Raw genomic sequence first — 72,089 nt, 5'->3', positions numbered from 1 at the left:
CAACTTACAAAAACACTTTGAATAATGAAATCATGATTTTTTTTCCATTCTATATTTAACGAGACACAAAGCAAATTAATTTAGAACTAATTAAATGTGTCCAATATTAGAAATGCGCTGACATTTTATTAAGGGAAAGTTTTTCCTTTTTTCTTCTGCAGATATCTTGCTATCTTCTTTTTATTTCATCAGCAGATCTTCTGCTTTTTCTCACAGCATTCGCCTTTTCATAGATGGCCTCCCAAATCGCGTTTCTAACGCTGAGATGTCTCTGCTGGAGTAGTCGAGTTTCAGTCCAGAATCTGACTGCTAGACATCAATACTGTAGAGGCCAAGCCAAAGCTTTAAGCCACTGAGGCGCTGCACCTGGAATACCTATCTGACGCGCTTGGTTTACCGTGATTGATGAATGAAAGTCCGAGTCATATTTCCCAGTTGAACTCTTGGTCCGTTTATTTTCGTGATATATTCTCCAAAAGTGTCCAAAAACATGACATTTCATAGACAAACATACACGCATAACTCCCGCAGCACCATGCTGCTTGAGCGGTCAAAAACTGTATAACCATCCGGGCGGAACACCTGACCACACAACAAAGGTTCCTACCTAAATAGACAATGACCCCCGTACAACCTTAATTACGCACACAGGTCACACACATTCATTCATAATCTGCCGTTACAAATACGTATACCCGTTTTAACATACCAAAACCTCTTTCCCTTTTTCTCAGCATCAACAATGTCTTTGGCTGTGATGGATCAGAGACAGACTTGACATGTATCTGGTGGAATTTAGCCCAGACTGCTTTCCAGGATCATAGTACCGTAGCCTCAGCACACAGGGTGCATGACTCAACCTTTTTATTTACAGTCTATGGACTCAACCACCAAGACATACCTGCACCTTTAAGGTCTTGTTTTTAAGCCCTACAAAGAAACTGTTGCTTCACAACTTACCCTCAACCTGCTTTCAAATCGTCCATATTGAAATATAATAAAAGACACTTCATATAAAAAATATTGCCCCAGAATAAAGAAATAAAGCAAATACACACCCACAGAGAGAGAGAGACAGCACCCTATGGAAGAAACTGCCAACAGTGAAAGGAAATCCATGCCCTTGCCTTGAACCGATTGTAAGTCCACATTCCCTGATTGATCCTACGCTTAGTGTTATACACATGGATATTATGGATTCTCCCCCCACCCCTGAAATGATCCCACCTTATATTCCTACAGGCTAAAACCAACCCTGGTTGTTTAATCTGCTGCAGCTGCAGCTCAATATTTCACATATTAGAAAAGGCATATTGAACTACTGCTGGGTCTCACATCAGGGATATGAGCCTTCCCCTCTGTAGTTTAAGTGGCCAGCCCTCGGTTAATCTGCTGGGAGGCTTCTGTGTTGTTGTGGATAGAGCAGTCAGGGTAATTGACAAGTGGCTGCTTGGGAAGGAAACCTCCATAATTAAATTGAAATTTGCCAGCTATTTCACTTGAGCGTGCTGTGACTGTGGTGCTTGCAGTCTCCATGGTGACAGCAGGATGCTGGTCTGGATTTGCAGAGGAGATGCAGAGTCTGATGTTTAATTTTCTGATAGCGCTGGATAGCACACTCTGGGACTCGGGGCAGCTTTCAGTCATCTCCTCTGTGTTTATCTGAGCACCAGTGGAAACACACTCTGCAGTTCAATGTCACGATTGACTATTTTGAAGCACCCTCCACTTTTCTAATTGAATCATGGTCATGCAAGATGGATTATTCTATTATGATCTCAATCATGTACAAGGAAATATCAAGCTTTCCCATTTCCTTGTTTCCAAGTAACCAGAAGAAAGAGAGCTTCTGTGTTTTCCTCTGAGCTGGATTTTAGTTTCTTTATTTCCTTTAACACAGCTGCTGCATGAGATTTGTTTTAAAGCCTACAGCAGATGCTCCACAAGAAGCTGAAGTAATATGTAAACACAGCAAAACCACTAAGTGTGGAGGTCAGCACATTGGCCTCACACACTGTACTGCAGGGGCTATACAACAAATTATAACTTCACACAAATGTACAGCTGTTTATAATCACAAAGGCTTCTCAGTATTCAGTTTACAACGTTTGATCCAATAAAACAAGTGAATGAAAGTGAAACAAGGAGAGAGGATTAAAGGGACAATCAGCAATTTCAACTCCTCAACAACACTGACACTAATTTAAAGGCTCTCTCCATGTGTCTGCTTGTGCTGCCTCATACAGGGTGCTCAAACAGAAACATGTGAATATTTACATCATTTCAAGACAAAGCAAAGTAGGAGTCTGATTACTGCAAATAAAGTAAAATTCAAATTACTTTGAAGAACAGAGCGAGCAATTTATTGACATTATTACCCGGCTTTCTTACTGATCTTCCAGTTGTGTAAGACTGTAAAATCAGTCACAGCAGTTTAACTCTCCTCTCCCTCGTTCAATAGTTCACCTGCTTCCAGCTGCGTGCTCCGGAGCTGTCATTGGTTAATCAGCAGCAGCTGTCATCCAATAGCTCAGTGGCACGCCCTTATCATCAGCCTATCAACTTTCTGCTGTCTTTTTAAATGTGTCTCTCTCTCCAGCTAGTTCCTTCTTGCATTGATGGTGCGCACCCCTCCACCTCCCCATCTCCACCTGGTCTCTGCAAGTCTTCAATTCCTAGGATTCATCAACCACCAACACCAGTTTCTGGACTCTAGGGGGTTTCTTCTGCTGCCAAATTCACACATCCTAAGCTCACAAAAGTATTCCCATAGAGTCCTTACGCCAAAGATCTCTGTCAAGTTTCATTATTCATTAAGTTGTAATAAATAACCTTTAATCTTCAAACTGTGTCTCTCCTGATTGAACTTTCACTGACATGAGCAACACCAGAGACAGATTGATCACACGTCATGTCAAATCAATCCACAGAAAAGTGTTCAGACACATTTAGCTTCTGCTTGTTGACACCATAGACCAGGGGTGTCCAAAGTACGGCCCGGGGGCCAATTGCGGCCCAAGGTCCATTTATTTATGGCCCCAAGCTTCCATCTTAAAGTGTGTTATTTATAGCATTAATTAATAGCATTAGAAATTAATCACATTCTGAATCATTTGTACATTTGCAGTTTCGTTCAAGCGCACACACAAAACTAAAGTCAATCCAGAAACGTCTCAAAAAGCTTCACATGGATTACTTGTATAAAGCCAAAGCTCTGGGAATTCTGCAAGAAGGCAATAAAGAAGAAACACAAGAACTCTTAAAGTTGACTTCAAATTAATGACTTTATCATGATGTGAAAATGTTCTTGATGAACACTAAAAGTTCAGAAGACACAAAAGAGGACACAAGAAAAAATCTAAATTATGAAATTGTGCAGAAAATGCCAAATTTGGTGCATAAAATTAGTTCAGAATGCAGGAAAATAAATATTTAGTTCTTCAAATGTTGTCTGCTGGTCAGACAAGTCTTAAAAAACAACATGAAAAAGAAGTGTGATGAAATCCAGATCGTGATCCTGCCATAGGTAAATAATGATACAATATTTTTCCCACATTGCCCGACCATTTTCCTCCAGAAGAAGATAAAGTTTGCTAATGTACGTGGCTTGTGGAGAACTGAGGACTACCTAGTTACCGATTTGTTGAGAACAAATGTAAAATAATTGTTATTAAATAGAGATTTCATCTATAACTTTTAGGATTCCTAAGTCTCGGTAGGAGCCACTGGCTCTAAGGTATTCTGACAACATCAAATGTGGCCCTCTTTGAAAAAAGTTTGGACACCCCTGCCATAGACCGTAAGGTGAGGTAAAACCGTTCGTTCCATTAGCATCATAACAATGTGGCTAAAATGTTAGCTTCGGTTAGCATGCAAAATCATCAGGCTATGGACATTTTCATATTGGATGCTGTCCATCAATATGATGAAGGAGCGGAGCAGTAGAGAGAAACTTTAGGTTAGCGATCTCTACAAAGAAAGTTAAACCATGAGCGGTGGTGATGATAGCAGCAGGGTTCAAAGTTGTGACATTAGTTTCTTTTTAAAGGTGTGTGAACCGCAGAGCTCAGAGAAGAAGGAGAGCTGAATGAGGACAGTTTCATGTTCAATCCACCACAACAGGCAGAGAAGAATCCATCACCATGGAACGATCACTGACAAGGAGGGGACAGGCCCTCGAGCAAGAGGGGCAGTAAATAGAGGCAGGGGACGGGGAGTGCACGCGGGGAAATGTATGTGCAGGAGGCGGGCAGAACAGCAGGACAGGATTTGATTGGTTTCATCATTTGGCTCCTGATGGCAGAGATTGGTTGGTGTTTTCCCAGGTTTACTCCAGCTGTAGATAAGAGCTTTTTTAACCTCTTTTTTAAGAACACATTATGTATTGATTGCCATCAGGACATAAAGATCATTTTAACCAGTATAACAAAAAGTGTATCTAAATCTGACTACCAACCCCAGCTTTAAAGTCAGTGTAAAGAATTTGAGTCTCTGGCTGTGTGTTTGTAATATTAATGTCCAACCAGTTGATTCCACAGTGAGCGTGTGTTGTATTTGAGAGCTGATCCATGCCCACTCCAATAAATGCTTGTGTTTCCACAGGGAGCACGGCAGCGTGTCTCAGCTCAGTCCCAAGAGAGTCTCTGCTCTGCTCCACTTAAGATATCCACAGAGTCTAGTTGTGATGGAGCCTGTTTCCAGCACACATCAAGCTGCACAAAGCAGATCAACCGGGACAAGAAGGCACGGGAACAACAAAGAGCATAACCCTAACAGCCCGACCTATTCATTGTTCACAACTACAAAACAGCCACAGATCTCTGATCCAAGCTAATCACAAAGGGAGTCAGCTGTTAACATATTCTTTAGGTTACAGCCAATCAGAAGAACAAAGTTATAACATTTACATCAAAAACATGGAAACACAAGAAAAAGAAAACAAGTCAGGTACTCAGAGAACAAAAATCATGGAATAACATGCAAATGAGCAGTAAACCAGCCTCACAGCCAAATTCCACCAGATCTGTCTTCGATCTGTCACAGCACCAGATCTGATAGTTTTCTGTTCTAGGCAATGTGTTGACTTCCACTGGAAATTTGTATTCCTACCTTTCCCATCAGGTCCTGCCTGTCGCCCCTGTACAGCCATATCAATATCAGATATGTCACTGAGCTCTGACTCATTATTTTCATCACACGTGGACTGTTCATCCAGTTATTGATGCGTTTTTGAACATAAAATCCTGTTCAGGGTCACAGGCAGCTAGACAAACAGCTTAAATCAACCAATCAACCTTTATTTGTATAGCGCCAAATCACAACAAACGTGATCTCAAGACACTTTTACAAACAGAGCAGGTCTAGACCACTCTATGTCAAATTATGAACTGAGACCCAACTTCAAGACAGGATAAGACTCAGTCTGACCCCACCTTAATCCATCATGAGCATTGCACATTGCGTATTTAGCTAGTTACAGTGGTGAGGAAAAACTTCCTTTAACAGGCAGAAACCTCAGGCAGAACCAGACTCATGTTAGACAGCCATCATGCCTCGACCGAGTTGGGTCTTGAAAGAGGAATAGAGGGGAGTAAGAGAGAGAGATGATAGTGATGAGACGAGTAGTAGAGGCTGTTGCCGCTGGAGTCCAGAACATCCGCAGCAGGAGGACGTCTACAGCAGCTTGGAGGAACCTACAAGACAATGGAGCTCAGGGACTCCAGAAAGGTCTATGGTTAGTAACTTTAATGGGACAGGAAGAGTTAAAGTAAGTGATGAGGGGGTTGGGGGGAAGGGGGTGAGATAGGATCCCAGTGTGTCCGTGCGCCAGTTCCCCCGGCAGTCTAGGCCTATAGCAGCATGACAAAAGCTGGTCCAAGCCTGATCCAGCTCTAACTATAAGCTTTATCAGTAAGGAAAGTTTGAAGCCTACTCTTAAAAGTGGAGAGGGTGTCTGCCTCCCGGACCCTGACTGGTAGATGATTCCAAAGGAGAGGGGCCTGATAACTGAAGGCTCTACCTCCCATACTACTTTTGGAGACTTTAGGTATGACCACCAGGCCTGCATGATGGGAGCGTAGTGTTCTAGAGGGGTAATAGGGCACTATGAGCTCTTTAAGATACAACAGTGTCTGACCATTAAGAGCTTTGTAGGTCAGAAATGAGTGATTGTGTCCAGTTAATGTCTTAAATCACATCTCTGTAAAGCATATTTGTTATGATCATAGCACATTTTATATGATACACATCTGCAAGGCAACACAAGCTTATGAGAAGGAATGATTTCAAGTGTCCTCATTATAACACCCCATTAGTCCTCACCCCTGTTAACTGAAGCTTGTGCTTTCACTTCTTGGTTAGAGTTTGATTGTTGCCTCAGCTGAATATTGAAAAGGTCAACAACAGCCTGAAGCATCAGAGTAGAACATGTTGATTTTTTTTAACATTTAGCAAAACATATTTTTCTCTTACTTCAGCCTAATTATTTTTCCCCAAGGCGAAACAGAAATACCTTTGGTGTGACAGTTCCTCACTTTCTCCTCCTCTGTATAGGTTCATTGAAGTGGCTCAAACACACAAGTCAAAATAGTTAGAGCTGGATCAGGCTAACACACTGGTGTTTCCAATGATTGGGGCCATTTTTCAGTCTGATGATGAAAGATAGAGCTCATGAAAATCTCACTTTGAGTGATTATTCTGCTGCTGTGCTTGATGAATGCAATTCATTTCTTGAGTGTGTGAAACTGTGGTGAAAAGCTGAGAGTGAGAACATATGTTGAGGGATGAGCTGTGAAATGTATCGTAGGTGATAATGCCTGAAGAGGCGCATGCATATTATGAGGAATTAATTGACAAAGTGGAGAACAGAATGTGCTGGATACAACAATTCCTTATTATCTTTGCCCCAAGGGGCATCACCCTGCCAAGAACATGGTTACAAAAAAAGATTCAATACATCTAATTTCTACATTTTAAAATTAGATACACTATTTCATAAATAACTCAGCCCACACATGTCAAGATATTTATACACATTTTTTTTTTTTTTCACTCTGTTTTAAAAAAGAGTTGTTTTGATATTTCTCTGCCCATATGACAACACAGACACGGCCCAAAAATGCCAGCACAAGCATGCCAGGCCAGTAGGTTTTAGTCGTATTAACTATTTTGGATTTTAGCTCTTCTGTGTAATTGTATCGTCTGTATGTCACTGTGTTTCGGCTGTTTTATGTAAAAGTGCTTCAAACAAGTTGCCTCTAGAGGGATAAATCAGGGATAGTGAGTTATTTAGATTGAAGAGTCCCATTAAAGAGTGCATCTGTTGTCAGTTTAATGGGATTCTAGTAATACCTCACATCAGTAAGTGAAGAGGGGCAGAGTACGTCTAACAGACCGTGTCACAGTTTCAGTCCTCTAGTGCAGGGGTTCTCAAAGTGGGGTCCTCGGACCCCTGGGGGTCCACGAACCATAGTGTGGGGGTCCGTGAAATAATTATAATACATTTCTAATAAATTTTAAAATTGTACTGTGTCATTAAAAACTATATATATATATATATATATATACAGATTAGGACCATTTGCACCAATAAAACCAGCATATTGTGCCATTACTCCCACACTAGTTGACTTTGGGCCTATAGAAACTGATATGATTGTGACACGTCACATCAATCTGTCATGTATCTATCACTCATTCAAACTTCACTCCGGTCACAACCAACTGTTCCCGCTACTAGTTAGCTTTGCTTACTGCCATGCGAGCATGGAGCCATTTCTGAATCAGTTTACATCCTCAAGTGATGCTAGGCCCAAGTTAGCTAAATTAAGTGTAACCCCTTCACCACGGCTCGCTAAGTATAACACACTTTAAGCTCAAAATGGTCTAGTGGTGAAAGAGACATCCCATTGTAAAATAACTGTCTAGGGTTAAGTATGACTCTCACTCTTCTGAATATATATATTTAGAGGCTACCAGAAAACTAGACAAATTACCTTAATGTGATATACACAAAATCCTTACCAACTTTAAAGCATGCAGCAATAAACAACTCAACAAGATATCTCAGTTTTGTATATGTATTGACAGAACTTGAAATGTTTCACAAGAAATGCAGAAACAATTAGAAACAGTGAACACCATATGGAGAAAATAAAATACCCGGGGTATTTAGTTAAAGGTTATTTAGTCTGTTTTAACCTGAGTGCACTCTTAATTGTTCGTTTAGCAAGCTTGCATTTAGTTTCATTGGCGCGCTTTAATGTTGGAGCTCATGGAGAACACAGCAACCGTACCTCCTTTTGTGGAATGGAAACAACTCCTACCATGCAGAGTGATGTATTCCTCAGTCTCAAACAACACAGCAGCGATGGACAGCCAGGTAACACCACACACCCCTCAGGAGGAAGATGACGTGCTCTTCACCCACCGGTTTCTCCTGTCGTCCGGCCCGGGGAAGATCGGCAACCCTCGTCTCTCCTCTGATGGCGGTGGCGGCGGCGGTCGGCGGCGGCACTCACTCAGCACTCACACTCCGTCGGCACAATCAGTCATAAAACACACGCGACTCACAGTGTGTTAACCGGCAACAGTTCACAGTCCAGTAGAAGGAAAAAAACAAGATAACTGAGGTAAAGACGGATTCATTCTCCCACTACTCTACCGTCCACAGCTCCGCTGCGCCCGCCTTCTTCTCCTTCTTCTTCCGGCTTCTCTCTCACAAGGTCACCTGAACTAACACTTCCAGGTCATTCACTCCCTAATGTAAACATAACGTGGCCAAAGTATTTTTAAACCTTTTTTTAGAGTATTTAAACACATGAAATATACATATTTTAACAGTAAATTATTAATGAAGTTCGACATAATAATTATCTGTTCCTTCTTAAAGTTCTGTTAGTTTTACATCATTTCAATATGACAACTGAAAATACAGTCAGGCATTTTATCCATAAAAGACACTCTTGTGCTTTATCAAAAAAATATATGTGATAATAAAACTGATATTTATCAGGTTATTACATAAGAAAATACGATGACAAGTATATAGAGTCTGGATTTACTGAGAGCAGTGACGGGAGACCAAAATGCGCCATGTGTCTTCAGGTATTAGCGGTCAAAGCTATGAAGCCAGCAAAGCTAAAGCGAATGCTTAGGACCGAGGCAGCTAATAAACTGAAAGATATACCTCTCTCAAATGACACTGTGAGCAGAAGAATTAAAGACCTGTCGTCTGACATTGAGTCACAGCTACTGGACAGACTGCCTTCTTTTGAGCAATTTGCTCTTCAATTGGACAAATCAACAGACATTGCCAGAGCGGCTCAGTTGATCATTTTGGTTCACTATCAGTGGGAAGTGAGCATTTTGGAGGACTTTCTGTTTTGCAAGGAAGTGCCTGGCAGGACAACGGGTGAGGACATAGACTCCTGGATGCTTTCATGACTGAAGCTGGACTGAATTGGCAAAAATGTGTGGCCGTTTGTACGGGTGATGCGGTGGCGATGATGGGCCGAAAGATTGGGGTTATTGCACAGATAAAGGCGGTCAACTCGAAGGTGATGGCCACTCACTGTATGCTGCATTGACAGGCGCTCGCATCCAAAGGTATGGAACCAGACCTTCACTCTGTTTTGAACACGGTTGTGGATGCAGTTAATTTTGTGAAGTCGCGGGCACTGCAGTCACGTTTGTTTGGACAACTTTGTCAGGAGATGGAAGCTGGGCATGACGCACTGCTGTATCACTCTTTAGTGCGTTGGCTGTCTCGTGGTAAAGTTTTGCAGCGGGTGTTTGAGCTGCGCTGTGAGATGTCCGAGTTTATGAGAGAGCACAAACCTGACATAGCCAAGTTTTTTTACGACCCGGAATGTGTTGCCAAATTGGCATATCTTGGGGACGTATTCAACTTGCTAAACTGCCTCAACCTCTCTATTCAAGCAGGCTATGCATCTATCCTTGAAGTCAGCGACAAAATCGCCGGCTTTATGAAGAAAACAGAGCTATGGAGAAGAAGGATACAAGACGGAGAAGTAGACATGTTCCCCCAACTGGCTGCATTTCTCCGCACAAACAACCTGTCTGTGGCTATGAGATGAGATGTAGCCATCTCTCACCTCACAGCACTGAGTGAGCACTTCAGCTTGTTCTTCTCTGATGTGAACACTGATGCTTGGGACTGGGTGCACGATCCCTTTGCCCCAGCTGCAACAGCTGGCCTCTCTGGTAGGGCAGAAAAGGAGCTGACAGACTTATCCTGTGATAGGACATTGAAAGCCCGATTCCAGCAGGTGCCTAATGCAGACTTTTGGCCCTCCCACTCACGTGAGTATCCTGAACTCACTGTTGAGGCCATGCAAATATTGCTCCCCTTTCCTACAACTTACCTCTGTGAATCATCTTTCTCCACATTGACTGCAATGAAGACTAAGTACGGGGCTCGCTTGCAATGTGGAGAACGATCTTAGAGTTTGCCTGTAATCCATCACTCCAGGAATTGAGAAACTGTGTAGTGAGAGACAGGCTCATCCATCTCATTAATTATTAGGTGAGCTTATCTTGTGAGTAATTGTTAATAGTTTGAGACAAAATGTCTTATTGCCAAAATTCCAATCAAAATGTTCTGAAGAAATATGCTTAATTACTATGATGTAGTCTGCAACACTGTTATGATAATTTCTGTTATGATTTGTTGAGCTTTCTGCAAATGATTTGAATAAGTTGCAATAATTAGTTCATTACTTAAAAGTGGAAGCACTTAATAAAAGTCAGAACTAGACTGTAAATGTCTGGATTTATTGAAAAGGGATATGCCAGTCTTGCTACTTTTAATTTTCTGAAGGTTTTTAATATCAATTACTTGAAAAGTATAAATGCTGTAATGTAGTATACACAAGGAATAAAATAAACCTCTTTTTTAAAGTATACAAGTGGTATTTAGTTGATTCAAATTGAAGTGGTTTCTATTTATCACTGTGGAACAGGTCTGAAGTATTTAGATTGCTAAGTTTTACAATACAAATCATTCCAAGGGTATCTAAGATTGCAAATGGTAGTAAGCATGGGCTTAATCTATGTTACAATTATGAGGTTGTCCTTGGAAAATGTTACAATGTTACAATGTCATTTAGCAGACGCTTTTATCCAAAGCGACGTACATACGAGAACAAGAACAACACAAGCAAAGATCTAGACAAGAGGAAACAAGATCAGGAAGAGTAACAAAGTGCTTCAAGTCAATTTGGGTGCAGGTACTGCCAAGCAGTGTAAAGGCAATGCACAAAAGTAAATAAGGTTTTTTTTTGTTTGTTTGTTTTTTTAAATAAGGAACATCTACAATGAAGCAACCAAACAATTTAAGACTTTCCATTATCATCATCAACAATTAACTTCACCACAATAATGACCAAAGTACCAAGTGCTGGGTCACTCAAGAGCTGAACACAGATTCCCAGAGTAGAGCAGGACAGTGCGAGTCAACTGTAGCTGGAAGACATGATCTGCCACTGGGGACAACAGTGGAGAACAGTCTAGCTAAGTGCATAGTGCTTCCTAAAGAGCTGGGTCTTTAGCTGTCTTTTGAAAGTAGAGAGGGATTCTGCAGATCGAATGGAGTTGGCCAATTCATTCCACCATTTAGGGACAACGGAAGTGAAGAGTCGAGCTAGTGATTTTGATTTTGAGGCCTTGTGTGCTGGAAGCACTAGGCACTTTTCAGAGGCTGAGCGTAGCGGGGGTGAGAAGGGCAGTAGACCTGGATGAGGGGTTCCAGGTAAACTGGAGCGGTTTTGGTTACTGCTTTGTAAGTCATGATTAGAGTTTTGTATCTGATGCGAGCTGCAACTGGAAGCCAGTGTAGCGAAATGAGCAGGGGAGTGACATGAGCTGTCTTAGGCTGGTTGAAGACCAGACGTGCTGCTGCTGCGTTCTGGATCATTTGCAGATGTTTAACTGTGCATGCAGGGAGGTCTGCCAGTAGAGAGTTGCAGTAGTCAATGAATGACATTACAAGAGCCTGAACCAGGAGCTGTGTTGCGTGTTCTGTCAAGTAGGGTCTAATCCTCTTGATGTTATAGAGGGAAAAACGGCAGGACCGAGCAATCCAGGCAACATGAACCTTGAAGGTTAGCTGGTCATCCATCATGACACCCAGATTTCGGGCAGACTTAGTAGGCATGAGGTTTTGTGATCCAAACTGGATATTGATCTGTGGGTCCATAGTGGGACTGGCTGGATTTTCTCACCTGTAAGGGGCCCCTTGCCCGAAAAAGTTTGAGAACCCCTGCTCTAGTGTTCAGAGGATGAGTCCATGTTGTATTAGATTTGAAACTGCATCACGTCAACCTGGTTATTCATTTTACACACAGGCCGGCACATTGATCGACGACAATGATCATACAGTTTCACTTATCATTGTTTTCACGTGATGTCACACACTTTTGGAACCGCCCCCCTGGAGAGCAAGAAAGGCTTCCTACTGCTATGGGGGAAATGACCGCTGTTAGGGGTGCAACAATACGTGTATCTGTATTGAACCGTTCGATACAGTGGTGACGGTTCTATACGCCCTATGAACCAAACAATACGCAATTTTATATTTATTTTATCAACTTCTGACGAGGTGCTCTGTGCTGAAAGTTCAGCAGATCTGCACTGACTCCTCCGGGCTGCATTGTTGAGCGCAGGTCCACTAAGCGGCGCGCTCCTCCCACAATCATTCAGCCCAAGCTGGTCACGTTTGTTTTAACTGTGCTTCATCTGTAAATATATAGGTCACCATGCAACGATCTGCTGGGTTCATATATGTGTGTGAGCGCGCCCGCACGAGAGGGAAGCACGAGTGTCCTCTTTGGTTGCAGAGCAGAGTTGTTCTGTGGTCCTGTAGTGATGCTAGACTGGGTGATGTGGTTTTAAAGTGCGTATATGCATTACTTGTGATCTTATACTGCATGCTGTGTAAGATTACAGCCTGATACCGGACGGTGTTTCCCTGCCGATATATCGGGGGTGCACCCGCCAGGTCCCGGCTATTTAGTCAATGCTGTTCTTTAATCCTGGCGGCGGTGTAATAACAATAATAATTATAATAATAACTGGGATTTATATAATGCCTTTCAAGAAACCCAAGGTTGCAGCAAAGGTCAGGTAGGGGGTCTGGGGGGTAGGTGGGGACAGCACTATCTAACGGGGAAAGGCCTTGAGGAAAAGGTGCGTTTTGACTGCTTTCTGAAAAGTGTCCAGGGTTGGGGCTCTGCTGATGTCAGGAGGGAGAGAGTTCCACAGAGTAGGGGCTGCCACACTGAAGGCTCTGTCCCCAAAAGTCTGCAGCTTAGTCCGGGGATGGAGAGGAGACCCAGGTCCGAAGACCATAGGTTCCGGGATGGAGTGTGTTGGTGGAGGAGGTCAGTTAGGTATTGGGGGGCAAGGGCATGCAGGGAGTTGGAGGTGTGGAGGAGGACTTTAAAGGAGATGCGGTACTTAACAGGGAGCCAGTGGAGGTGCATGAGAGTGGGGGTGATGTGCTACCAGGGCTTAGTATTCGTGAGAATCATGGCAGCTGAGTTCTGCACACATTGGAGCCTGTCCAGGGCATTGCTTGTACCCTGAACAGGACTCCATTGCAGTAATCCAGCTGGGAGGTTATGAATGCATTGACGAGGGTCTCAGCAACTGAATCTGAAAGTGATGAACGCAGATGGGAGATGTTTTTTAGGTGGTGGAAGGCAGACTTGGAGACATATTTGATGTGTGACTGGAAGGAGGTGTGGAGGGAAGGATTCTTGTCAAGATAAATGTTAGCATCACCAACGTGAAGTTCAGGTGAGGACTTGTCTGATAATATAAATATGTCTTAAGCTGAAGAGATGGACTATTAATGAGCCCATTCTGCAGCTCCTCAGAGTGTTCAATGGAACCTGTCATTTTACTCTTCATGACCTCCAGGCTCCACGCTGCTCATGTGTCTGAAAACCATGAATAGGTTGTCCTTTTGCAGGAAAAAATTGACACCCTGCAGCCAATCAGAGCCAGCTATTCAACAAGACCCCAGCACACTGCCTGTTAATGGTGTTTTTCTGTTTTTATTGATGGTAAAGGCCGTGGGGTCATATTGTGCTCCTGCAGGCATGAGCGAGTCATGGAGCTTGAAATCCTCCAGTCATTAAGCTAACATTAGCTTGCGAGCATTGATCTTCAACACTTAGATTCCTCTGCTACTTTATTATTGTCACTTAGCTCAACAGAGAGGAAACATTAATGATTTTTCTCTGGATGTGACACAAAGACGCTGCTTTGACTTTATGTTCCTTTTTTTACCATTTGAGTACAAAATAAAAATAAATCAGTTTCTAAATTAGCAATGAGGCAACACTTGTACACAGGGTGATGAAAAATTAAACAAGTTGACATGTTTTATTAGAAATCCCCAGATGACAGTTAAATGAGAGTATTCACACACATCTTCACATTTTATTCACACTCTTTTCAAGCTACTAATTCATGAGAAATAACCAACTTTTGGTTTTAGGTGTGGATTTCTTAACAAACAATAAATGTACAACCTCCTTTGACTGTCTTTTGTAAAACTAGTCCTTCCTTCCCTAATATAACATGAAAAATAACAGTAGCTATAAGACACCCTGTCTCAACAGACTCATCACTTGTTCAAAAGCTAAGCAGAGATACATTATAACAAATATGCCGGAATGTACCATGCTTCAAAAATGTACATTTCTCACTGCACACAGAAGAGTCAGTGAGTACAGACGCTGCCTGTGTCTGTAAGCAAAAAGCTGAATATGTAAACAGAGCACACATTCATTTTAAAGGACTGGAGTTCTGTCTTTACTTCCTCTTTCTCTTTGTTTTTTTCATTAAGTCACATGTGATCAACCATTGAGATCCAAACATATAAAGATAGCATAGAGAAGAGCAGGCTCACCTTAAAGACTTTGTAACTGCAGCTGAAGCCACATTTGTTCAAATGCAAAAGCTATATTATCTACAAATTCACACTTATTGACATTTTTTTCCACATTTTCACATCATGAAAGTTTGACTTATGTAGCAGAGATCTGCCTCAAGCAGCTTAACAAACTGTACATTTTACCCTTTGTCCTAACACCCTCATCTTTGTGTGTTTCTCTGACTCATTTTAGTGCTGGGCGATAATTGGATAACGATAATTATCGTGATATAATTTTTCTCGATATAAATATAATAATTGTTTGATAAAAATTTGATATAAAAAAAAATGTAATTACACCCCCAGCCACTTAAAATGGAGGTGGCGCTAATGAGCCTTAAATGCTAGTTGCCACCCAACATTTGACAGAAGAAGAAGAAGAAAACGGCATTGAACCACCAATCATGTCGCAGGATGAGAGGCAGGCGGGGCTTAAAGGCGTTCGGAGCAGAATGTAAACACAGCTGAAACGAGCGACAGCGACTGCTGAAGAAGACACTTAATGCACTTCATTAAATATACTTTCAGGATGTGGGTAAAGGAAGAGCACAGAGACTACTTCTGCTGTGCATTTCAGACACGTTTAATGTCCACTGCGACCGTAGGACAACTGAACACCTAACAACCGTGATGCATTCACTGCACTGTGGGAAACAACATCACTCTGCCTGTAACCCTTAGTAATGTTAAATGGGAGAGCACAACTCAAAACAATACTCTATAAACTGATACACAGAATACAATTATATATATATTTGCTGTAAATGTATTCAAATTATGCAAATAACCTCAATCTGAGAAAAATAAGAATCTACAAACTAAAACTTCACAAAAATCTCATCTAACATTAAAGCTGGGGTTGGTAGTCAGATTTAGATACCCTTTTTGTTATACTGGTTAAAATGATCTTTATGTCCTGATGGCAATTAATAAATAATTTGTTCTTAAAAAAGAGGTAAATAAAGCTGCTATCTACAGCCGGAGTAAACCTGGGAAAACACCAACCAATCACCGTTTTTTTGGGTGCCAAAATTTTAAACCAATCAAATCCCGTCCTGCCGTTCTGCCCTCCTCCTGCACGTACATTTCCCCGGCGTGTACTCCTTGTCCCCGTCTCCTGCCTCTGCTTCCCCTGAATCTACTGACTGCCCCTCTCGCTCAACCTCGGGCCTGTCCCCTCTGACCCGATGAGCTGTTTTGCTCAGGACTGTAGTCCGGATCAGAGTCTAAAAAGCTCTCACCACGGGGGCTCTGACAACAAACAAAGCAACAATCAATGTTTGAATGAATGAAGAACTTCTCCTCTTGTCTCTCCTCTCTCCCACTCGCACACTCTACATCTCTCCTGATGCCTTCACTGACTGTCAATACTGTAGGAATTAAGAGCATCTTCACTGAACACGTTTAACAAACAGTAGAGCTGTTACAGTATTATATGTGTTATAACTTTTCTCCTGATATCGTGTCACCGGTACAACTGGATGATGCTAGCATGACAGTTGTGAGTACTAACAGCAGTCATGTTTGTTTGTGTTTTTAACTTTCACTCTGAGAATGTTTATGATCAAATGGTCGCAAGTCAGCGGCGCTCGTGCATGTGAGCCGGGGAGGGGGGGGTGTCGTTTTGGAGGAGCTCCGAGGGGAGGAGGGGAGGGGTTAGACGGAGTCATGAGGAAATGCTACATTCAAATTCATGCTAGTTTTCCAAGACTACCAACCCCAGCTTTAAAGACCTGCTTCCTGTTAGCACCGTCAGAAATGATGGATTCAAGAAGTTTATCAGAAAACTAAATCCACATACAAACTAACAAACTGTCTTCAACTTTCACTAAGGAGCAAAAATATGCCTTTAAATCTAAATGAAATAATGATTTGATATTTATCATGATAATTATCGATATCCACTGATATGAAATATTCTATTGTGATAACATCATTTTCAATATCGCCCAGCACTAACTCATTCATTGAGTTCATCAAAAACCTGCCTCTTTATTCAGCATAAGTCAAAACTATGTTCTAACTTGACAGTTTTGCAAATCCACGTTCTTCAGTGTTTCCACAGGAAAACGAGTCCTGATTCTCTCTCCATCATTACCTGTGACACACCTCATCTGGTATGCAGAGTACAAATGTTCATTAACGTCCCAGAAGCCATTGATTGATGTCCCCAATTTGATTGGTTTCATAATCTATCAGAGTGAATAAATGCCGTTCGGCGTGTCTTAAATGTGCTACTGATTTGAGAGAAGCAGATGGCAGGTTTTCCGCTCATTCAACATGCAGATCAATAATCTCCCTGAAGCAGTTTGTTGACATCAGGACTGACGTCTTCAGGTGCACAACAATGAAGCTGCTCTAAGCCCCATTTCCAAAGTGTTCTTTGACCGTGTGTGTGTTTTGAACGGTGGGCCGATAAGGCGAGTGTTGTGGCAGGTTTATCTCTTTGTGATTCTGCTCAGAGTCTCTCTGCAGGCTTCACACAACCCATGAAAGTCAAGCAGGTGAGCAGAAAGACGTCCATACTAGAAAAAGCTTCAGTGGTGTAAATGCATTCCAGATTTTTCCATCTGGTCCAAAAACCCTTGTACCAGGTTTGATTGAGATTTCATCTGATTTGTGACACAGCCTCATTTCTTTTCTTCCACTACAGCTGTCTGACGCAAATACTAAGAGGAATTCATTTAGGCTGACAACAGAAGCTGGAACATCAAGATATTCATTATCCTACATGTGCTGAGTGGTTTTGAAAAAGCTATGCCACATTTCATCATCCAGCTGTCAGTGGGTATAAGTTGTTGCGTGGCTCTGCTCTACAAAGCTCATTTGTTTTTCGTCGATATGGAGGGTACAACACGCCTCTGATGATGATTTTATTTCTCCCTTGGCACTTCAAAATATCAAGCTCTCATGTGTTGCTCTGAACGTAGCGGCAAGTTCCCTTTGAAGAAGTTTTGAAAGCCTGTTCGTTTCACTCTTCAGTCTCTTCGTCTTCTTCTCTTCTTGTTTTTTTCGATGTGATCTGAAGGAAAGTGTCTGAAAGATGCATTCTTCTTTTGGCATGAGAGAAGCCTGCAGGTGTTTCTTTGTCCTTTTGCATCATCATAAAATCCAGCACTCTACTTTCTCCTAGACTAAAATACACCCGATACTTTTCTTTAAACTCTTCCTGTAAAATGTTCTTCATCTCCTGTCACCGCCTTTAGAAGCCTCACATCTCCTGTGAGAGAAATGATTCCTCTTCGTAATCAGAACTTTAATAGAAAAGAAGAGAGAAACCTTTCCTCTGAATGTCCCGTCTATCTCTCTGACTCAACACTCACATTACTGAAACTTTCTTTTCTCATTGAGATCTTTCAAAACTCTGTCGTGGAGATCTGGGTGACCTCTGATTGCAGATCTTGCTGGATCCTCCTTGAGCGAGAGCTGTGGGGGACCCGGTCCATGCCTAGTCATGCCGGCTTCTTCCCTGCTTCTGATGGAGCGCAGACGGACACTGGTTCCCTGGTGGTGTTGCGGCCTCTGGTCAGACTGTGCTGCTCCACGCGGGTCCTACAGGGAAGGCAGAAATCCCTGAAGCACCTCTTGAAGTTCTCATCTAAAAAGGCGTAGAGGACGGGGTTCAGGCTGCTGTTGGTGTAGCCCAAGGCAATGCACAGGTGCCAGCTCGCTATCACAAAGGGGTTCCTGCTGTCAATCTCCACCATAGTCTTCACAATGATGAAGATGTGGATGGGGGTCCAGCAGATGATGAAGGCTGCCACCACCACCAGGACCATGCGAGTGATGCGACGCATGTTGCGGTCTTTCTCCTTGGAGCCTGAGAGCAGGCGGACACTCCTCAGGCGCAGGATCATCAGGCCGTAGCATATGGTGATGACCAGCACAGGAACCACGAAGGCGAAGATGAAGACGCAGATCTTTGTCACTGTGTCCCAGTACCAGTCCGGGTCAGGGAATTTCAGCATGCACATGGTTTTACCTGGAAAATAAGCAGGTAGAAGAAAAAAATGTATTGAGCTTGTTTGGTGAGATTCTTATATCTTTATCTGACGCTGAAGCTACAGAGAAACATCTTTACTCACAAAAACATTCATTGCTGCTCTGCAAAACTAAGACTTTTACACAAGAATTGTTTGTGAATGCAAAGTGTAGTCTATAGTCATGTTTTTAAATCTTCTAGCCAGAACAGAAACATAATAATACAGTCTTTTTTTTAGCTTTTTACTTCAATATCTGTGTGACATTGCCCCAGGGACAAAAGGGGAGCCAACAGTGAATAAATAAGTATGCTATAACATAGGCCTAATAGCCAGGTGTAAACCATTTCCCCCCCCCCCCCTGTTCCCCATGTCAGTGGTGTAGTTTCTGTCAACCTGCCTGATCAGTGGAGCTCTGTCAGGTAGGGAGTAGGGATGGGACATGATTTTTGAATCAAAGAGTTACTTTGAATATTTTCTCATTTTAAAAGCACAATTTTTCATCGTTTCTACCGGTGCCTGGTTGTAATACAGTATTCCCACCAGGCAGGGGCTACAGAGTGTTTTAAAGCTGTTTGCTAACCTCATTAGCAAACAGAAGAAGAAGAATGCTAACTGCATTAAATCGCTAAAGAAGAAGAAAACATTAGCGACAGTCTCAGCGATTTTCTCCGTTTCTGAATCTCACACTACTACACTTGTATTTCCAGAGACTGAGCATGGCTGTAAAATGTAAACAAACACGCCATGCTGCGTCACAGAAACACCGCCATAAAGATGGAGACAGACGCTGTCAGTGCCCGATACTATCAGCACCTCGTCCTACTGCTGGTTAATGAGACTGCCACACAAACGGGCCGCTAATGGGGCCCGTTTGTGTGCCAGTCTCTCTGTGGCAGTGTGTGTGTGTGTGTGTGTTTGTGGGGAGTGATTATTCGAATAATCCTTGAATAGATGCCAATGATTATCCAATAGTATTTTGGCTTGAAATACCCATCCCTAGTAGGGAGGCAGGTTTGCAGCTGGGGGCGGGACTTAGGAGAACAGAGGGCGAAGGAGAAATGTTTGGAGGGGAGAGGAGCCCTAAAGAGAAAAGGAAAGTCTTCTTTGTTTGTTTTGGTGTTTCCTCCTCTGCAAGTGATTCTTTTTCCTTGCTATGGAGGACCATGACAAGTGAGCCTTCAGGAGGACTCTCTGTGCCTGACTTACACTGAGCTGAAGGACCAGGACAGTTGAATCAGATTCTTTTGGAGCTATTTTTCTCAGCTGGGATTCCACAACTTTCAAGTTTTTTGGGACATTTCTGTTGGGACTTGAGGATGTCAGTGGTTTAGCCGTACCTATATATCGTGCATCTCCACATAGAGCATGTTTCACTCAGATCAGGCAGTTCATTTAGAGGTGGTAATGATGGCTATAATTCTCCACCTGAGCACCCATGGCCATATCATATTCAGCCCGTGTTAGAGGTTTTTGAAATGAAGAATGATACGTATGGTTTGAAATGTTCTCCCTGTTTCCCACTCTGCCCAAACACACAAACATTCACAGTCCAACCTGAGAAAGTGTGTTGAGCTACTTAACATTTGTTTCCTTCCAGGTGAACATTTCAAACTAAGGTGTCTGTGCTTAGAGTAACTTAAGGCTGATTTATACTTCTACGCAGCAGGGGCTGACACGGACATGAGCCCCACATACTTGTGCGTCGGTGTGTCCGTGTCGCGCAGCAATTCTCCGCCGAAACACTTGAGGGCAGTGTGGTCTCTCTGATAGCCGGCCGCCTGCTTCCGGTCCCGCTACGATCTCTGTTTACTATTCCACAGAGTTTCAGAGCGTGTTATGTTAATCTACAGCTGATACATGTTGCTGTTTATCGTACAGACATGATTACATGAAGAATAGAGAGGAGGAGATGAAATACACGGCCGATGTGCGGCCGATGTCCGGGATCCCGGAAGTGTTGTAAATGCGGGAAAGACAAAGCCGCCGAGCGGACCAATCACAGAGCTTGCGGTCCGCGTCGGCTCTACGGGGAGTTACATTTTGGAGGAGGTGCACGTCGGCTACGTGCGTAGGCCACGGCGTAGGTACGGGAGCTACGCGGACCCCCGGCGTAGGGTACGCAGTTGATTCAACGCAGAAGTATAAATCAGCCTTTAGTGTCTGTTTTTATTCCATGGTATAGTTTTTAGAGATTTCAAGTAATGGTTTCTAAATAAACATGATGTAACAGAATGTACTTCTATGTATTCTTGACTGATATGTATTGTGAAAATACAATGTTTAGAGATTTTTAAGAAGTACTTTGAATACTTCAGTATTTTTAAAGCAAGTACTACAGGACTTTAACAGAACAACTTTCACTTGTATTGGAGTGATATTTGACCTGGAGTATCTATACTTTGACTTAAGTAATGAAGACATGTACTTAGTTCACCGCTGTCAGCTACAGCTCCTTGATATATTTGATATGTTAAAGAAAGGTAGAGGAGGAGACGAAAGCAACCTCAGACTTTAACAGACTTTTGTTCAGAATGCACCAGCGTTGGAAATGAACAGCTTTGTCCACCTGCCACTCCTATCCTCAAACTATCCAACAACCACTTTATTTCAACCGACAGCCTAGTGAAAAGGTGTATATCATCAAAAACAAGACTTTTAGTATTGAAGTAATAACTTAAATCACAAAGATACATTTTTCAACTACCAAAAAAACATACAGACACACTCTTTGCTCTGCTCACAAACAGAAAGCATGTTTATTTTAGCCGATAGAGTCAGGCTTAGAGGCTGTATTTTGAAATGGTAAAAGTAGTTGCAGATATATTTCTTGAATGTGAGAGCCAAGAGAGTCGTTGGATTATTCTATTTCATCCTACATGAGGAGAGCAAGGATAGATATATGGGTTGCTGCTGGAAACCTAGAACATTATGTGGTCGTGCTAATGATTCAGGGTTGGAATGTAGCCACCCCCGGGTGTTTCTGTCATCACAGTGGCAGGTAAATAAAATGACTGAGAGTTTGATTTATAACAGACAACAGCAAAGGTCTGCTCTGGTGCTGACGTACACACTTTCTAACAGGAGAGCTCTGCGTCCACCACATTGGACAGCGGATGTTGATGTATACAATGAAAGTGAGTTACAGCTCAGAAATGAAGTAAACTGGTGCTCTCTCCTCTCCAAATGTTAAGATTTCAAAGTAAAACTTTAACGACTTGGCTTGGTGTGATTCGAGCCGAGCACTGATGTTGCATTCTTAGACTGTCGGGGGAACTGACACACTGGGATCCTGTTTTTCCCTCTCTCTCCTCTCTCTGCCTGTCTATAACTTTAACTCTTCCTGTCCCATTAAAGTTACTAACCATAGACCTTTCTGGAGTCCCTGAGCTCCCTTGTCTCGTAGGTTCCTCTGGATCTCTGCTGCTGTGCCAGACTCCAGCTGCTACAACTGCTACTATCCATCTCACCACTATCATCTCTCTCTCTCTCTTCATCTCCCTCTATCCCTCTCTCCAACTCAGCCTCAGCAGATGTGTGTCTAAACATGAGTCTGGTCCTGCTGGAGGTTTCTGCCTGTTAAAGGAATTTTGTCCTTGCCACTGTAACTTGCTAAATGCTGCAAAGTGCTCTGCTCATGGTGGATTAAGATGACATCAGACTGAGTCCTGTTTGTAAAATGGGACTGGATCTGATCCTGTCTTGATGTTGGGTCTTTGTTAATAATAGAACATAGAGTATGGTGTAGACCTGCTCTGTTTGGAAAGAGTCTGAGGATTATGTTTGTTGGGATGTGTCGCTTTATAAATAAAGGTTTATTGATTGATTGATTGATTGATTGATTGATTGATTGATTGATTGATTGATTGATTGATTGATTGATTGATTAATTGATTGATGGTCCCAATTTCAGAGTTGGGAAGGTAATGGGAACTTAATTCAGACTTGACTTGCACTTGAACACTGGGGACTCGATACCCAACTCACACTCGAGGCTAGGTGACTCAACAACAACACTTGCACTCTGGGTGAAAGGAACTACCCTGAACTTCAAATTAAGATCAGTTTTGGTTTCAACGAAGGGTTTTTGGATTAGTAGCCTAAGTGTTTCAAAGGTTTCCTCTCCCATTGTGGATCCACAGCACTTCATTTGGGAATTCATAATAACCATTATTCTCATTTTTCCTTTATGTGCCATAGAAACTCTGATGAAAGACCAAAAGCTTGGCACAGTAAAAGCTAATTATGTAGATCAAAGCGTGTGGAAGGTCTTTTCTACCATGAACTGAGTCTGTTCTTTTGCACACAGATGGATGAGCCATACATACAGTATTCAACTCTATTCCTGTTCTAGAAGAGCAATATTCTATACATGTTGACTTGAATTGGTATTAATACATATCTCATATCTCAGCTTCAGCTGCTCCAAAACTCAGCTGCTAGGATGCTGACAAAGACCAGAAAGAGGGTCCACATCACACTGATTTTAAACTCTCTGCATTGGCTTCCAGTATCTTTTACAATATATTTCTGATTATTGTATTGGTTTTTAAATCTCTTAATGGTCTTGCTCCTTCTTATTTATCAGATTTGCTTTTATCATATAATCCAGTGAGAGCCCTCAGGAACACCCTACCTGAAGACCTGAGGGAGCATCAACTTTTTAAAAGTACACTCAAGACCGACCTTTTTAGTCTCCCTTTTAAGTGAGTTTTATTTTCATAAGAGATTTATTTATTCATGTATTTATTTATTAATCTATCTATTTATTTATTCGATTATTATCTTGTTCAAATGTAGTCACTTTTTATTCTATTTTTTTAAGTATAGCATAGTGGCTTAATATTTTAGTGTTTTATTGTCTTGGGAATTTACCTATTTTAGTGAGTTGAATTCCCTGTGTTGAGTTTTAACATCTTATTTTACCTCCAGTGTTTCCTCATTAAGATATCATGAGAGCGTTTACTCAGTTTGTTCAGAAACTTATTTTTATTTTTATTTATTTATTTTATTGTTATTGTTTTTATTATTATGGTGTTCTTAACTTTAGGATTGTGGGGTGGTTTTGGGGTCAGGGCAGGGGTTTGGATTAGGATGGGGGGGTCTTTTTATTTGTAAGTATATCTTTTTCTTAATCTTTTCTGTTTTAAGTTATTTTTATGTACAGTACTTTGTGTTACAATGTCATTGTATGAAAAGCGCTTTATAAATAAAGTCTGATTGATTGACTGATTGATTGATTGATTAAGAAGCGTCGTCTTACCACTGTCTGTCACTTTGGTCACAGCCATGAACATGATGGGCACCCCGATGGCAGAGGACAGGACCCAGATGAGTACGTTGATCATCTTAGCCTTGACCGGTGTTCGAAACTCCAGTGCCCTGACTGGGTGGCACACGGCGATGTAGCGGTCCACGCTCATCATGGTGAGGGTGAAGATGCTTGTGAACATGTTGTAGTAGTCGATGGCGATAATGAGCTTGCACAGGACCTCCCCAAACGGCCAGGTGTTCATGAGGTATTTGGCACTCTGAAACGGCAGCGTGCTGGTTGCCAAGGCATCCGCGAGAGCCAGGTTGAAGATGTAGATGTTTGTGGCGGTCTTCATCTTGGTGTATCTGGTTGTGTTCAGAGAGCAGAGAGAAAGTGTTAGCAGTAAGTAGCAGCTGTAATGAGAGCAGCTGGTTATGGGTGTCTCTGTTAAGGGAGATGGGGATTTGGAAGTGATATGTGCAGGATTTTTTTATGGCTTACATAAAGAGTTAATTCCCTCATGCTTTAGATGTGCAGCGTGGAGATGGGAGGGTCTAATGCTAATTCCTCACAGCTTAGAACCTTTTTTTTAAATGGTGATTTGAGATAATGGTTACAATTGGCTTGTTGGCCTCTGATCAAGCAGCCTATTTACACAGAAAGCACCAGAGGCCTGTGGTAAGAAAACTCTACTGCTATTTAAATGAGGGTCATATATATTTTATACACTGGGCTAAGCACAGGGCTGCACTTTTAGTTGTGTGAGATAAAGATATTTGAAGAAAATAATAATAATCAGCACTGAACTCTGCTTTAAGTGGAACAATATTGACATATTGGGGTCAGAGATTCTCCTACGGGGCTTAAAGCTTAGCTTCTCTTATCAGAACCCTTGTGAGATATATTTGTACTGCGTGTAAAACTCAACAGCGTTAGTTTTACAAGAGATAACGTGAATTTTAGATCATTACACTCACATGCAATCAAACTTGCATGCAAAGTGGACAGCCCAAAGGCACAAAGAGACAAGCTTCAAATTTCATTAAAGATTCTGTATTGCATGAATACATTAAGCTGACACGGTATGGAAATGGACAAACTTATCTTGTGTTCTATTTTCTATTTCTTATCATACGAGTTGAATGCATGCATAGAAGCCTTTGTATGTGATGTTTTAATGAGGGCAGGATGTAAGAAAGGACATTTAAATCATTGATTCACTCCTTGTTTTTCTGTTCTATGAGGATACAGCCAAGCCAGATTGAATGGTATGGATTTCCCTGCGGCTCATAATTCACACTGCCAGTATAGACTGTAACTGAGGGGTCTCTGTGGTGGTGATATTTTCAGTCACATCACACTCACACACGTTTTTCATCCCATGCTGTCAAGACTCTCTTCATTGTGACTCTTTTTAACCACAATGATGGAACGTGACATAAAATCTGTTTAGCATGCTGGTTGGTGGAATTTAATTCATTTTTAATTCATTTTAAAATGATCTTAATGTGATGTTAGCTCAGACATAATCAGCACTTTGGATTGCTTCATGTATGAACATTGCTTTAGACATAAATTTGCCTAAGTGCCTTTCCATTTGTCAGGTTACCAACATTTACACAATCCATTGCTTGAAACATACGATACACTGATAGCCTACTCTGGATAGGATGTAAAAAAAAACTGGCTACTGTGTTCAGACGAAGACTTACGGCCAAATTCCACCAGATCCGTGTCCTGTCTGTCTCCAGTCTGAGGTTTCTATTCTAGTCAATCTGTTAACCCCCACTTGATTTAAATTTAAATTAATGACTTGTTATTTATCGCAATGATTATCAATATCGACATATTTATATAAAATATTTAACGTGATAACATCATTTTCTATATCGCCCAGCTCTAGATATATGGCATAAATGTTTCTTCCATATATTAATTTCACTCATGTGAAAGTATCAGCAACTAGTTCAGACAGGCAACTTCAGCTGCAGTGTTCTCACATTGGCATCATTCTCTACAATCAGCTAACAAACATCCTCCCAATACAGCCTTCTATTAAAGCTGATAAAAGTACAGTCTCCCCCTCCGCTCTGTTATTGTCATCGCCGCCTTGCATCATACTGCGCCCAGGCTTTCAGCCAGGCTGCAGCCTGCAGGCTCCACTCCTCAAATTCCTGCAAGTAAATACATCTGCAGAGGTCGGCCCAAAGACTGAACATAAACGATTTGGACAATAGTGACACACGCTATATGCATGCAGCTGCTTCTGTTTGAACCCATTGGATGGGATATATCTCAGCTCTCTTTGTTCTATTACAGGGCACAGATTTCAATCACACCATTGTGACCTACATCACACTGTGGGCTGGTCCTCATTGGGTCCTCTTAGAAAGCAGCACAGTGTTTTGTTTATTTATAGACTACTCATGAACTCCCTTTATCGTCTCTTGTCTCCAAACACTTCAAACAGTACAACCAGATCTTAAAACTGGATTACTTTAAAGAGGTAGTGTCTGAGCTACTTAAAGAAAGTAGTTGGAATTGTCTGTAAAGACGAAAGCATTTAGAATGGTTTGGGTGTGAGTTTTTAATGAAGCTGTGATGTATTTTAACTGTGTTAAAGGTGACATATTATGCTCTTTTTCATCAAAACATATTGGTCTAAGAGGTCCCCAAAACATGTCTTTAAAGTTTATGCTAAAAAAAACACTTTGAAATCAGATTTTTGGCATGCCTGTAAACCCCTCTTTTTCAGCCCTGCTCAGAACAGGCTGTTTTCTGTGTCTGTCCCTTTAAATGAGAATGGGCTCTCTGACCATGCCCCCTCCGGATGTGGATTTAGCCTCGGCTGTCCAGCACGTTGATCTAATGTTTACATGTTGGCTGCTCACAGACCCGCGTTACTTCAACCCTCTGAATTTGATCCAGAATCTGATCCTGATGGAGAGGCGCCTGCAGCAGGACCTTTCTGAAGGATTGGTCACAGATTTTGTGTTTCTTGTTGTTTTATTTGTCAGTATGTCAACGTGTGTCTTGGTACACAGCAACGAACATGTAGCTATGTGGTTATGCTAACTAGCGCTAGCACTTATCCATGATAAATAAAAATCATCCACTAGATCTTCAAATCTGCAGACGTGGGGAGTAAAACCGACCTTTGTGTTTATTAAGACAGCCTACAACTAGCATGCCTCCCTCCTAAGCTCCTTGTTAGCACACGTGTGCAGGTAATGAAAAACAGAGGAGGGGTTGAGTTGTATTTTATACAGTCTATGGGCTGAACAAGCTCCAACCTCTGACTTCTGTTACAGACCGGATATTGTTGTGACATAACAAAAACACTGAAAACTGAAACGGCTGGTTTCAGCACACATTTACAGAAAGGTGGAGAAATCAAAACAGGGGCAGAACAGATTTTTTTCATTTTCGGGGGTTTGTAGACATGCCAGGGAAACATATTTCAGGTAGAGAACCATTAAGAAGTCGATTTTGCATATGTCACCTTTAATATGTGTTTTTGTTTTAATGGTATTGCTGCAGGGCACCCTTAAAAAAGAGGCCTGTTCTCAGGGGGTCCTCCTCGCTAAAATAAAGGATGATTTAAATTTAAAGTGAGATTTTTGGTCCTGAGTGACGGTTGAAGAAACCAGACAGTTTGTTAGTTTGTATCTGGATTTAGTTTTCTGATGAGCATCTTGAATCCATCATTTCTTACAGTGCTAACAGGAAGCAGGTCTTTCATGCAAGATGAGATTTTTGTGAAGTTTTAGTTTGTGGGTTCTTATTTTTCTCAGGTTGAGGTTATTTCCATAATTTGATTTATATTTAAAACGAAGATATATTAAAGTGTGTACTGTGTATCAGTTTATAGAGTATTGTTTTGAGTTGTGCTCTCCCCTTTAAGATTACTAAGGGTTACAGGCAGAGTGATGTTGTTTCTCACTGTGCAGTGAATGCATCACGGTTATTCAGTGTTGAGTTGTCCTACGGTCGCAGTGGACATTAAACATGTTCACAGCAGAAGTAGTCTCTGTGCTCTTCCTTTACCCACATCCTGAAAGTATATTTAGTGAAATGTATGAAGTTAATAGTTGACTCAGAGTCGACTCAGTGTCAGACTAACGACTCTGCTTTGAGCTGCTAGGTTTTCAGTTTTCTTCAGTGTCGCTGTCGCTCGTCTCAGCTGTTTACATTTCTTGTCTTTAAGCCCCGCCTAACTCTCACCCTGCGACATGATTGGCTGTTCAATACCGTCTTCTTCTTCTGTCTAATGTTGGGTGACAACAAACATTTAAGACTCATTAGCCCCCCCGCCCCCTTCTTTCCAGTGATTGGGGGTGTAATTACAGGTTTATTTATCAAACATTTTTATCGAACATTTTTAATATTTATATTGAGAAAAATTATATCGCTATAATTATTGTTATTAAATTATCGCCCAGCACTTATGAAACATAACAGAACAGATTCTCCACTCCCTCTCTCTCTTATTCTCCTCTATCCCTCTTTCCAGACCCAACACGGTCTCAGCAGATGTGTGTCTAACATGAGTCTGGTTCTGCTCGAGGTTTCTGCCTGTTAAAGGAAGTTTTGCTCCGGACATCTCTAAGCCCTGTATACCTCTCATTCCGCGACATGATTGGCTGTTCAATGCCGTCTTCTTCTTCTGTCTAATATTGGGTGGAAACTAGCGTTTAAGACTCATTAGTGCCCCCTCCATTTTAAGTGGCTGGGGGATGTAATTACAAGTTTATTTATATCACATTTTTAGCAAACATTTTTTATACTTATATCGAAATTATATCACAATAATTATCGTTATCAAATTACCGCCCAGCCCTATCTGAAACAACAAGTCTGTTTCTGTTTGCTGTAATCTTAACTCTTCCGTCTCAGCCAAGAGTAAATCTAGTATCTTCAGAAACAGCTTCACTCATAACTCAGTTAAAACCAGGCTCTGTTTGTGAAATAGTTTCCTCCTTCCGTGTCTGTGGCTGCCTGACAAGTCTATGAGCTCTTCAGATTGAAGTCACGATTAGTATCTGAGCAGGAAATCCGCTCATCAAGAGCTTAATTGATGGCATCTCTTAGATGACTGCGTTGGGAGTTGGTCTACTGATAATATATGTGTGACTGCTCAATGTGGGCTGAAATGCTGCGAGTTATAATAATTCAGTTTGATGTCAGGGTTCAAAGCCTTCTGTGTAAGAGTCCCGTCTGTTCTTACATTCTTACATTATTCACTGTCAGCTCCAACATCCGTCTCTAGAAAACGTCATCACTATCATTGTGTCTCTCTTTTCAGAATCGGATTCAAATATCAAAGTTTAAAATAAATGTTCCAGGCACTGACAACATGTTAAATGGTATTGAAGTGTGGAGGATGGATTTTTAGCTGCCATTGCAGAAAAGCTCAATAATTAATTTGCTGCATAATGAATGGTTGCATTCCATTTAGGTGTGACATTTCCAGGGAACTGCTACTGTGTCTGCTGGATCAATGGCAGGGCTTACTGGGACACATAAAGCCCAATTCTCACAGCATTGATTTCTCCAGGGGAGAACATATTGCCCCATTTAGAAACCAATATGGCATCAGAAAAATGAAAAGGAAAGGAGAAGGAAAGTACACCAGCGTGGGAGAGATGCCGACCACATTCAGAGAGCTGATGGAAAGAAAAACTCTCAATAACGTCCTAACATTTGACAAGATAGTCTTCTTCAGGGGGTTGAGCTGTTCCCCAAAGATCCCTCCATACACTGAAGAAGGCATTCACATTGAAGCTTGATAAATTATTTACAGTCTCCCCTGTACCTTGGATGTGATTGTGCAACTTTTGTCTCCCACAACAGGAAATGAAAGGCATCAGGAAAGTGTCATAGAATAACAGGCTGCTGCTGCGAAGTCAACCACAGGTAGGTACTGATGTTCTTAATTAAGCCCCCTCTTCATTTGAGTCAAGATATGTTCCCACTTAAAAAGTTCAACCATAAATATATGCCAGATTGTTTTTATCTTGTTGTGCTATTTAAGAAAATAAACTATTGAGCCTGGTTCATACTTCTGTGTTGACCCTATGTCGTAGCTACACAGTAGAGGCATACAGTGTGATGAGCTCTCCATACTTAAGTCCTTCACTCTGCAATACTCCTCCTAAACACTGGCTGGCAGTGTGATTTCTATGCACGTCCTGATTTCGCTGTGTTCTCTGCTTGTTTGTGCACAGGAAGCCATGGTGCCTGAATCCGAGCGTGTTAGATCTGATGGATGTCAAGCAGCGGTTGATCAAACTGCACATGTTACAAAGAAAAAAGAAGGAGAGATGTTGAGAGATGGAGGTACAGCTGCTGATTCAGTGAAGGTGGTCAAACCAGAAATGTTGTAAAGGCTGCACAATGTCGTACAGGGCTAAAGGCTGATTTATACTTCTGCGTATCACTACGCAGCAGGGGCTGACGCGGACACGAGCACCACATACTTGTGCGTCGATGTGTCCGCGACGTGCAGCAATACTCCATCAAAACACTTGAGGGCAGTGTGGTCTCTCTGATAGCCGGTGGCCTCCTTCCGGCCCCGCTACGATCTCTGTTTACTTTTCCACAGAGATTCAGAGCGTGTTATGTTTAATCTACAGCTGATACATGTTGCTGTTTATCATACAGACATGATTACGGGAATACAATGCCTCTGAGCAGACCAATCACAGGGCTTGTGTTCCACATCGATTCTACGGGTAGTTACATTTTGGAGGAGGTGCACATCAGCTATGTGCGTAGGCCTGTGCGTAGGTATGGGAGCCAGGCGGACCTCCGGTGTAGGCTACGCCTTCGATTCAACGCAGAAGTATAAATCAGCCTTAAGCCTACGACGTAAATTCAACTCAGAAGTATAAATCAGGCTTCACTGCACCACATTAAAAAGGATGACAACTTAAACGTTGACGTTCTTCAGGCTCCCTTTTCTTTTGCATCCTGCTGAAGGAACAAATCGTTTACACACAGCGACCTGCAGTTTTTCAAATGTTGTCTTTGACATTGAGTTCAGTTACTGAGGCACACGATGAATTTTTCATTACCTCCCACTCTTAGATTGTTGTTAATTTTGACAGGCTTTTTAAGTAAAGTCAGATTATTTTAACCAAATGTATGGAATCTGGGGCTCATACTGTTTTGTAAAAGGTATTTCATATTGCTTCAGACAGAAGCCCCAACATGGCTGAATATATCCCTGTATATGTGGACAGTTTGATTTTACCACGAACCCACATGAATGAGCTCATGGTACAGTTTGATGTTTTTATCAATGCACCTTTCAACACCGTAAATCAATCAATCAATCAATCTTTATTTATAAAGCGCCAAATCACAACAAATGTTATCCTCAGACTCTTTCCAAACAGAGCAGATCTAGACCGTACTCTATGTTCTATTATTAACTAAGACCCAACATCAAGACAGGATAAGATCCAGTCTCATCTTACAGACAGGACTCAGTCTGATCTCATCTTAATACACCATGAGCAGAGCACTTTGCAGCATTTAGAAAGTTACAGTGGCAAGGACAAACTTCCTTTAACAGGCAGAAACCTCCAGCAGGACCAGACTCCTGTTAGACACCCATCAGCTGAGACCGTGTTGGAGAGAGGGATAGAGAGAGATGATAGCGGTGAGACAGATAGTAGTAGTTGTAGCAGCTGGAGTCTGGAAGCTGTAACTCGTCTGGAGCTCTTTGAAAAGAGCTAACTTCTTTTTCAGCGTGACAGCTCCCCTATCTGACGTTATGCAGCAGGTCCTGTCAGTGTGATAAGCTGGGCTAGAGCTGCACATCAGGACTGACTGACACAAGTACAGACGAATCAGGGTTGAACTTTGGCTCACGGAGCATTAAAAAGGTATTCCTGTTGGTTTAAACTGCAACAGCCTCTGCAATGACCTTGATTAAGATATAGACAAATAAGTGTTGCAAGCATGGTGCATTGTTTTGATATTTCAGTCACCGTTTTTTGCGCTGGCAGCATCTATTTTCTATTCAAACCCAATGTGATTCAGCGTTTCCAGCGCTCAGTGTCCTCAGCATCATCAGATTTTTGTCTCAGCGCTCTCAGTGAAAAGAGTTCAACTTTTGAAACAGCACCACACTCATCATTGTCACTTCTTGATCACCGACCAATCCGAATCAAGAAGGGGCGGGACTTCTGAAATCCACTTTGTATTCAACAATGGCGGCGGTGGTACGGAGGAGAAAAGTTATAACACTCATTTTTCTGAGGTACAATTGACAAGTTTAGACAGGCTGCTAATGCTCTGACACGATTTCTAGCAATAGTATTTACAGTTTCTTGTTGAAATGCTGTTGAATGAAAGAAAGTATGAAGTAACCTAGAAACAGTAAATACTAGTGAGAAGCGCTCTGAGATTGAGGTTGTGGGTGCTCCCAGCACAAAATCAGCTCCAGTGGACACGGCAGGATAAAGGTTGTTCAAAACTGGGACATGTTAGGGTCTTATAGATAATGTTGAGACTCTGTTGAGAACTTAAAAATGGGACGGTGCCAGTCAATAGAAAACATAAGGTCAACCTATGAAAGAGGTGTGATCAAAGTAAGACAATTTAAAGTGCGTGCTCTCACAGCTCATTGAATGAGATCAAAATGCAAAGTGTGTGACATCATGAGAGGACTCATGCAGAGATGAACCCTATGTGTTGAGGTGAGATCTTTAGTTGCATTGTTCTCTTTAGAGCAGGCTTCAATAATAAAACATTAGGGGTGTAACGATTCTTTTTAACAATGATTCGATTCCTATCATGATTCGTGGTTGCCGATACGATTAAAGGACGACATTAGTTCATTTAGAACGATACGATCCGAAACGATTCAGTGACTTGAAATCGATTCAGTAACTTTTTAGCCAAAAATTCAACCAGTGTGACTGTGACATAAAGACCTTGATACTGGACAGTCCTAGAGTCCTGTTGTTTCTTGTAAGGGAATCAGGTATAAATTGGACGGCCGGTATTGTGTGAAACCCCATGGCTCCTTAGTAGGTGGTTGGATAGATTTGTGGTGTTGCCGTGGTAACTTTACTTGACCTTTACATATCCTACAAACAGTGAGCGACTTATTCAGAACATCTCCTTCTTTGCTAAAGCCAAAGTGTTTCCACACGCTGGACCACAATGGTGGCTTGATCATTTCTGGCTCGCCGGCTTCTCCTCTGCCATCCGCCATGCTATGTTTTGTTCAGGGTTCCCACGCGTCCTGGAAAAACTGGAAAACCTGGAAAACAGTTGACCAGTTTTCCAGTCCTGGAAAACACCTGGAAAATGGGAGAAAAATTAAATTTTCCTGGAAAATCCCAGATTGTCCTGGAAAATTATTCCAACATGACTATGTGCGATCTGACAAGGTTAAAAAAACACGTCCCTATTCAACATTTGTGGCCATTTTTGTCATTCAGTTCTATTTAGGTCATTAAAGCACTGATCCTCTGATTATTATTATTATTCCTTTATTTCAGTAAGGCAGCTTCCAGAGTCTTTTGCTGGCTCTTGTGTTTTTTTCTTAGCTAATTTTATATTTTTTGAGAAAAGAGAAAGCTGAGATGAGAGTTGCCCATCATTGTTACTTGGTTGCACTAATAAAGTGAAGTGCTGTACATCTGTAGCTGCATTATTCTATAATTAATTTTCCATCATTATTAAGCATGTAAGACATGATTTCATGGATAGCCATAGACTGCACATCTTTCAATGTAGACTTCCACTGAGAGGAACATATTAGACTATTTAGGAACTATATTAGGGAACTAAATTAAGACTGTCATACCAGCTTGATCATCACTGAAAATGTCCTGAAAATGTCCTGGAAAATGATCTCTGGAAAAGAGTGGGAACCCTGTTTGTTGTCTGCTGGCGCGTGGCGATGACATCACAGACAGGCAGTCTGAATTGAGTAACGTTTAATGTCTTTATCATTAAAGTGTAAAAAAAACACATCCATATAAAGTCTGCCGTGCTTAAATCCAATGTGTTATTTCCTAGTATGGATACAATCAATTTATTACCTTTTAAAACGATGTTAGATCCTTATATGTTGTCTGGAAGGCCAACTTGCCGAGCACAGATCAATGTAGACGGATCATAGGAATATAAATCGATACATGGATGTAGTGGATGAATCATTACACCCTTATAAAACAGTAATTGTACACTGCCTCAGCTTCTCTCTGTTATTTTGTCTTTCTTTTTTAGTTAATTTATTTCAAATTCAGTCCATGACTAACAAACAATAAAAGAAGCATACAAGCCAAACAAAGCAGCAGTAGACGGCAACTCTAGTGTCTACAAAGAGAAATGACTGTGTTGTCGTTTAGAAAGCCTTGAAGAGAAAATACATTAATGTTTTATGCTAAATGAGAATCAGTGTTTTACCAAAAGGAACACTGTCTCTGTGGGGTTTCTTTCCTTGTTGTTAGAATAGCAAAGGATTACACTGCAACGTTTCATTACTGCTGAATGAATCTGTTTGAGCCTTCTGTTCACTCACAACAACACAAGTGAAAAGTTTGAATATCTCTTCACCAGTTGAGTGTGGAGCTTTTAAATCCAACGTGAAAAAACAACTCCAGCTTTATCTGTCAAACCAGACTAAAGGAGGGACTGAAGTCAGCAGCAGATGGCTGGTTTTGACATTTCCTTGTGTTTTTTTTTATGCTTTTCATTTTAATCTGATACCTTCATTAAGTTTTGCTTACAGAGCTTGGGGCTTACAACTGTCTGTGGGGGTAGAAACCCACATTGCCTTCAGTAAAGATAGGAGTAAAACAGCATCAGTCACAGGAGAGAAAATAATAGATATTTTTTTACTTTTGCATTGCAATCTGCTGCTGGAGTAAAGCTCAGTGTTTGTCATGGGGAAAGAAACATGCTTATGGTCAGAGTCGCTTTCCAAAGAAATCTCTCTCCTCTGTTTCTAATCTGAGCTGACAGGACAGGGTGGCAGTGTGTGCATCCTTCTCCGAGCTGCTGCTTCACTCTCCTTCAGTAATTAAGTGAGAGGGTGAAAGGACCGGGATGCTTCTCCATACAGCCTGTTATACCCTGGAGATGAAATGGTGGACTGGGGAGGAAATGATGCAAGTCTGCAGTCTTTTACTGTAGGGTTTGCTTGTTTATACAAGATTGATAAATCAGGGGTGAAATAATTGGAAAGGAAAATGCTGCTGCAGCTCATGGGCCCTGAGATATAATGAAACATCCACACTGGCACACAGGAGCTGGGTTGGATTAGGAGGATACCAATAAGAATACAGGCAGTGTGGCATGAGGGAGGGGGGGGGGGGGGCTGCAGGGGAGGCTGTTTTATGCTATTACTGCAGGAGCGGCCATATCTGCTTTCTTTCCAAAGGCTGCAAGACTTTAATTTCATACCAAGCAGTAACACAGAAAACACAGAGACTCTGACTTGAACCTTTTTTCCCATGTTTGCCAATCACTTCACTGGTCCTGAGGTTATGTAACGGTTAACTCAGACAAAAAATCAGAGGGAAGTGGGCTTTTAAAACATCCGCCCCTCTTTTTGAAAGCATGGAGAACCCATTATGTGTGAAAAATTTATATGAAATGCTTCTTTTTATGTCACAACAAAGCGTGTTTTTCTTTTCCACCTTCTCTGTCTGCCATGCTTCAATGCCCTCTTCTTGCATTGTTTGTTTCCTTTCTGCCTCCTACAGGGCTGTCACAGCTGTCCAATCAGATCCTATACACCTCTACGTTTCAGTTCAGTAGATTTAACGTATCGGACGTGGGAGGTAGAGCCTCCTCTAGAAAGTATTGATCCACTGTGTGTCTGTGGACCATGTAAATGATTCCTGCCTGTTCACTTAGATACTACTGATCACAGGCACTCGAGGCTGGTTTATTATTCAGCTTGTGATTACACAAATGCTGCCAGCTCCACGCCATGTGGAGCCGGCCAGGGTTTTAATGACCTTTTAACCCTGACATAACACAAATAGAATACATCTATAAATAAACCATAATAACTTCATCAAACAATATGACAGCTTCATGCTTTTATAAACCTCTAGTCAGCTGATAAAAGCGTATTTAACTCTTCCAAGAGTTAAAGAATGAGTCTTTTGACTGGGGTGAAACAATTCACCAACATACTTGACAAAAATCAATGACAAAATTAGATGTAGAGATTTGTAACAGTGACGTCATAATGTATGTTTTCAGGCTGTGTTGGACATAACATTGTTTTCCTGGAGGAGTGAGACATTTCACACCCTGAGTTTCTTTCCTTAGACCAGGGGTTCCCAAAGTGTGGGTCGGAACCCCCTGGGGGGTTGCGAGACACAAATGGGGGGTCATGAGATGTCTTCCATAATGTTTTTTTTTAAAGTTATCTAAACACATTTACTATTATATATTTTTGTTAATTTACCTTGTTTTCTTATGTTTATCTTCCTTTTTCCATTTTGTTTGTACTGTTTATTATTATTAATATTTTATTATCATTATTATGTTTGTATTTTTTGTATTTATTTCATTTTTCTTCTCTTTGTTGGTTTTGTATTTCTTATATATCATTTGTTAACTTGTGGTGAACAAACGAATACTAAAAAAAAAAGCAATAAAAAAAGTTGAATGACAAAAGTGATCTAAAAATAGTAAATTTTACCCATCATAGTAAAAAATATCGACAAAAACAGTAGCTAAATTTGAAATAAAACCTTGAAAATATAAAATGTAATGAGTTTTCTGCCTTTCTTTGTTTCCAGATGACTCCTAAGTTTCGGGTGACTGAACAGTTAATTATCAAAAGCATCAGTAGCAGCAGGTTCATTCATAACAGCACAGGAGACACAGACACATGCTCATATAGGTAGGGTAAATTTCTGCAGGCCAGCTAAATGAAGACACATTGAATCACTTTGAGGGACAGTGGGGGTCTTTGGCACCTGTATTTTGCGGGTTGCGAGCTGAAAATGTGGGAGCCCTTTGCTTAGAAGGGTGTATGTTAATCACAGACTGCATAATAAATGGACGTGGTATCCGTGACATCACCCGTCTGGTTCTGCAGCCCTGTTTTGAAGCCAATCATCAGCAGGTGCCATTTTGAAAACGCTGAATTTAGACTAACTTCTCTCGAGTGAGTGTGAGGTAAAGAGGCGGGCCTTTAGCCTCCTAGTCAACAGCTACAGTGTTCCTGCCTCTCAATCAAGTCAGCTGTGTCCTTATTTGAGCAAAACTCCTAAGTTTCATATCTTCAAAAATACAGAGTAAAAAAAAAGAAATCCACCCCCAGTACAGTGTGTGCCGATATGTAAATGAGCTATTCAAATCAAACCGTTTTCTGAACCAGGCTGTAAACATGTTTATTTCTGCTCTAAAGCTCATCTTCTTTGAATGGGTGTGTATGTGGTTTCTGGTGTTTCTGCAGCCAGCCTCTAGTGGACACTCAAGGAACTGCAGTTGTGACTTCGCTCTGAAGAGCTAATTCCTCTATCAGCACACACTGTACCGGGGGGGGGGGGGATTTTTTTCGGTTCATAAGATATTAAGATTACGAGTTTTGCCCAAATAAGGACATGACTGACTTGATTGCCAGGCGGGAACACATAGCTGTTGGCTAGGAGGCTCAAATCCCACCTTCAAAACAGTGCTTCGGAGACAGATGGTTGACGTAACGGAGACTACGTCCATTATTTATACAGTCTATGAGTGACAGACTATTTTAAGATCCCGAGAGAAAGAGAGAGCTGCACCCAGAGTCTTAACAGAGAGGAAGTGCTATAGCTGCCGGGGAAGTTACACTGCTGAACCTTACTAAGCTAAAGCTAACCTACAGCTAAAGTTAACAGCTCACTTAAATTAGAGAAATCTAACAACCATAGTACTGCAAGGAACTAAAAACTACCCTCCTAAATTCACTAAACTCACAACTCTTACATAAACACTAAATCAATCCGTACTAACAGAATGATCCAACCACTAAAGTCACAGTCACTATCAGGCCGTGCTGTTCTCCTGGTCCACTTCACTCCTCCCAGTTCACTGATCCGGGCTGAGTGTTTTCATAGAACACTTACCAAATACAACACTGTGCGCCAGTTAGAAAAATGTAACTGCAGGAGCGGGTTTCAACCTGTAGAGGGCAGTCTCTACACACATTATTAACACAACCTGAGGAATCTTAGTACTTTATACTCAACTGCTGGGATTGAGATCAAAATTGATTAACAGCACTACTTAAAGCTAGGGTTGGTAGTCTAGGAAAACTAGCATGAATTTGAATGTAGCATTTCCTCAGGACTCCATCTAACCCCTCCCCTCAGAGCTCCTCCAAGACGACCTCCCCGCTCACATGCATGAGCGCCGCTGATTCACGACCATATGATGGTGACTGATTCCAAACCGGTCCTCAGCACATGGTTTGTGTTTTGCACTACGTCAACTCATGTCTCACTCAGCGGTAAGAAAACACCAAAACATTCTCATAGTGAAAGTTAAAAACACAAACAAACATGAAATGTACGCTTTGCAGGAGGTGGGCAGAACGGCAGGACGGGATTTGATTGGTTTCATCATTTGGCTCCCGATGGCAGGGATTGGTTGGTGTTTTCCCAGGTTTACTCCAGCTGTAGATAGCAGCTTTTTTTTACCTCTTTTTTAAGAACACATTATGTATTAGTTGCAATCGGGACATAAAGATCAGGTTAACCAGTATAACAAAAAGTGTATCTAAATCTGACTACCAACCCCAGCTTTAATAATCATATAAATAAGTGTGTAAAAAAAGTGGTGTGGGGGTTTATTTCATTTTAAAGAGGTCTCCTTAATGGAGATTCAGTTTCTGAATCCAGTGTAGAAGGACTTGGCAGGGCTCCTTTCTGTAGAACTAAAGACTTAATTGATGTATTTAATCTATCTTTTTCTTTCCTTATGGCTGTCAACTTCCTCTTTTGTGTTTAGGGGTTCAAAAAGTTCCACATTGAGATCCAGAGAGGAACAATGTTTTATCATGTTCCTCTGAACTAGCCAGAGACAGACCGCATGGCTTTATTTTATCAGTCCTTACTCTGCTGATACAGTGAAGCTGTACTCTCCTGTGTCTCAGTGCTTGAGGGCCACGCAAAACAAACTCAAACACACAGTCAAACATAAGAGACACAGTGGACATGTTGGCTCAGACCAGGACGTTGACAGACAAACAGCCTTGCTTCGACAGACTGCAGGCTGTTTCAGGTAAATTCCCATGCTCCATTAAGGTTTCAGGGGCTGCGGGTGCACGCCGTTAAATCAGCTATCATAAATCATAAGCTATGTAAGACTTTAGATCTGTGTTTTCCCTCTGTTTGAACAGTTTCAGTAGATAAACACAGCTCATGAAACACAAACTGTAAAACAGTGATCAATCAGTCACAGTCACTTTGTCGCTCTAATTCCGCTGCTTTAGCATGCACACATTTCTTCCGGTTGATGTGGGATTTGTGTTTACATGCAATGTGATCAATATTAGTCTACTGTTTTTTATGCAGTAAGCATTTAATTATAGCAGTGATAAGTACCCATCATGCAGCTGACTTCTACCTTTCAGCACCGTCTGTTTGGCATGTGTTTGTTCAGCTCTTCATGATTATGGATATCTATTGTCTGTTCAGTACAGTAATTAGTGTTGTGTGACACATAACCTCAGTCCGGAGGGTGGAGGCAATGCAATTATAGGCTGGTTGCCAACTGTCATTAAAACCAAGCAGTAACCTCTGGTGTAAAAGATGAAGTCAATGTGTAAATGTAATAAACTGCAGGTTCTGTTCGCTCAAGGCTCCAAAAGCCAAGGGAACCTCAGCAGAGCCCAAATTACAGCACATTGGTGAAGCGACTGTAGCCATCTCCTGTGATGCATGATAAGAATGATACTCCATTTATGTTTTCTATAATTAAAAGCATCTATCAATATACAACAACACAACAACATCAATCAATCTTTACTTATATAGCGCCAAATCACAACAAACGTTATCTCAAGACGCTTTTATGAACATAGCAGGTCTAGACCACTCTATGTCAAATTATGAACAGAGACCCGACACCAATTGGCCACGAGCATTGCACCTCACAGTATTTAGCTAGTTACAGCGGCGAGGAAAAACTTCCTTTAACAGACAGAAACCTCGAGCAGAACCAGACTCATGTTAGACAGCCATCTACTGAGACCGAGGAACAACCACTCTCTCCCTCCTCTTCTTCTGACTCCTACAACCAGCACATTTTCAGCTAAACAAACACACATGGCAAATAGTTTGTCCGTTCTGTGCCACTGTAGAAACACGTCGGTGCAAGATTCTGAATTCACAAAGCAAAATGATTTTTATATTCAGGTGATTAAACACTAATTTAATCATACTTATGAATATAACTTCCATTTCTTCCATCTGCTAAACGCCACTGAATGCTCTACACTGCACCTTTAAGCAGCGTTTCCACTGAGTAGTCTGGATCAGTTGGGCTCAGTACGGTACACAATTATTTGCATTTTTACTGTCAAAAGTTGGTAGAGGTACCAAAATCCCAGATCCCTGCAATCCCACTTTTAGGCACCCTTCTGTCTGGGTACCAAGTGTAACTCTCTGACTCTGAAGGGCGGAGCTGGACCTGCCGCAATCCCAAACACAAAACTAAGCTTCTTGTGATAAACCGCCACATGTAAAGTAGTAAGGACACACAAAGCTGGATGTCCTCCATTGTTTCCCTTTATTTGATGTGTTGTCATCTTCTTCATTGGCAGGCGACAACATGTTGCACTGCTGTAATGTGAAACTATCACATAGGTGGCAGGTTGTGCCAACCCGCCATCACGTCTCCCAAGTCAAGTCTCTTTAGGTCGGAACACTTCTTTAGAAACCTCTGGGTGACATCACTGAAACTAACTCCAATGCTGTTTTCCGAAACCGCCTACTATACATGTAGTACGTACTGATTTGGCTAAAATTCAGTATGTAGTATGTGAACAAGAGCAAAATCTGCAGTACGCCAAAACTACCTGGATGTCGTACTGATTCGGGAAAATGTCTCAGTATGCAGCGGACCAGGCTCCCTCACGTACTGTTTCCCACAATGCACAGCGCTAACTTCTTTTTTCGGTATTTGAGGGGGAAACTCAGTTTTTAAGTGCTTTAAAAATAATTACATTCCATATAAACCACTTCTTAACTTTTTAAATTATCATTGATGCTAAAGAATCAGTTTATCTACACTGTGAAAATGAAAACTTAAAATTGTCGGCCTGAAAATGATTTTTTGGTTAAGGAAATGTTCCATTTTGTTTCAAACTACATCAAAGTAGTTATCTCAACTACCTGTATTCAGTCTGTTTGTAAAGTTGGTCTCATTTCATAAGTTAGGTTGGCAAAACTTGAAATGATGGGTTTGAGGCTCGGCTAAATTATTTGAGTCTGCTTCAGGCAAAGAACGGGGTCTCCAACTCAAATCTACAGGGGTCTTCATCCACACTTTCAATTCCCCACATGTGGCTCCATCTCTCCTGTCCTGTGTGGATTTGATCGCACTTGTTGTATCTTGACCGCCTGTGATGTGTAGATGTAGAAGGAATCTTCGTGAAACTGGCTTGCTTTGTTTAGTAATGCATTTATTACAAGAAAACAATACCAGTATCAGACAAGCACCGCGGAATGCCTGGAAGACAGCTCTGCAAATCTGCTGACTACCAGAATGCTATTGACCAGCACCTTTTATAGGTCTTTGGGCCAATGACATAGCCTACTAGAGAGTCCAAACTTATCTTAACCTCTAGTTATTCATTGTTGTCCCCTTTGCTCTGCTAGCCTAAGGGTCACAAAACTTATCCATGCATGTCGCTAAATTGGAAAGGGGTCTCAATCCAATTTCCTTGAAAGTCTGGGGCAACATAGGTTTCTCCTTGACTTGTTTTACGTTAGTTACTTATTTCCTATCAGATACTTCACCCTAAAGGTGAGTATTTGGTTTGAGTGCTGTACTGAAACTCTAGTTTTACAGTTGGTCAGTTGATGGTGAGTTGATTACCGGTTAATGTCACTCATCAAAAAACAGACTGGAAAGTGAGCAGGCACATGGACAGTAATGGGTGCAAGACAACTGAATTTCATTACAATGTGTACTTAAAGGAGGGACAGCTCAGTGTCTCACATGAAAAGGTCAAATATGGATAGAGAGTGAAGTGTAGTCTGTGTGACAGCTTATATAAAATAACCGTATCCACACTGCTCCAGGTTGATAAAACCTACTGCTGGATGATAAAGTCACAGGTCACATCTCCTGCAGTGCGCACGCTGTCTGACTCCATCATCATCTGATTACCTCCTTGCAGATTTCATGCTTTACATCAGTGTTGTTTTACTGTGGCTGCTTTAAACGATGGTCTTCATTTCTGTTGTTAAAACTAGGGTTGGTGGCCACAGAAAACTAGCATGAATTTGAAATTAGCATTTACTCAGGACTCTGTCTGGTTTCATAATTTGGCTCCTGATGGCAGGGATTGGTTGGTGTTTTCCCAGGTTTACTGGCTTCAAGTGGAACCTCATTATAGACCAACTTTCTTTCAGCACTCTGATTTCCATGTGCAAAGGAAAGTGGTGTGCAATCAAACTGAGGCGTTCTCTTTTACCAAATATGTCCACTCACTGTCCGGCTTGGTGTGGAGAGGGAATCCACAAGAATCAGCTCAGCTAACAAGCCACTTTCCCTCTTACCCGGCCGTCCACTTCTGCACATCTGTTTCCAAATGGAGGTCACTTCATAATAAATTGCATGAGCACTGAGCCGGTTCTTATCGAACAGGTTATGAGACCTGCCATCTGAGGCAGAGGGGAAGATAGCTGGGAGATAAGAGGAGCTGCTGACCCAACCAGCACGGACCATCGCCAGCAGTGTCAGTAAAAGCTTCTCCATCTGCAGTCAGAGCGAGGGCTCTCCACGCCACACTAACTCCAAACCCCAATCCACACTGACACGAGCATCCATGCAGACACCACAGTAAATGGGCTTTGTGTGCATGTGAGGGTCTCTATCCAGGAATCTCAGTTGATGGGCCATCTAAAATTAATGACTTATACCGAATTTATGAGCTGTGGGATCTGTATGGCAAATAAATCACAGAGGTGTGAATTCATGTGTGTTTTAGAAGCTTTCATAACAGCTGAAAAGTTCAGTCTATTGATAGTAGACAGCAAGAAGACTGTTTCTGGGGACAAATACAACTTTGTGACTTTTAAAAAATAAAAATAAAAGATACATTTTTTATGTTTTAATGAAACTGGATCAGAGATGTCAACAATTAATCGATTCATTGATTGTTAAGAAGTTACTCAAACACATTTTTTTGTTTGGATTTTCTATCACGGTGAACAAACATCATGTGGTCTCATATTTGGTTCAGCTATCAGGGAGGTGTTTTAAGTTTAGAGCATGTTTCATGTGAATCAGTTGACTGAAGGTGTTACACATAGTGGAGACGCTCAGCTGGCGGCTGCAGCTGAGTGACAGGTCTCCATGAGCGCTTTTTTTCTCCACCTCCGGACTGATTATGACCCGGTTACGCTCCCGGCTGACACCTGACCACGTTTACATGCTTATTTTCTCAATAAGAACGAGTAGACAGAAAACTGGACACTGTGAGACTGAAATATGTTTCTGTTCAGTTCCCTTGTTGAAGTCTGAGCTTTCACTTTTATGACTGTATGTCCACGGAGATTATGATCCTACTCCAAAGATATTCAGCATGTTTAACGTTTTTGAACACCTCAATACGATCTGTAGATATTGGATACTGTCAGTTATAAACATTGTGTCATGAGGAAAAATGTGATTTAGGGGAAAAAAATGCATTTGGCATTGTTTTTGACATGGAAAACATTATGTTTTTTTTAATGATGCATCAATTGGTCGTTAACATTTCCAAAGATTGATCACGGAAAATACTTGATATTTACATCCCTATACTGGATCATAATTTCATGAGAAATATCTTCTGGTTTTTATTCATATGTCCACCTGCTGCTCTGTCTCGTCCTTAGCTCTGCTTTAATCACACACTCACTCCTGAAGATTGACTTCTTCCCAAAGCACCCAGGGAAAATTTACACAAAAAGTCAGGGTGAGCTGCCTTGCAGGTAACAGTCAGGAAATTCAAGCCAGTGAGCGGTAGTGATGATGTTGGCTGCAGAAACACCAAACACCACATACACACCAATTCAAAGAAGCCGATCTTTACAGCAGAAATAAACATGTTTACAGCCTGGTTCAAAAAACGAGTGTAGTCTGGATAGCTCATTTCTCGATCAGCACACACTGTACACTCAAAGAAATAATTTGTTGGGTGAGCGTAATGAAATTATGGAAAGAATTTTCACCTAATCAAAATGCTTTCATTTAGCGAGACACAGTATTGTTGTTCCAACTAGTTGTAAATATGTTGAGTGAACATAAAGTATTGACGTTACCATTACTTATTTGCAATGTTTGGGTCCAACTTAATTTGTAACGTTTGTTTCAATATTTTACTAAGTTAGCATCTGACTTAATTGTCTTGGGTCACAAGACCCAAGGGTTGTATAATATGATTATGGATAGCTTATTTATGTATCTATTTTAAGTTCTATTTTTGGGCTTTTTCTCCTTTATTAGATAGGACAGTTGAAGAGTGACAGGAAATGTGGGGAGTAGAGAGTGGGGGAAGACATACAGCAAATGGTCGACCGGCCGGGAGTCGAACCAGCGACCTCTACGATGAAGACTATGGCCTTAATACATGGGGTGTTTAGACCGCTAGGCCACCAGCGCCCCAATTGCAGTCAGTCACAGGCGATCTCTCCCACCTCCCCGGTGGCTCTTCTTTGCCAGAAGCACGCTACCTTGGCTGATGAATAGGGCCTGTCGCACTTTACTGCCACCTTCTGCTCTGGAGAGGTATTGCAGATGTGATTCCTACCTAAACCCATTAGGTTGTGTTGACATAAAGCAATCTTGTAGTTTTAAGGATTTTGCATGTCATGTTAACACTGCATGGTTTAAAAATGTTTAACCAATAAACATGAATTAATATAATAGAAGCTACATGTTATACGTCTGTTGATAAAACAGACACCCATGTTGCTTTTTTTGAGTGTACAGTGGGGGAATTTTTTTTATAATGCAGCAATTTCAAAGGTTTTGAGATTACGAGTCTTCCAATGAGAGACACAGCTGACTTGATTGACAGGCAGGAACACTGTAGCTGTTGGCGAAGAGGCTCAAAGCCCGCCTCTTTACGTTACAATCGCTCGACAGCAGTTTGGTTATGTTCAGCATTTCCATGAGTCTACTTTATACTTCACTTCTGCTCACCAGCATGTTCTGTTCCAATCATTTGTGGATTTACATGTTTTTAAGTCATCCATGGAAGACATCTCATGACCCACCATTTGTGTCTTGTGACCCCCAAGGGGGTCCCGACCCACACTTTGGGAACTCCTGCTCTAAAGGAAGATAAATGATGAAGATGGGTTTTTTTTTTCCACCTAGCTTTTCATTTTCTAAGTTCTGCAGCCTCTTCAGAGTTTGTTCTCTGCAGAGTTTGCAGATGTTCCACGGGAGATGATAAATTCTGACGGGGATGGTTAATGTGCTCAGCTTCCCTCTGCTGCCGTCTCAGGGGGGTCTCGCATAGCTGATGAGTCTCCTCGCTCACACAAACACAAATGCCAGACAAATCACTGTGCACTGTTTGATTCACTGGCATTTTGCACTCATCCATCTCCTCTTCGTCTCCTTCTCACCTTCTCCACGCTCTCTCTTTCTTTTTACCTTATGTGACTTGTTTTGCCCATTATTCTCCCTCTGAGTCCTGAGTGGAAATAATAGCAAGGGTCGTAAATATTTATGAATTTTTCATGGATCTATATCCAAAGATTTGAACTTGCAGAGAAAGCCTTGCTTGTGGCTTTTTCTAAATGGATCATTCCCTCCCTGGCCTTCTGCTTTTCTCTCCCACTGAATATAAAAACAATATTTAGCTTTGACTTATCACTCTAGCTTCTTATGTCATGTTTGTGGGCTGAAAAATGACCAGGCGGGATGCATGGTTCTCTGCACCTGACTGAGTTATCCGTCTCTGCTAAAATTGGGGCCTATTACATCAATTTGACATGCTTGTTTGATTCCTCGCCTCACTGGAGTCATTAGAGCTTTTGGTGCTACTGGGTGAACACATACAGCGATTACATTGTAATTAATATGATGAGGGAGGACAAGCAGGGCTGCTGTAAAAGACATCAAGGGTTTTTAAACATTAAGCATGCAGGTTAGGCAGGGCAGCCTTCTCAGAGTGCGTGTATACATAGGAGGGTGAGTGTAGTGCTGTATGTTGCATTAGGAGCTGATGGAAAGGGAAGCTGTGGCTACAATCTGACAGCTTTCAACAAGATACCGAGCAATGGACAAAAACACTTCACTCTCTGATGAGCACAAGCTATGTAGCTGCAAAGTAAGTGAAGCCTCTGTCATAACAACTTAAAACTACTGGTTTTAAGAGAGCCAACAGGCAAAGAGGGTTGTATGATGGTCTATGTGCTGTGAAGGAGGCAAGCATAGAACCTACATCCTCATTTAGAAACCAAATGGGAGTATGTTCTTTCACAGCCAGATGTCCTCTCCCTCTTCCCGTCACACTCATTGAACTGGACAACAAAGACAAAGAGAGGACTTTCTTTCCGAGCAGTGTGTGTTTAAAAAAGAATTAAAAGACATGCATGTGTTGCTCTGAGTGAGAGACATCTCAAGCTTCCTGCAAGAAGCCTCAGATCACTAGTTGGGGAGTCAGCCCCTCCCCCTGACTTAAACCCTCAAAGGCTTCTATTCATAAAATCAGAATCACTGTGTTGTTATTAAAGCTATGAGACTTTAAAAAATTAGAGTATGAATAAAGCATATTGCACATTTTGAAAGTAGTTTTTCCAGTTGTTTCAGTTCATGCACTAAACCATGAACTATGGCACCACTTTCAGCAGGTGGATTTAAAAAGCTTCTTCCTTGTGGCATCAAATCCTCCGTTAAAGTTAAGTTTAATGTGCGGTTTCATTCATGGGCACGTTGTGATTTAAAACAAACTGAACATAATCATAGTTTCTTTATCGCTGAATGTGTTAAAATCCTGACATACTGTAACTCGCTCCTTCACAAGAGCCGCTCCAGAGTCCCTTAAAGGTTTCCTAATTCAGCAAGGACCTGTGAGAGCAGCTCTGTTTGCTCTGTCCCTCTCTTGCTCTATTTGTCATCGTAAAAGCTGACTCACTGACTCTAATGACTGTGTTAAAGACAAATAAAGCACGCGCGTTTACCTGACCACCCCGTACATGACGAGGACGTTGCCCAGGAGCCCCACCACGCAGATAACGGAGTAGAGAGCCGTGATGGATATGGCGATGATGATCCCTCCGGTGCTCCTCACTGGACCCCGCTTGTCCGTGTAGTTCTGCAGCCTTCCCATCAAGCCGCTCTCCTCGTCAGGGAAGGTGACATTGTAGGGGATGACGGAGTAGAGGTCTGACAGGGAGAGCTGGGCTCCCGGGACCGTGTACGGCTCCATGCTGCGGCGCTGCCCACTCTGTCCACAATATATAAAGAAACTAACTGTCTGAGAGGAAGGAAAGGCAGCGAGTCTGACTAAAAGTTGAAAATGAGTGAAAGAGTTTCCCAAAAATGAACGCTGGAGGCAGAGAGCCTGTGCGTAAAGGAGCTGAGGCTGTGTATCCGGACGCAGTGTCTCTCCAGCAGCGGTCAGCTGTCTGTGTAACGCTCTAGCTGTGGGTACACCTCTTATACTCTCCAGGATCTCCACCTCACAGCCCGCACGCGCTTATATAGCCGTGCGTCGACGTCAAAGGCTGCGCATTGATTTGGTCACAAGCGTCAAAGGGGAATGGTTGGGTGCTGGGTGCGCAAGACCTGAACACAAGTCAGGGTCTTGATGAGATTTTGTGGTTTTAAACTTTGAAACTGAGGAACAAAGCAGATAAATAATCCAAGGAAATGTGTTACAGCCGAGTGTGAAAGGTAGAAATAAATAAATCAATAAAAACGAGGAGCAAGATTCAAGATCCGAGAAGCTTAATGCCACTCCGTCAAACAAGAACAATGGAGCGAAACTCTGAGAGGATCTGTAATGAAAAGGGAGGATAATGGAATACAGACATATAGAGTACAAAATATAATAAGAGGCAATGTTTACAATAACGATTATGATATTAAAAAATGCGTATGCACAGCAGAGCTCTCTGCACCTCCTGCGCCAGCACAAAATGAGGCCGTTTTAATGTAAATGCCAAAAGAAGGAAAAAGGCTGTTTGAAGTATTTTGTTGTGTGTATGATCTAAATGTAATATCTGGAACGATAATGTCAAAATACCAACCAAATAGTATTAGGGCCAGACTTTCTGTATAAGTACCAGTTGTAATAAAACACATATTATAAATAATTAATTTATATATATATCTATACATAGCTTTGTTAAATAAGTCAAAATATACAGATTAAAGTCGAAGGTTTCTCCTTATTCATTATCTTTTTAGTTTCAATTATTCATTTCACTCACATTTTCCAAATACATACAGTTTGTTTTTTTCTTGAAATTTCAAATTTCAGTTTGTCCCAGCCCTCCCTAAAAAGTGTTGTCTTGCTCATCATCATCATTACCTTCATCATTATCATCATCATCCTCCAACATTTATTTTTTAAACATTACTGTGAACTTTATTAAAAACTGTCATTTACAGCAGTGCAAAGGTACAGATGACCATAAAGCAGATCAAATCAAATCGTCATGCCACTTAGGTCAGAATGTATCTGATATATTAAAAACCTTGGTTGCTTGTTTTCTTCTTCATAGCTGCCTCTTAGTAAGGGATGATATATTTAGCCTGTGGTTAGGGGAAATTGAATCCTGACAGGGTGAAAGAAAACCCCAACATGAAGTGGTTTGTGGTTGCCCTGTGTGTGTTTTCTTCAATTTGATCGATGTCGCCCCCACTCAATAGCAGATTGATCTGATATGTGTGCCATCTGTGATCCGGCTGCCTGAAGCGTCACCTTTGCTTTTCAGAATGAATCCTGACCAATCAGAATCAAGTATTTATCACAGCCGGATGATTAGTAAGAAAGCTGGGTAATGAAATGAAATAACTCTTACCCATCATACTCAATCATGAGCACCCAAGACACAAAATCATTCTGCTGACAGCGAGCATTCTGTCCAGGTTCAGCTGGGAAACCAGGTGTGCTGAACATTGTTAGTGGCTCATACATAATTTAAGGTCAGTTCACATGCAAGGTAAACTGATGCGTCTGTTTAGAAGCTGTGAAAATAATCACACAGCTGCCAAAAAACAATCTTTTCCAGAATCAATAAAGTTCTCACTGAAGCACTTCAGGGTCGTGCACGAGAGAAAAAGGAGGGTGTTTACAGAGAGCTGAGATGAAAGTAAAAACAGTCCCTCTTAAAAAAAGAATCAGAGTCCTTCTACAATGATAACGTAGGCGCTGAGCAGCTTCTATACTCACATGATCTTCATCAGCAGATGATGTTTGTCCATCAGTAAACAGAACAGAGCTCTAATTTTCTGTACAAAGGTGAAAAAGCTTTTTAGGCAACATTGCTCATAAAATATCAACAGACTCATTAGTATGGCTAATGGGACTATGAGGTCACGCAAGGTATTCAGTTGAGGTCAGAATAATCACTTATCCAAACTTTATTGAACACTTTACTCCCCAACAAGACAGATTTAATGAAACTGAACACATTTTAAAACTTTGTTTGAACTGATTTTGTCACTACAAGTGAATATCAAGTTCTCTTAGAATTCTACAAAATATGTACCCATGAATAATAATTCTGATACAAAAATAAAAATATATAATCATAATAATAATAATTCTGATAATAATAATTATAATTATTATTAATTTTTTTTATAGAGCACTCTTCAAAAACCAAGTTACAAAATGTTTTACATGGGCAGCACAATAAAACAGGCAGTTCGTAAAATCACACAAGTCAACATAAAGAAATAAAACATATTTTAAAAGACATACAATTCCCCTAAATAACTCTAAAGGAATACAATTATTTAAAAATCTATTTCTTAAAAATGTTGAAACTTAAATAAAAGCAATAAAATTCAGATAAATCAGATAATCAGGAAAGGCTCTATGATTACAATATTAGGAAGAGATTTAAAAGAGCTCACTGACTCAGCAGACCTGATCTTCCTGGCAAATTGTTCCAGAGAGTCGGACCCCTCACTGCGAACGCCCTGTCGCCTTTAGTTTTCATTCTTGTATTTGGAATGCACAATAAACCTCTGCCCGAGGATCTCAACGCACGCGTCAGCTGGTGTGGCACTAACAGGTCTGCTATGTAGTTAGGAGAAAGTCCATGTAGAGCTTTAAAAGTAATCAGTAAAATGTTAAAGGTCCTGGTAACCCAAATCAACAAAAACATTCTACCTATGATATTTCAGACCAAATGTAAATCCAAAATATATGTATAATTATTACAACTCAACTTCGATCAATTTTTCCTATATGTTCAATTACGTTTTTTTAACACGTTTTCAAACTGGGTTTTAAGAGGGCTGGTTTAACCTGATATTTATTACGTAATAAATATTCAACCAATCAGAAATTAAACACTGAGTCACGTGCACACATGTTCAACAAAACTACTCGGCTCCTGCTCAAACCGTCTCCTGACGTCTCAGACAGCTCCCCTTGAGCTGTGGCCGAACTTCCCCTGGACTGGTCCTCTAACTTCCCCAGGACTGGTTCACTAACTTTCCTCAGGACCGGTTCACTAACTTTTCCCAGGACTGGTTCATTAACTTTCCCCAGGACCGGTTCTCTAACTTTCCCCAGGACCGGTTCACTAACTTTCCCAAGGACTGGTTCACTAACTTTCCTCAGGACCGGTTCACTAACTTTCCCCAGGACTGGTTCACTAACTTTCCCCAGGAATGGTTCACTAACTTTCCCCAGGACTGGTTCACTAACTTTCCCAGGACCGGTTCACTAACTTTCCCCAGGACTGGTTCACTAACTTTCCCCAGGACTGGTTCACTAACTTTCCTCAGGACCGGTTCACTAACTTTCCCCAGGACTGGTTCACTAACTTCCCCAGGACTGGTTCACTAACTTTCCCCAGGACTGGTTCACTAACTTCCCCAGGACTGGTTCACTAACTTTCCCCAGGACCTGTCCACTAACTTTCCCCAGGAACGGTTCACTAACTTCCCCAGGACTGGTTCACTAACTTTCCCCAGGACTGGTTCACTAACTTTCCCCAGGACTGGTTCACTAACTTTCCCCAGGGCTGGTTCACTAACTTTCCCCAGGACCGGTTCACTAACTTTCCCCAGGACTGGTTCACTAACTTTCCCCAGGACTGGTTCACTAACTTTCCCAGGACCGGTTCACTAACTTTCCCCAGGACTGGTTCACTAACTTTCCCCGGACTGGTTCACTAACTTTCCCCAGAAATGGTTCACTAACTTTCCCCAGGACTGGTTCACTAACTTTCCCCAGGACCGGTTCACTAACTTTCCCAGGACCGGTTCACTAACTTTCCCCAGGACTGGTTCACTAACTTTCCCCAGGACCGGTTCACTAACTTTCCCCAGGACTGGTTCACTAACTTTCCCAGGACCGGTTCACTAACTTTCCCCAGGACTGGTTCACTAACTTTCCCCGGACTGGTTCACTAACTTTCCCCAGAAATGGTTCACTAACTTTCCCCGGACTGGTTCACTAACTTTCCCCGGACTGGTTCACTAACTTTCCCCAGGACTGGTTCACTAACTTTCCCCAGGACCGGTTCACTAACTTTCCCAGGACCGGTTCACTAACTTTCCCCAGGACTGGTTCACTAACTTCCCCAGGACCGGTTCACTAACTTTCCCAGGACCGGTTCACTAACTTTCCCCAGGACTGGTTCACTAACTTCCCCAGGACCGGTTCACTAACTTTCCCAGGACCGGTTCACTAACTTTCCCCAAACAGCTCAGAGTTTAGACAAACAGCTCTGTCTGACACACCTGGTGGCAAAGTGAAGTGCTGAAAAATCCCCTGTAAAGCCAACACCTAAACCGAGATGAGTGCTCAGGTTGGAGTCTTTCAAAACTGTCTAAATTACATGGCAGAGCTGATCCCGTCTGCAGGAACTGTAGACTAGCTTACGTGCTGTTGCTCCCTGGAGTTTCTCATTAAAGCGGCCGAGCTTAGCAGCATCCACTGTGGCTAGTACAATAACATAAAACTCATTCAACCCCTCTTCAAAAACACTGAAATATCCCTTTAAAGATCCAGACTCTGACATGTATGCAGCCGTGGTCCCCTGGTGACATTGTAATATAGATTTGTGTGTCGTCAGCATATTATGGTAATCTATCTTGTTATTTTTCACAGTCTGAGCTGGTAGAAGCATGTCGATTTCTTAACAGAAGCATGAAAGGAGTGGGGGAGGGACGACCTATTGACCTATGACATTTACTCATAAGTGAAAAGCACAACATTCTCCCGTCACTCAAAGATTACATGCAGATAAAAGGATGTGCTGAAAGAGGCAGGATCACAGTGTACAGGTGAGGCTGTTTTGGTGATACTTTCTCTGCTACCTTCATTCAATCCAACTGGACCTCAAAAAGCTTCAGTGGATTTCCACAAGGGCAACTCGGGCACTTAAGCAGAACTGTCTCTTCAGGGTGTGTCGTTTTTCAGTAACAAATACCAATACTGACTGTTCTGTGTCCATTACCCATGCATCAGGGAGTAAAGCCAAGCTACGTGGTCCAGCACCTAAAACAAGTAAATAAAGATTCACAGCTGACCTTTCTTTGAGCTTAAGAACACAGACTGTTAATTAACACTGGATCCTGACCACTCCTGTCAGCCTGTCTGGAGATTTAAATAATCAATAAAGTTATATTGCTTTGCCTTGAGCTTAAATGTGTCCAGCCTCTCTCTTAATGTGTAGACGTAGTTATTGTTCCTGCAGCAGTAGATATAACTGTGTGTGGCGGGCACAAAGGGAAGAGAGACTTTATCTGAGCATTAACCGAGCAAAACGACGACAATCAGTCATAATAATAAAAATGTACAAATAGGAGGAGAGCTTATAAGAAGTGAAGACTTTCACTGTTCTCTGAAGACCATGAACTCGGCTATGGCCTAACACAGGACTTCCACCAGATCCGTCTCTGATCCGCTGCAGTTTGGACAGTAGGACATGTGGAGTCATGTGACTGAGGTTTTCAAGCGGCAATCACTGAATCAAGGATTCTCCTCCTCCCTCTCTCCTCATCCATGTTGTCTTTCTGGTCCTCTGAAAACCTCTGACCTGTTGAGTGCAGGCCTGGCTCCGCTCATCATGACGGTTTGTTGTTGTAGTTAAGTGAAATACGATCTGGTGATAACACAGAGTGTTTTATTCTGAAAATTAACCGGATGTTTTCATTTTGTTTTGGTGCCTGACTTCCTGTTCCGCTCCATCTGCTCTGTTGAGATTGATGCGTCGTGCTCCAGCATCTGGCAAAAATTGAAGTCTTGCATCTCTGCTGGATCAGAGATGCAGCCAGAACACAACGGAGCGGATCCAGTGGAAGTTAACACATTGACTAGAATAGAAACCTTTCAGATCCGGTGCTGTGGTGGATCGAAGAGGAACCGTACACGGATCTGGAGGAATTTGGCTGTAACTATCTTTTTCGGCAAAATGTCAACATTCAACTTTTTTTCTACACTTTTTTAATTTAGTCCTAGATCTTGATCCAGATTTAAAAGAGCTTTTGAGCAGAAATTATGACAACATCCTCTCTGCACTGTCCCTGTGACGGATTGATCAAAGTGAGCCAGATGTGCAGGCATACTGGAATTGCAGGGTCTTCTCCTGGGCGAACAAAGGCTGATCGATCCTTGAAGCCTCCCACTGGCTCCTCAACGCTTATCTGATGGCAGAGATGTGCCCCCTGGGAAATGATAGGCTTAGCAGATAGTAAATGTGCTGGAATTCATACAGGTCTTTAGCTGCTTTGGATCCTTCACTCAACTCAGCCCCTGCTGTGTCTGCCTCCCCCCTCCTTCAGCTTGTCTCTTCTGATCATCCCTGGCCTCAACAACTCAATGTCATTCAGCCATTCTGAGCAGCCGGCCAACTTTACCTCCTCCCCAGAACAATATGAACATCTGAATGAATTGTGCATCACTCCTCCTGCTCCTCTGCCTCCTTTCCTACTGTCACAGTATAATTGAGCTAGCTGTTTCTCCGGCAAGCCTCTTACGCATTTAATTAATGTCTAGTTTGGCTCTCTGTAGCACACTTTTCATTTTCTCTATGCAGCTCCCACAGTGCAGCCTCTTCTGCGAGATACCACCTTAGTTCTTAAGTACCTCTAAAAGAAATTGTCAGATGAACACTGATTCATTATGCGTTTCACCTCCTCCAGACACCTGCATTTCTTTTTGTTGTGTTGGACAATTAGGTCTCCAGTACTGGCAAATAATTGAGAGGGCACTGAGGGACAGAGAGAAACAGAAATCTCATTTCTTCTTTTAGTGATGACCGAAAATTGGACTTTGACTTAATAGTCATTAGCTCAAATCCCCAGGCTGGGTGGTAAAAATGGGGAGGCAAAAACTTGAAATGGAAAGAGAGTAAACACTATTTACTCCAGATGCAACTAAGCTGTTGATAAAACATTAATCAAAGCACTTAAAACCTAATTTAAAGTTCACTAAGCAACTCAACACACCTAATACTGGGTAGGAGTACTTCACATGCCAAGCTTTGTGTTGGGCTCAAACTAAAAGAATATGAGACAGTGACGGTGTCAAACATGAGGTTGGTTTCATTTCAGTCTTTTCAATCTTTATTTGTATAGCGCCAAATCACAACAAACCTTATCTTAAGGTGCTTATACAAACAGAGCAGGTCTAAACCACCATTTAGCTAGTTACAGTGGCGAGGAAAAACTTCCTTTAACAGGCAGAAACCTCGAGCAGAACCAGACTCATGTTAGACAGCCATCTGCTGAGACCCAGTTGGGTCTGGAAAGAGGGAAAGAGGAGAATAAGAGAGAGAGGGAGCAGTGATAGTGATGAGACGAGTAGTAGTAGCTGTTGCCGCTGGAGTCCAGCATGTCCGTATCAGCTGGAGTCTGGAATGTCCACAGCAGGAGGACGTCTACGGCAGCTCAGAGGAACCTACGAGACAAGGGAGCTCAGGGACTCCAGAAAGGTCTATGGTTAGTAACTTTAATGGGACAGGAAGTGTTAAAGTACCTGAACGGCAGAGAGAGGGTGAGATGGATCCCAGTGTGTCAGGTCCCCTGGCAGTCAAGCCTATAGCAACAAAACTAAGAGCTGGTCCAAGCCTGATCCAGCTCTAAATGGAGTGCCGCCTGCAAGCTAGTTCAGGCAGACAACTCGAGCTGCGCTCAGTCATACTGACATGTCATCATCCTCCCTATCAGCTGATCTCAACATCCTCATTTGGCGGTCTATTTAAGCTGCATGTCTCCCCGTCTCTGTCTCTGCCTCTGCTTTGCAAGTGCTCCTGCTGTCCTGCTCAGTGCTGTGTGCAAACTTGTACCCACCTCCTCCCCGGCATCCACCTGCGGGCTCCGAGGGGGGTTAGTCCTATCTCATTGCTCCTAAATGTATGCATTTAAATAATGTATGCTGAGTAATGAGGTTTGGAGCCCATACGCCAAACACAATGCTGTATGCTGCAATAAACTTTATCTTAAGTGAACGTGAGTTGTCATACTGAACTATGAGCTTTATCAAAAAGGAAAGTTTGAAGCCTACTTTTAAAAGTAGAGAGGGTGTCTGCCTCTCGGACCCTGACTGGTAGATGATTCCAAAGGAGAGGGGCCTGATAACTGAAGGTTCTACTACCTATACTACGTTTATAGACTTCAGGTACGGAGGGATAGAAGGAAATAAAGAGAGAGAGAGAGATGATAGTGGTGAGACGGATAGTAGTAGTTGTAGCAGCTGGAGTCTGGCACGTCCACAGCAGCAGGCCGTCTACGGCAGAGATCCAGAGGAACCTACGAGACAAGGGAGCTCAGGGACTCCAGAAAGGTCTATGGTTAGTAACTTTAATGGGACAGGGAGACAACCTTGAGCAGAACCAGACTCATGTTAGACAGACATCTGCTGAGACTGAGAGACATTCTGTTTTTCACTTCTGTAAAAATAAAACACTGCATGTCAGATACTTTGTTACGAGAAGGTGTGAATGCACATATAAAGTTGAGTTGAGCTGAGTTGACATATTGGTAGGTCAAACTTCAAGGCTTTTTAAATTTGTCCTAAAATAATTCTGACCAAAACTCAAAGCTCTCTGGCTCAACTTTAGATTTTTTCGTTTAACCCTCCTGTTACCCTCAAATGTACAAACATCTTTTATCCTTGGGGTCAATTTGACCCCAGCAATTTAAACCTCCAGAAACTGATTGTTACCGAGGTTAATGTGTCAGATACTTTATGTTTATTTGTTGTCTACCTAAATAGCCTTTAAATAAAATATATTTTAAGAATGAAAACAATTTAAAGCGTTTAGAAGAGCTTTATTTTTAAAACAGAACATCAAACTGCTGCAAGTTCATCACGCTCTCCTCCGCCCTGCCTTGTTTTAATGTTATCAAAACGTCTGACACAGGACTCATCATTGAATGTCTTTAGAGACATGGTGGCTGGAAATATTATATCTCAATCTAAAGGTTGGTGGTTCGATCCCAGCTCCTGCAGTCACATGAAGAAGTGTCCTTGGTTATAGTGACCTCAATATCATCCAAAACAGCCAAAATAAATGTGTGTAAAATGTTGATATTTCTTATGTTATATACAGCTAAAACAGCCTGGGGTCAAATTGACCCCAAGGAACACCGATGCGTACATTTTTTACAGGAAATTGGAACATATCAACATTTTAATTTTACGTGTCCACAGTTGTCCCCATTAAAGTAGGAAAAGTCATGAAATATGAAGCCAAAAAAACGAGGTTAGTCATTAATTTAGAGACGTTAAACATTGAATGGGGTCCAATTGACCCCAAGGATAATAGGAGGGTTAACAAGGTATGAGTAAAATGTATCAAACATAAAGAAAACAGACAGAAAACATAAAGTAAAACAATGTTGATAGAAATTATAAGAGAAGTATTTTCTACTGAAAGCACTAAAAATAAATTAAAAATAAATAAAAATTAAATTGTCAGAGTACATTTTCATTTTCAGACAAAACCTTACAGCAAATAAAATTACATAAAAAATATATATATATTAAGAAGGGATATTAACTCAAATACAGCAACGTTTATAAATATAAATCTACTGGCACAGATTTGAGTTTGTCATTCATTCCTCAGATACAACTTTATATAACACCTACACCACTTCCTTATGCTGGTTGTGCATCAGTAACTCTTTGCTTTGAAACAGGATCCTGCTCACCCTAAGGGACTTACAATATCCCTACATACGTGTTACCAGGAGGTATAGTTCCAGTTAAAGTGACACTACTGATTGGTATACAGTCTAAATGACCTCACAGTGTATGGAGTACTAAGGAGAGACTTGCCTCCTAAAGATGAAATAATAACTCCTCTCTCCGTCTTTGGATTGTCCTGTCCCATTGCTGCTAAGTGTTTTGGTAAACACAGAAAATATGGCTGTGACTGTACAGTGTGATGTTTTTAAAGCTCAATTTGCCTTGAGTTTCACTTTGTTCCCATGCTTGATAGATTGGATTATTAACTGTATCAAAATCCATAAAGGTCAGATTGCAAGTACATTGCATTCACTCCTTTGAAAGATTGAGTATGTGCCAGTGTATCGACCCTCTCTAAGTGTTTATGGAACACTTTCAGATTTCTACCCACAGTCTCACAATCGTAACATTTCTTTCAAAGCTGATTCACCACGGCTGCTTAACTTCAGTTTGCAGAAACAGAAGGAAGGTTGAGATGTTTTGAACAACCTAGTTGATATTAAAGATTTCACATTATGTCATTTAGCTGAAGCAGCCATTATATCTTTTGATCTGTTCTACAAGCTGGATAATACTCTGTTAAATTACAACTTTTTCAACATCAAAACACTAGTTATTTACAAGGCTCGTTCATCTTAAGTTACAAAGAACTTTAGGTTGTTCATCTCATGGTTCAGGTTGGATTGAGTCATCAAACATTTCAAAGTCAGCCTTGTTTCTATTTTCTCTTGGACTTTTTTATTGAGTGTGTTTGGATGTGTTTCCTTGTCCTGTCAGACCGCCGATAGTGAGCATCAACTAGAGGAGGAATTACTGTCCAGTTCTCAGCTTCACTGCAGTAAGGCTGAGGCGTTGTTCTGTAACTGCTGATGTTTGTGTTTACTGTTTGGATCTTGTAGATTTACAGTTCTCAGGCAGCTCACAGGAAAGGAGATTTCAAGTGTAGGCACTTAAATGTTCTCTGAGCCCCTGATTGTATTTCACCATGCGTAAATACATCCTGGGTGTTCAGGCTGATAGAGAAGAGGGTCTTAATGTGATCCTTGGCTGGATTGATGTAACCTTCAACTCAGTCCCACAGCAGATTTTTAAAATGTCACAGTATGTGGACTCATGTATGTGGAATCCAGCTTGTAACCAGTGAAGAATAAATCTAAAGCTATAACAAACCCGAATGGTTTTAGTTGTTTCATTTTAAGAGAATATCTCAGTGTTTTGATTATGATAGCATACCTGCCAACATTGGACTGTGAAAAATAGGGAGATTTTCTGGAGTATCGTGAAATCAGCCCATACCCAGCAACCCCGTCCATATATGACCCTAACTGCACATTAATACATTTAATAAATGGATATGTAAGTCAAATACTTTAAATGTCTCTTAGTTTCAAGGTTTGCAGTAATATACAGCAATGAAAACATACAACATTTAAAAGATCCATGTCTTACAAATGTGACAGAATTAATAAACATGTTGAAGAGTGAGAGTAGAGTGAGCCACTGCAGTGAGGAGTAACACACACATATTCCAGGTAGAGTGGTTTGCGTTGACACCATATTTTGATGTTAACACCATTACAGTATTATTTAAATACAGTTTTGAATGCAGGAGTCTGTAACATGAATCTACATCTCTATGTGCTGCCTGGTTTTTAATGCAGTTTATTTTTTTTAATTTTATTTTATTTAACCAGGAGAAAACCACATTGAGATTAAAAATCTCTTTTTCAAGTGTGTCCTGGCCAAGATCAGCTGCAGCAAATTCCAGAAAAGTTACAGACAAACAACACATAATTCTAAAACATTACACCACATCATGGGTTTCAGAACAAAAGTCATCAGTCAAAACATCTACAAACTGAAGCATCTTCCTCAAGAGCCTTCAGTCTGCTTTTAAACACATTTAAAGAGATAAGTTCACTCTTACCCAGGCTCTCCTGCAACAGGTTTCAGGCTGCAGGAGTAGCGTATCTAAAACTCTTTTTACCAATTTCAAGATGCACTCTGGGGACTGAAAGGAAAGCAAGTTTTGTGACTGGGTCACAGAGCGGAGGCTGTAGCTCCCAGTATTTTTTAAATTTATAAAATTGCATAAATACGAGGGAAGCAAGTTAAGAATCGCCTTATAAACAAGGACATGCCAGTGATGTAGCCTACGGGTAGACAATGCAACCAACTCGAGTATACAGGGAGGGTTAGAGATTTAAAACCTGTAATGAACCTCAGAGCTCCATGAAAAATGGTGTCCAGAGAGTGAAGGCAATGAGTGGATGCATGCATATATAAAACATTACCATAATCAATCAAAGGCATGAATGTAGCATCAACAAGTTTTTTCTTTGCAGCAAAAGAAAAACATGACTTGGTTCTGAAATGGAAACCTGACCTCACCTTCAACTTCTTTTCTGTGAATGTGAAGCTTAAAGGACAGTGAATCATCAATTATGAAACCCGGGTATTCATAAGAAGATACAGGCTCAATCACATCACCCTGAGATGTGGTAATGGAAGGCAGGTTTAATTGCTTTGTCTTTGAATTTGTAAACACCATGAGTTTTGTTTTATCAGGATTCAATGACAATTATAACTCACAAAAGGTGCAGTGATTTCAACTACAGAGCCATGTCTGTTTTTAGTGCAGTGCCGTCTGTAGATCAGGTCAATCCAGTCTTGGTTTTGGTCCTTGTCCCTTTTGTACAGAGATGTCTCCAGATCCTCTGCCTCTTTTAATGATATTATGTACTGTAGATGAGGAAATCCACTCATACTTTGTCATGTTACTCTGAGGAACATTATTCTGAAGCTGTTGAACTATTTGCTCACGCAGTCTCTCACAGAGTGGTTAACCTCTTCACATCTTTACCTCTGAGAGACTCAGACTCTCTGGAGTGTCCTTTTTATACCCAGTCATGTGACTAATCTGTGTACAGTTATCACACCAAGTTATGTCATCAGACGATATGTCAAGTTTAGTGAATTAATTTAGCTTCTGTATTGGCTCCTCACTGGACTTGTTACCTCCTTGTTGCAGAGTTTGTGTAAGTTCAGCTCAGACATCTTCCCAAAACTGCAATGCCTGTGTTTTGTCAGGCTGTTGTATTTTAGAGCTAAATATTAAATTTACTGTTCAACAACTTGAGTTGGGAAATATACTCCCTAAAACTTTTTAAATATAGTCTGTTTCTACATTTTTTTAAAAAGTCTTACCTGGCTTTTCAGCTTTTTTTCTGCTACATTTTGACCACCATCCATTCCCCAAGTACACAGTGCTGATCAAAATTTTAAGACCAGTTGAAGAATTGCAAGAATTTATGTTTTGCACTGTTGGATCTTAAAAAGGTTTTAAGTAGAGCTTCAAAATGCAAAAAGAAGAAATGGGAGTGAGACAAAAAAATAAATGAGTAAGCAATTAATTGCAAACAACAATTAAACTGAAACAGGGTGTTCATCAGCAGATCAAAAGACCACAGCTAAAAAACAAAACAGAGAACCCCCCCAAAATAAAAATAAAAACTTCTGTTGGTGAGAGTTGTGAACTGTTTTTCATGATGAAATCACCAACTTTAACTTTTACTCGCATTACTGTTGCTATACAACCCCGCTTTGTTTTGTTTTTACTCATGCTGAGCTGAAGCCGGCTGGCTCGTCGGCTCGGGCTGCTGGATGTTCCTGCAGAGCTCTGGAGATTTAGGACACATGGAGGCAGAGGAGGCATAGAGCTACGAGGAGGAGAGCTGGTATAAGAAGACAGAGGTTTATGGAGAGGAGATGAGATCTCTGGATAATAAGATGGACAAGCTAACAGGACTAGCCAGGAGTCAGACGGCGTTTCAGGAATGCAGCATGGTGTGCTTCATAGAAACGTGGCTGCATCAGGATATTCCCGACCACAACGTCTCCATTGACAGCTTCCAGACTGTCCGGGCAGACCGGGATAGCACCAAGAGCGCTGTGGGCCTCTGACCATATTATCTGCACAGGGAGATCTCACATGTTGTGCTGGTACATCCCCCCTCTGCCAACCCGACTCCCGCGTCCAACATTCTCAACGCTGCCATAGCCAGACTCCAGACAGACCACCAGAGTGCCCTCTTCCTGATCTCCAGACAGACCACCAGAGTGCCCTCTTCCTGATCTCCGGGGACTTCAACCATTTATTTATTTTCTACATAGCTTATTTTTTCTTCTGCACTTTGTATTTATATCTTGTTAATTACTTTCTTCTATGAATAGTATTTGATATTCTTACTTACTGTGTATAGGAGCAACTGTAATGACTGAATTTCCCCCGGGATAAATACAGTATTTCTGATTGCAGGCATGAAATGCACTTTTAATTGAAATGCACCAACTTGTAATACAACTGTCTGAAGGGGAAGTGTTTTTTGTTACTGTTTCATGATAAACTTTGAGAGAAAGTTGCACTTTTTTATTTAGTTCCTCCTGTTTGTATAAAGTACACAGAGTTTCCTATAAAGCATGAACTCTGATCCTTTTACTCCAGTTGGACCCGATGTTGGAACAGGTGATGTGCTGCTTCGTGTCATCTGCTGTTTAACTGAAAATTAGGAGCTATCTGGAAGCCTCTTCATCAGCAGCAGAGCAGATGGAGGGGTGAGGAGGGAAATGTCGAGACACATTAGCTCTGGCCTTGTTCCCCCTCACACTCTTGGAAAAAGACGTTATGGACGCTGGATGTGATGTGTGGCTGGGTTTCTGCCATAACATATGGTGAATGCTGCTGGTCCCCACTTGTACGCCAGGACTCCTCAGTTGAGCAACTGTGAATTGTGGCAAGAGCAGTCATTCAGTTTAAGAAGTACAACCACTCAGCAATAGTTTCATCTGCAATTCTGAAGACTCAGTTTAAAATATATTCCTCTAAGAGATGACAAGAAGCTGTCAGACTGAGGACATTACTTGTGTCTACAGAGAAAAGCTGCCATCTTTCTGCTGCAGCATTCGTCATGCCTCTCAAGGGCTGAAAAAGATAGTATATGTTTTAGTTGTTCTCGCTTGGATCATATCCTAGCTGAGAAAGCTCTGTGCAGCACCTTGTCCTCATTTGCCTCCAAGTTTTCCTCACTTTGCTGCTCCGTGTCATTACGTTTCTAACTTAAAGAGCCTAATTAAAGAACTGATGGCTGTTAGAAAAACAATGTGGGCGTTATAGGCGGCGGAGGAAATCATAACCATCTCTTTGTAAGACCATTAAACAGCACTTACCAGTGGGCTGCAGCTGACACAATAGCCGCCCTGCTCTTCCCAGTTCTGTTGTCAGTGCACTGCTCTGGGTTTGCCCTCTTCTATACATCACCTCTATGCCCCCTGGCATTGCAACTTGCTAAGTCAAGCCCACATCTGCTCTCAGAATGACTTGGCTTTAGAAATGATGCTGGAAAAGCAGCGCACATTCAATCAGGCCGGTTGTCATTTTTGAGATTACGGTCCGCGGGGCCAAGAGCTTTAAATAACAGTCACAGAGGAGTGGACCGGATTTCATGTCATTTGGAGAGAGGCAAACAAAAGGTAATGTTGGTGGAAGCTGTTTGTGCAGTGGCAACCCGAGCTGCCAAAATATAATGCAGCAAGACTTTCCTTTATGCATGCTGTAGTCACATATTTATAAGAGCTATCATTTGGGATATGTCTTTAAAAGTTAACAGTACAGCTGTGTGCACACAGTGTTCACTTTTTCCAGGTTTTGGAGACAGATCTGCGATGGTCACATTTGTCTGAATTTGAGACGGTGCATTTATGCTGGATCCAGTTTCCGGCAGGGGAATAGTTAGGGCCGTGGCAAGCATACATTGGCAGGGTTTACAACATGGCAGGCCCTGCTAACTGTGTCCCACATGATGGAGCCTGCCAGCCTGAGGAGATTCTAACTGCTTGGTGTTGAACGTCTCTCTGTGCACGATAATGTTAAAGGACCTGATCATAGACCTGCTGTTTCCTGTCCTGCATTCATGTTTTAACCAAATGTCACTGGTGACCTTTTGACCTCAGCCCAAACACTAACCGCAGCCTGAACAGACATTTGAAATACATTTTTTTACAAAAGTCGCCTGTGTGTATGACATGGGGTTAGCATAGGCCTCATGTTTTCTACATGATGGAGAGAGACTCAGCCTGTGAGTCTGTTAGCCCATCTATATGCAGTTCCCCAAACCTTCACCTGATACCTAATTTGCATAACATACGGCTATTGGAAACACCATGACCGGGGTACAGATCTGATCAAAACTCTGATTTACACAAGTCAAGTCACATTTATTTATAAAGCTGATTTAAAAACATCAGAAGCTGACCAAAGTGCCTCAAGATACATAAAATATACAATGTTTAAACCAACAAGAGGAGAAAAACGACACAGAAACATCATCGCTACTCTTGAAATAATTTTCAGTATGTTTTTAGAACATTATCATACCTGCCAACATTGGACTTTTAAAAATCATCATCCTAAAATCAGCCTATACCCAGAAACCCTGTCCATATATAACCCTGAACTGCAGATTAATACATTTAATAAATGGATATGTAAGTCAAATACTTTAAATGTCTGTGTTTACCTGCTGTCAGAAATGATCTCATGCAGCGTCTTTTGGATCAAACCATCTACAGGGAGAGGAGGGATGGATGTTTTTGAGGTTTGAATATAAGGATCAAGTAGAGGACTTCTTGAAAACGGTTAGAGATTAGAGGATCCTATTAAAAAATATAGTTTCAAAATTAAATTAAGGTTTTAGGAAAATTAAGGTATTAAAATATCTGATAGGGCACGTGCTCCATCAGATTGAATGAGAACGCTCAATGTGGTTTTCTCCTGGTTAAATACAATAAAATAAAAAATAAACTGCATTAAAAACCAGACAGCACATAGAGATGTAGATTCATGTTACAGACTCCTGCATTCAAATCTGTATTGAAATAATACTGTAATGGTGTCAACATCAAAATATGGTGTCAACGCAAACCACTCTACCTGGAATATGTGTGCATTACTCCTCACTGCAGAGGCTCACTCTACTCTCACTCTTCAACATGTTTATTAATTCTGTCACATTTGTAAGACATGGATCTTTTAAATGTTGTATGTTTTCATTGCTGTATATTACTGCAAACCTTGAAAATAAGAGACATTTAAAGTATTTGACTTACATATCCATTTATTAAATGTATTAATGTGCAGTTAGGGTCATATATGGACGGGGTTGCTGGGTATGGGCTCATTTCACGATTCTCCAGAAAATCTCCCTATTTTTCAGAGTCCAATGTTGGCAGGTATGCTATCATAATCAAAACACTGAGATATTCTCTTAAAATGAAACAACTAAAACCGTTTGGTTTTGTTATAGCTTTAGATTTATTCTTCACTGGTTACAAGCTGGATTCCACATACATGAGTCCACATACTGTGACACTTTAAAAATCTGCTGTGGGACTGAGTTGAAGGTTACATCAATCCAGCCAAGGATCACATTAAGACCCTGTTCTCTATCAGCCTGAACACCCAGGATCTATTTACACATGGTGAAATACAATCAGGGGCTCAGAGAACATTTAAGTGCCTACACTTGAAATCTCCTTTCCTGTGAGCTGCCTGAGAACTGTAAATCTACAAGATCCAAACAGTAAACACAAACATCAGCAGTTACAGAACAACGCCTCAGCCTTACTGCAGTGAAGCTGAGAACTGGACAGTAATTTCTCCTCAAGTTGATGCTCACTATCGGCGGTCTGACAGGACAAGGAAACACATCCAAACACACTCAATAAAAAAGTCCAAGAGAAAATAGAAACAAGGCTGACTTTGAAATGATTGATGACTCAATCCAACCTGAACCATGAGATGAACAACCTAAAGTTCTTGGTAACTTAAGATGAACGAGCCTTGTGAATAAATGGAGCGCCGCCTGCAAGCTAGTTCAGGCAGCCAACTCCAGCCGCGCTCATCATACTGACACGTCACCACCTCTCCATCAGCTGATCTCAACATCCTCATTCGGCGGTCTATTTAAACGGCAAGCCTCCCTGTCTCTGCCTCTGCTTGCAGTGCTCCTGCTGTTCTGCTCAGTGCTGTGTGAAGTTTGTCCCCACCTCCTCCCCGGCTTCCACCTGCGGGCTCCGAGGGGGTTAGTCCTATCTCATTGCTCCTAAAGACTGCATTTAAATAATCTACGAGGAGTAATGAAATTCGGAGCCCACACGCCAAACACAATACTGTATGCTGCAATAAACTTATTAAGTAAACGTGAGTTGTCTGACTGAACTAGTGTTTTGATGTGAAAAAGTTGTAATTTAACAGAGTATTATCCAGCTTGTAGAACAGTAGACCGATTTCAAAAGATATAATGGCTGCTTCAGCTAAATGACATAATGTGAAATCTGTAATATCAACTAGGTTGTTCAAAACATCTCAACCTTCCTTCTGTTTCTGCAAACTGAAGTTAAGCAGCCGTGGTGAATCAGCTTTGAAAGAAATGTTACGATTGTGAGACTGTGGGTAGAAATCTGAAAATGTGTCATAAACACTTAGAGAGGGTCGATACACTGGCACATACTCAATCTATCAAAGGAGTGAATGCAATGTACTTGCAACCTGACCTTTATGGATTTTGATACAGTTAATAATCCAATCTATCAAGCATGGGAACAAAGTGAAACTCAAGGCAAATTGAGCTTTAAAAACATCACACTGTACAGTCACAGCCATATTTTCTGTGTTTACCTAAGCACTTAGCAGCAATGGGACAGGATAATCCAAAGACGGAGAGAGGAGTTATTATTTCATCTTTAGGAGGCAAGTCTCTCCTTAGTACTCCATACACTGTGAGGTCATTTAGACTGTATACCAATCAGTAGTGTCACTTTAACTGGAACTATACCTCCTGGTAACACGTATGTAGGGATATTGTAAGTCCCTTAGGGTGAGCAGGATCCTGTTTCAAAGCAAAGAGTTACTGATGCACAACCAGCATAAGGAAGTGGTGTAGGTGTTATATAAAGTTGTATCTGAGGAATGAATGACAAACTCAAATCTGTGCCAGTAGATTTATATTTATAAACGTTGCTGTATTTGAGTTAATATCCCTTCTTAATATATATATTTATTTATTTTATGTAATTTTATTTGCTGTAAGGTTTTGTCTGAAAATGAAAATGTACTCTGACAATTTAAGCATTACTTTTATTTATTTTTAGTGCTTTCAGTAGAAAATACTTCTCTTATAATTTCTATGAACATAGTTTTATTTTATGTTTTCTGTCTGTCATTCAATGATGGGTCCTGTGTCATACGTTTTGATAACATAGAAACAAGGCAGGGCGGAGGAAAATAAAGCTCTTCTAAACGCTTTAAATTGTTTTCATTCTTAAAATATATTTTATTTAAAGGGCTATTTAGGTAGACAACAAAGAAACATAAAGTATCTGACACATAAACCTGGGTAACAATCAGTTCCTGGAGGTTTAAATTGCTGGGTTCAAATTGACCCCAAGGATAAAAGATGTTTGTACATTTGAGGGTAACAGGAGGGTTAAATTAAAAAATCTAAAGTCGAGCCAGAGAGCTTTGAGTTTTGGCCAGAATTATTTTAGGACAAATGTAAAAAGCCTTGAAGTTTGACCTACCAATATGTCAACTCAGCTCAACTCAACTTTATATGTGCATTCACACCTTCTCGTAACAAAGTATCTGACATGCAGTGTTTTATTTTTACAGAAGTGAAAAACAGAATGTCTCTCAGTCTCAGCAGATGTCTGTCTAACATGAGTCTGGTTCTGCTCAAGGTTGTCTCCCTGTCCCATTAAAGTTACTAAACATAGACCTTTCTGGAGTCCCTGAGCTCCCTTGTCTCGTAGGTTCCTCTGGATCTCTGCCGTAGACAGCCTGCTGCTGTGGACGTGCCAGACTCCAGCTGCTACAACTACTACTATCCGTCTCACCACTACCATCTCTCTCTCTCTCTCTCTTCATCTCCCTCTATCCATCTCTCCAACACAGTCTCAGCAGATGTGTGTCTAACATGAGTCTGGTCCTGCTGGAGGTTTCTGCCTGTTAAAGGAAGTTTGTCCTTGCCACTGTAACTTGCTAAATGCTGCAAAGTGCTCTGCTCATGGTGGATTAAGATGAGATCAGACTGAGTCCTGTCTGTAAGATGGGACTGGATCTGATCCTGTCTTGATGTTGGGTCTTTGTTAATAATAGATCTGGTCTAGACCTGCTCTGTTTGGAAAGAGTCTTCAGATAACGTATGTTGTGATTTGGCACTTTATAAATAAAGATTGATTGATTGATATAGATAACCATTTTGATACTTAGTTTTGTATGATATGACTGGAATTACGAGTTTTACAAGAAAGGTGAAGAAATAAAGAAAATATCATCTTATTCAAACTGGGATTCACTTCTGTTCCACAAACTGACAGGTTGATTAGTTGATGCGGAAGTAATGATCCTTTAATTATTCACAGAAGATATGGGTCTCTTTAGTTTGGAAAATCTGTAATTCCACATAACTCTGCAGGAATCCCATCCCCGCATTACAGCTGAGCTCTAAATTTATTAGCAGATTTGATGATTTGTATCTTTAAAGCAGATTTTAGCAGCAGCAGAAGCTTTGATCAAAGTTTGTTTAAATAAAAGATGCTTGGACTTAGAAGGGAATAGACCATCTTTAGGAGAGCACCAAGATAATAATTCAAATATTTCATTGAGTTGAGAAATACTTAGACATAACTTTTGATGGGTAATGCCCCGCTCTAAGTGTTTCTATAAAGGCTGCAAATTGAGCGGATGTGAACTTTCAGACTAAACATTGTTCTGCCACTTCACTGCTGCAGCCTGAATTGTCTACAAGAGAGATGAATATGAGGCAGTTCAGAGGACAGAACTGAATACAAATATTGTTCCTTGTTTGTATTTATTTTTTTCTACCATCCTTTTGACTTCAACACATCCAGGATGACAGAAGTCCTGGCCGGTGTGGAGGGGCTGTAATGGACACAGACATGGTGTACTTGCAGCCTCAGGACTTCAGCTTACAGACACTTTAAGTTTTATTTTTCTGCCTGCATTGTTTTGCCCTGTGTTTCAAACTAAAGGGTTTTATCTCTGTTCACTTCTCACTTTGAAAACCCAAATGTTTTTTTTTTAGATTGATAAAAAGGGATAACTGAGAAGGATTGGAAAGATGGTGAAATCATGAAGGGATTCTACTTCCAATAACTACCTGCTAACCATACATTATCCAGCTTATTACCCGGCTACTAACTTAAAATACAAATATGTTGTTATAAACATTGATTAAAGATTATTCTATTGATTTAAAGTGATTTATACAGTTTTTAAAAATAGTCCCAGTGATTCCTCGTCACTGTTCGTTCCATGGTGATGGATTCTTCTCTGCCTGTTGTGGTGGATTGAACATGAAACTGTCCTTATTCAGCTCTCCTTCTTCTCTGAGCTCTGTGGTTCACACACCTTTAAAAAGAAACTAATGTCACAACTTTGAACCCTGCTGCTAACATCACCACCACTCATGGTTTAACTTTCTTTGTAGAGATCACTAACCTAAAGCTTCTCTCACCTGCTCCGCTCCTTCATCATATTGATGAACAGGATCCAATATGAAAACATCCGTAGCCTGCTGATTTAGCATGCTAACCGAAGCTAACATTTTAGCCACATTGTTATGATGCTAACAGAAGCTAACGGTTTCACCTCACCGTACGGTCTATGGTGTCAACAAGCAGAAGCTAAATGTGTCTGAACACTTTTCTGTGGATTGATTTGACATGACGTGTGATCAGTTTGTCTCTGGTGTTGCTCATGTTAGTGAAAGTTAATAACCATTGTCAAAGGGTTTTGACCAATCAGAATCAAGCATCTTACACAACTAGAAGATCAGTAAGAGAGCCGGGTAATAAAGTGTGACAAATAAGTAAAGTCAAAAATTCTGTAAAACTGTTTGTCAGCTTGTGTTGACTTTGAGTTGACTAGCATACCTTTAGCTTCCTGGCTTATGGCTGAGCCAAAGTGCTCTTTGAACTGAGCTCATCCCCGTTTGCTAAGTCTTTTTAGGACTAAGGATGTTCTGAAGTGACACATCTTCTAGTCGTTTAAATGAAAAATCAAATTCTGGAAAAAGAGACTGGTCCAAAGGTGAGAAAGCACTCAGGAAACAGTAGTCTGCAGGTTAACTTCCACAAGCCTGGGTGTGCTGTTACACATCGACCCTATCAAGATGTTATATGACAGCTAAACCAGACACAGCCTACTCACAACTTAATCTCCATTTTCTAAACTAACATACTGCCAAACAGCACCACACTCTAACCAGGAACCTCCACCGAGTGAGTGTGGTCCGTCTCCGCTCTGCCACAGTAGCTGATAGATTTCACCCTGGTCAATATGTGAGTGTCCACTGGATCTGCTGCACTGTGTCTGCTTTGTCGGCACTCATTCACTCCTGATCCCTCTGCAGCAGATACGCAATACTTCTTCTTTTGCCAGATGCCAAAGCACGGGGCATCAATTCAGCAGAGAGCAGAACAAGCAAGACGTGAAGTCAGACACGAAAACAACATTCAAATATCTGCTTAATTTTCAGAATCAAACACTCTGTGTTATCACCAGATCGTATTTCACTTAACTACAACAAACCGTCACGATGAGCGGAGCCAGGCCTGGACTCAACAAGTCAGAGGTTTTCAGAGGACCAGAAAGACAACATGGATGAGGAGAGGAGGAGGAGAATCCTTGATTCAGTGATTACCGCGGGAAAACCTCAGTCACATCACTCCAGCTGTCCGGCGGTCCTGCTCCGTGCTGCGTTCTGAAAACACAACCATTGGAAGGTGACGGAGGAGAGATCACGGAGTGGTTAGAGGCGGACTGGACAGAGTTCTTGTGAAAGTCCGGTGGAAGGCTTTCTGCAGTATGATGGCTCTGGTGATGGTGATTGATCTGTTGATCAGTAACACTCACACACTCTCCTATCAGTCTTTTTGGGCTCACCACATTCAGACATGTCTTTGCAGAATTGATAACCACTACCTCAAAACAGACATCATAACTCAGTAGTTGAATAACTTGGCCTCTTTGTTTCAGATGATCAGTGTTACCGCTTTTTGACCAACATGAACCAGGTTGTATTTCCGGGCTGGTGCTCCCGCTAGTTCAGAGCTGGTTGAACTCATGAACCAGCACAGCACCCCTTTGTTTTTCCGCCCGCTCAAGCCCGTGGAAGAGGCACGTCGTGACGTCAGATTTACGTGACCAGCAGCACTGGCGTGAACTTTCTCTCACAACAACAACAATGATGACGGTACACAGCAGCAGCCAAAAACAGCTCCCGGCTCCGAAACAGTTCTGAAACTGCCTCGGTCGAAAAGGGGTACATGTCTCCCCATGTCTCACCCCCCTGATACAGTGGTTGTGACTGACAGTCAGCCTCGGTCATGAGGGGTACACTCGCTGTACAGATACATGGTGCTGTCTGCTGTTGTGCATTAAAAAGTTTTGATCCCTCTTTTGTAGCTCATCAGATCCTTTTTATAACGAAAACCTTAAAAACGTTACTGCGAGAACTCCTCAGTCTTGCAACTCCAGCTGCCCAGTGGCGCTGCTCCGTTCTCTGCTCTGAAAACGCTGATGGGTGTATACGGTTGAAGAGCACAGAGCCAAAACGCAGCAGACCCAGTGAAAGTGCAGAGTGAGATGCCGTCTGTCATCTGTGCTAGTTCACGCCAGAGTCGTAGAGGGTCACTGCATTGTGCCAGCAGCCATTAACCAGAGCTGCAGCCCTGGCAAGTGGTAGGTGGCTGCGCTGCAACATATGACTGAGGTCTACAATAATGACTTTATTATTAATTTGTTGAACTGACTAGTAGTTTTGGTGCAGACTAGCCAGGGTGGCAACGTTTAATGGTCTAGTGTAGTAAAACACAGATATTCAACTTTGTACTTTGTGTTGAAGAACAAATGAAGAATATTTGTCACAAACTGTCAAATATTAATTAAATTTATTCTTGCAGCAAAAGAAAAGAAAGAAAACCTTTTTCTTCTGTGCTTGTGACTGTGTGCATGCAACCATCACCATCCCTCTTAGAACTCTGGCCTATCTTTTATTGGCAGCTAATATCATGTTCTGTAAAAGAGGGCGTGCACACCTGGTGGGCCAAAAAAAAATAAAAAAAATAAGAGAAAGTGAAAGAAAGATTACATAAGGATATACAAAGGGACAGGGAGAGAGAAGGAGAGAGAGACCTAACACACTTAGATGGAGAGGGACCATC

At 41.4% G+C, this 72,089-nt stretch overlaps 1 protein-coding gene across 1 annotated transcript; it reads right to left on the bottom strand.

Moving 5' to 3' along the window:
* Window positions 1–16,872: 16,872 nt before the first annotated feature.
* On the bottom strand, window positions 16,873–48,010 carry oprd1a (opioid receptor, delta 1a). The gene is made up of 3 exons (XM_034705057.1): window positions 47,578–48,010; window positions 24,206–24,561; window positions 16,873–18,944 (listed from the first exon to the last, which is right to left on the bottom strand). Exons 1-3 carry the CDS (start codon window positions 47,823–47,825, stop codon window positions 18,415–18,417), a joined length of 1,134 nt encoding a protein of 377 aa, XP_034560948.1. The 5' UTR covers window positions 47,826–48,010; the 3' UTR covers window positions 16,873–18,414.
* Between the last annotated feature and the right edge of the window lie 24,079 nt (window positions 48,011–72,089).

This window comes from Notolabrus celidotus, chromosome 16, assembly GCF_009762535.1.
Source record: "Notolabrus celidotus isolate fNotCel1 chromosome 16, fNotCel1.pri, whole genome shotgun sequence".
In the NCBI taxonomy this organism is placed as follows: Eukaryota; Metazoa; Chordata; class Actinopteri; order Labriformes; family Labridae; genus Notolabrus; species Notolabrus celidotus.
Note: the sequence above shows the minus strand (reverse complement) of the source record. Positions and strands in the feature narration are given on the sequence as shown.

What these genes read in the sequence shown, in the direction of transcription:
- oprd1a (XM_034705057.1), bottom strand. Translation starts at nt 47,825, where the DNA reads ATGGAGCCGTACACGGTCCCGGGAGCCCAGCTCTCCCTGTCAGACCTC. An exon ending in GTCATGTACGGGGTGGTCAG is followed by an intron (nt 24,562 to 47,577) that starts GTAAACGCGCGT and finishes GAACACAACCAG; the next exon opens with ATACACCAAGATGAAGACCG. An exon ending in GACCAAAGTGACAGACAGTG is followed by an intron (nt 18,945 to 24,205) that starts GTAAGACGACGC and finishes CTTATTTTCCAG; the next exon opens with GTAAAACCATGTGCATGCTG.